Source organism: Panicum virgatum, chromosome 2N (assembly GCF_016808335.1).
Source record: "Panicum virgatum strain AP13 chromosome 2N, P.virgatum_v5, whole genome shotgun sequence".
NCBI lineage: Eukaryota > Viridiplantae > Streptophyta > Magnoliopsida > Poales > Poaceae > Panicum > Panicum virgatum.
This window is the reverse complement of record NC_053146.1, coordinates 58142588-58211665: the sequence shown is the minus strand read 5'-3', so window position 1 is coordinate 58211665 and position 69078 is coordinate 58142588. Positions and strand designations below refer to the sequence as shown.

The following is a 69078-nucleotide window of genomic DNA, read 5'->3' as shown; positions in this document are numbered from 1 at the left end:
ATGCAGTGACATCGTTTTTGAAGGAAAAGCCGGTTCTTTCATCTCCTCTGCTAATGGAGAATCTTCATTTGCACAGGTGCTTCCATTAGCATAGGAACCCATGCTGATTTTTCTCTATCAAGCTGCCAAAATAGTTGAAGATCTTGCTCTTGTTCACAGTACGTTAGTCAGAGTGTCCCCTCTACAAATAAGCACCTGTATTCAGTGCCTTCTTGCCATTGCAGCCCATTTTCAATCAAATCAAAGCACCAGACAAATCAGAATATCAGATACATATGCTCCCTGTTTAGAAAAATGCAAAAGTTAAAGGAAACGATGTTCATATACGTACTTCAAGAAGCCCTGAATCTCCAGATGACCACCACCAGGCAAAAGTAAGGCAACAATGTTTATATATAGTCTACATAGACATCGAAAAGTGTTAATGACTTGCAGAGGAATCTGATGCAACAAGCAAGCAACATATAAGTTTGGAAGTCAAGACATGCTTACGCTAGCAATCCTATTAATGAAATGGGTGGTTTCAGGTCAACAACAACCAATGAGATAAAGTCTTACGACGAACAACAGGATCCTCCGTACACACACATCAAGGCAGCAACATATATATGTAGCTCAATTAATCATAGTCAATTAGGATTCAAAGACAGCATGGTCGGCTACACACCAATATTTTGTGGGCATCAATGAAGACTATACTGATCTGCAGTAATATACTGCGTATTATGCAAAAGAAACAAGCAAGATACAAAGATGACTAAAGAGGTTTATACACACCAAGGAAGATCAATGGCAGAATCAATAAGGGAATGGGATTCTGTGACCATTCTTGTCCAAGACAATGCAGTAAGCGCTGACATCTGCTTTAACTTCGGCAATTGGTATGCTCTGATGAAATTCTAATCATACAAGGCATGTTCTCCAATTTTGAGACGATTGTTCTCCAATGCTCTTGTTAAATCATACAAGTTAGGGTATCTTGTTGGTTGTTAGTTTGCTCTGATTGTTTGCAACTCCCTACTGCTTCCTTTTTATAATGGTCAGATCACATCGTCGGGCTGTCTCAAACAGGAAAATGAGGTACATAACTCCAGGCGAAGAAACAAATAAAGATTCTATCTATCTTGGTCTCTCCCCAAAAGAAGTTGGAAGAAAAAGGCACATAAATTCAGGAACGTGGACGTACGTCGACATCGAGTTTATGTCAGGGTTTGAAACTTCAGGTACGTTACACAATCTCAATTGGGAGGTCGTTTTCACTCTTAAAAGGATCCTCTCTATGGAATCCAATAGACTAGTAGTACAACAATGAAGCGCACTTCTGGTTACCAATGAAAGAAGCATTTGATTACATAAGGCAAAACTCAAAGGATTACTAGAAGAGCAATGGGGTGCACTTGCAAGCAACAAAATAAATTGCAGCTTGGTCAAGGCATGATGCAGACATAGCTTGATGAACTACAACATGGCGTGAGGGTGTAACAAAAGACTAACCACCCAGGCTGTGTAGTCGGTATGTACTCGGACTGCTTTCTTTCTATTAATACAATGACGTGCAGCTCTCCTCGTGTTCGACAAAAAATATGGCATGAGGGTATCAAAATAATATGACATTTATCACAACAATTGAAAACTGTATGCACCAAGAAATAGTAGCAAGTCGAAGACTTAATATATTGGCAGGGTAAAAGTCCACCTGATTGAGTCTAAAAGATATATTACCACATACACAGTGGACCGGTTCTACAAGCTCTAGGTTCTCTCTTCTCTGTGATGCCATAAGGTTGAAATTTGACAAGACAATAAAAAAGAAAGAGGCATGGAGTTGTGCTCAATGGCTCCAAGGTAAACAAGAACAGACGTCCACATATCCATGCAATTAAGAAATACTTGGCCTAAAATTCACAATCTCCTGCACATATTAACCGATTCATGCCGACTGATGATACTACACATTTTGTCAATAACTAGAAACCAAATGAGCATGCAACATGTCAATGACTTGATTTGGTACAATAAGGGACCCAATTTTATGCATGTAACCATATACAATCATCTTTTGTAGGTTTAAACCAAATGGAATTGATTAGGGAAAAGAAGAGGGTTTATTTTGCATGCATTGCATCGAATTAGATCCCTCATATGCAAAGATCTAGTTATTATGAATTACATTTTTTGGTAGAGGATTCCCACCTGATTTGGAGAGGTTGTGTCAATCCAGAGATCGAGATCGCGCAAGAGAGAGAGAAAGCTTTGCATATAATGACTAACCAAAAAGGAAAAAGAGGAAGAGGAACATAGAAGGGGTGACTATTTATAGATATAGAGTATATTGAATAACAACAAAATTAAGCGGGATGTTGTGTCCGTTCAACACCTTAGTGCTTTCTAATTAAAATTAAGCTTAGGAGAAATATTATCTGTTTGCAATTGTCAAAGAGAAGATTAAGGTAAATTTTAATGAGATTGTAAATTGTTCATTTTTGTTCCCTCCGGTCAGTATGTGGAGAAGCGTGTGTGAGGAGTCGACAACCTGATAAGCTAAATCATAGGACCCCAACCGTTGTACAAATTATCTTTACCATGCAACTCATCATAACATTCCTTTTCATAAACCCAAAATAAGGGATTACAGTTACTACAGGACAACACATCGTGTCTAGATCGATTACCAACATTCACACTGATGGCAGAACGTGATCAGTCCCTTTTTTTTGGGAAACAGCTTCTTCATTCATTCAGCCCAGTCAGCTTGTGATGGCATCATCATTTTTAGAGGCGAAGCTGCTTCTCTCAGTGCCTCCGACGCACTAATGAAAGATGAACATTAGGATAGAAGCCTATGCTGATGTTTCTCTTTCTTTCAAGCTGTTGAACAGCAGCCGAGCAAGGCCTTACTCTAGTTCGCTAGAGGATAGACCTAGAGCACTCAGCGGTTCCTGCCTGGCTGCCTCTAAAGAGTATTAAGAACAACTACCTTCAGTACGTTCCTGGCATCACAGTCAGAGACAGTCTCCCAGTGAAAACTAAGGCCCCGTTTGGAACCGCGTCTGCACTGCTTATCCACGAAAAACGCGAAAAAGTCCTGCCAAATGCTTCACGTCGGCCGCGAGATTTGAACTGTGCAGCCCAAAATCACAAAAGCGGACCCCGAGCCACATTGCACTTATCCCGCTCGCGCTTATGCTGGTCACGGTCCCAAACACGCCCTAAGTGTCACAGTTACCAGATACTCCATCTGCTCTGATCTGTTCGAAAAGATCTATCCAGGAGGAGAATCTGTGGTAGACAAAGCTCGTTCACTAATCCTGGCAATTTGTGATCCGTTTTGGACCACCATTTTCGTCGCTGTAATTTTGATTTTCGCAAATCTCAGCTCCCCTATCTGCTAGGCACGCAACCCGGACGGAAACCTTTAAGAGAACGAAACCCATCTCTACTAATTGCTGTCTCCCTCCGCATCGCAAAACTACACTACGACGATAATGCTGTCCACTCTGACAAGTCTGATCTGCAGCCACGCTTTCACTTGCTTCACTTATGTGCGAATGGAAAATAGGTTGGCTCTGCACAACACGATTCACTTTTAGGCTCAACCTATGACTATAACCGTCTTGCTTAAACTTGTCTACTGCCCAACTACGCGTTGTAGAATGACCCCACGAACAAAGTAGACGCACCGGTCCCTCTTCTCTTCTGTGTTGTCACTTCTCACACTGGAACACGGGACATCATAGCCAGTTAATGAGTTAATCAATTCTTTTCTAGCAGCCATGCAGGAGTTTCTGCTGGCTCTATAAACCTTTGACCGTACTGGATTCTCGCTTCCAAGCAAACATGACAGGAACTGATAAGTTGCCCAGGAAAAACTCAGTACACAATCAATGAAACATCACATGAATCCAGGTATCTCTGCACATGTGTACTCTCCTAACCATCTGTTCCAAAAAGTCGGAAAATGAAAACCAAAATTAAATCTTGCTCTGGCAAACTCTTCATTCGGGAAATTTGAGTTTCTACTGCACAGATAAGCTTGCGGCTGAAACATATAGATGCCATGGGAGTTTTGGACCAATGTGAACACAGTAAAAATGAAAGCATGAAGCCAAACAGATATTGATGAAAGCACCAAAATCTCTGAATCATCCAGGATGCACATGCGAGATGCGTTTTGTGATTTAAAGCAAGGAGGCTACTGGATATTGACAGATTGCAGAATGTGCACCAATTCTAATCGAATGAGATTCCTTTAGGCCTGCTTTGAGAGTATAAAGACCCGATGGTGCCCAATCCGGGTTTCATGGAAGCGTCCAAGATGGCGAAGGACCTGTAGGACAGTAGCAGATGAATGTAACAGCGCGACTTACATTGCTAGTAAAATGAGCAAGTCAAAACCAGGAAATATGATTGCAACACAGATTAAATATATTTATATCTCTTTAGCTATTTTTGAAATATGTATACACTCACTGTAAGAATAGCTTTCCCTGTGTTGTCAAGTTTTAGACCGGGTCCTTTTATGTCGACTTCCAGGAAGAAAGGCTTCCCCTTTACTGCCTCAGTCTTTGCGATGTCCCTTAGTTCCTGAATACAATGTCCAAATGAATGAATTTTCAAATAAAATAAGGAAATGAATTGGGTTGATGGCATCTAGATTGGGCTTACCAAAGCTTTATCCCACATATCTTCTGACAACTGCAAGAACACTGACAGCATAGTCAACAGCTAGTCATAGAATAAAAACAGATGTCACTGCCAAAAGGTGGAATGGAACGAAACAAACCTTTATCTTAGGGCATGTAACAAGATGAGCATTGGCATCTGCATATGAAGCCACTTCATTAATTGCGATATTAACCTTTTCCAAAGTCAGTCTTCCCCTCATGTACCTGCAATAACAATGGAATACATATTTCATATCCAATCATAATAACAGATGGCTGAATTTGATACCAAAAAGGAAAAGGTAGCAGATTGAGGACTAACGATGACAACGAATCAAGCTCCTCTGCTGAGATGTACCAGCGAGGTGCAGGTGCTCTTCCTTTCTTCTCAGCAATCAAAGAAAGCATAAGTTCAGGCAACAATCAAAACTTTCATGAAGAAGAAAAGCAACTAAATCCCTGAATAGCGCACAAGATTTAAGTAGCTTTACCTTGGGAGCAGCAACTGGCTCCTCCTTAATCTTCAACTCACATTCATTGTATTCAGGAACAGATGAGCTGAAATTGAAGCACTCAGGCAGCATCCTGAAACACAGACAGCATGTTGCTATGGCCAAATGAAGGCAGAAACAGAAGATACAACCTTATTCAGCAGATACCTTGATGAGCTCTGTTCCAGATGAGTAGCGAAGACATCCTTGTGCATCCCAGAAGGTACGTTGGTAAGCATGTGCTGCAGCTTCTCCTGCTGCTTCAAGGATCGCTCTATTAGCTTCTGCATATGGATTCAATGAAGTCAGCACTGAGAAAACAACCATCTATTGCCAACAGATTGAACGAATTTGGTTTTAGGAGGTTAGGAGCAAGCACAAAACAGATAGAAGAGGTAGGGAATATCTCCATTTCCCCAATATAGGCCGATTCCTGCAACATTTCTCCAAGCACAAAAATTGCTACTAATCAAGATCCCGTTTCCCCATTTACAGACACGAACCTGAGTTTTGAACCTATCATCTAACCAGATACAGTACAAGGCTAAGACATCCCCAATCCAAAGTCTAAACTCAGCGCCACCACTTCTACACAATTTGAAAATGGCATATTTATCGCACCCGTTCTGGCTTCTATTAAAGCAACCGACGGATCAGCATGCGGAGGCACATGAAGACTCAAAGAAGCTCCATCCCCGGCATTCCCGCGGTGAATCGAGCGAAGAAGCCGTACCTTGGCCTTAGGGATGGCGTCAAGCTCCTCCTGGAGGCAGCGGCGGATGTCCTGCACCCGTGACTCCATCGCAGTCACCGATGCGTCCACGGAGGCGAGATCCGGCAGCGCCGTCGCCGGGAACACTGCACACGGGGGTGGGGTCAGTACTCCGTACCCACCTAGGGTTTAGGGAGCGGGGATTCGGGGAGGAGTAGCGTACTGCTGCGGGCGAGGACGAGATCCTGAAGCTCCACGACCCGGGACTCGAAGGCGGCCGCCAGTGTGTCCAGTGGCGAGGCGGCGGGGCTCCCATCGCCGGCGTCCATGGGAGAGATGGGTGGCGGCGAGGGCGGCGCCGTCGACGGTGGGGAGGAGCGGTTTCGGGGGATTTTGGCGGGAAATGAAGTTCAGGTCCGATGCTGCTGGACTACGGCAGGGAAGGCGAACCCCTTTTTACGGTGAGTCAACGAGCTCCAACGCAGCAGTGTTGTACTCCCTGTTCCAAATTATAAATCATTCTAAAAATTTTGAAGAGTGAAATTATCTTAAAGTTTGATCAAAATTATAGAGAGAAGCACAAAAATTTATGACATCAAATATGAATAATATAAAAATATAGCTAACAAAGAATCTAATGATACTTAATTGGTATCATAAATATTATTATCTTGTTATATAAATTTAGTCAAACTTGAAAAACTTCGACTCTCCAAGATTCTTGAAATGACTTATAATTTGGAACGGATGGAGTAGATAGGAATAGGACGTTCGACTAAACTTTAGTTCCCGTAATATAATTTTTTTACCTTTTAGAAGTATTAAAAAAAACTTTTACAAAACATTTTGCACAAGTAAATACTAATTTGTGAGATGAATCTAATAAATCTAATTAATTCATAATTGGATACAATAATTCTACAATAACTATCGCTAATCATAAATTAATATATATTAGATTTGTCTTGCAATTTAGTCTAAAAATTCTACAATGAGTTTTATAATAATATTTTATTTAATACTTCTAAATAACAAGACACTTTTTTTTAATATGATTAAAGCTTTAGTCCTTTTGCTCCAAATACTCCACCACCCATCGTATGAGCAGTAGAGTAAGCCTCTAAAATGTGGAGGTCTCCAAATTCCCTTCACCCAACTCTGGGAGGTCTCTAGAAGCCAGTCTATCCGTGGACCGCACCAGCTGCCTCTTCTTTCTTCCACGCGCCCGAGCTGCAGTGCCCGAACGGCCATCCTTTTTGCAGGCTGGTGCGCCAGGCCCAAGTGTCGGTGCCGCATGGGCCGAGCTCCGACAGCCCAGCAAAACTCTCTTGTATTCTATGTAACTTCATCATTCGATTTTCTTGCTATGTCAGTAAAATTGATGCTATTTAATACCATAAAATCTTTCATAAAACCTCCATTAAAACTAACCTAAGAGCTAGATTTACATATCCTTAAGGAAAGCACCTGCTTTTAACAAATAGAGAGTCTAGCTAGATTTAGAGATCCTTGATGAGAGCACCTACTTTCTTGGCGGTGGATCCAGCATGGGGTCAGGGGTTATCTGCAAGGTGCAACATAGGTGAATAGATCGGCTTTGTTCTCCGAGATGAAGAGCTGAACGGATTGTCACCTAGAAAATTATTTCTATTTCCGTGTTATCTCCATCAAAAGGGGTTGTATATGATCTCGCGGTGGTAGTCGGATATTTGCTGATTTGCGATGTTGCTTTCACTCGTATTCTTAATTGCGGGTTTGCCTTTTATTTTTCAACCTTTATAATTTATTGGCTTATTGCATCTGCTTTTGGCCAAGTCAACACACCGTTTCTCTCTTCTTAAGCATCCGGCAACAATTTACTAACTTGTTTTAAAGCAGAATAACGATGCAACGTTGAGGCAAGAAGTGCAAAATTAAAGTCACAATTATCTTCTATTTTTAATGGAGTTCTCTTTTTTGTTGCATTACGCATTGGTTATTGGTAGGCACTACTCCATTCGTTCCAAATTGTAAATTGTTTTAGCAAATTTAGATACATAGATTTTGTTATGCACCTAGATAAACTCTATGTCTAGATATGTAACAATAAGAGGAAAGCTATACCTCACTCGAGTGATTTTGATTTTTTTTTGCTCCAAATCCTCCCTTTCTTCTCCAACTCTGATTTTTCTATATATGCGCCGCCCGCGTCCATATGTCTTCTTCTTGTCAAAAAGTCAATTTTAGTTAGTACACTACCCTAGCATATCATTGACATACATACAATATATAACTGTCTGGAGTTCTAAATAAAGCACGAAGTACAAGCATGATGTCAAAGTCTCAAAGAGCGATGGGAGTTTGTTCGTGACTCGTGAGATCTCGCATACGAAATGTTCCTTTCAGCAGCAGTCGGTTCATGCCTTGATTCAGGCGTAGCTCTTGATTTGTGCTTTATTTAAACCTGCTGACTATGATTGTACTGGATTAGGGGAGTTAATCTAGCCGTGCACCCACGGCAAGCACGATGTCAAAGTGTGTCAGGGCAGGTACATGCACATCAAATGTTCCTTTTGGCGACCATCTCTTCTCAAATCAAACATGCACAAGCTTTATCCATTTCATACTATTTTTCATGGCTCTAGCCGTGAAATGAAGCTGAATTTGTAAAATAGATCAAAATATTTATATTTATTTTTAAATCTAAAATAAAAGACTCAACAAAAGATTACTTATTTATTTACAACTCTAACTCCAAAAATTTCTGAAGCTGGATATAAATAGCTCCAAGAATTACACTAATTTTCTAATCTCTGGAGCCATACCAAACGCTCGATAGAAAAAGCTTTACCCAACAAACGAGGGACCGGAACGGAACAAAAACTGTCCCACCCCCCACACTGTGTCGGCGGCTCGGCGCGCGGCCGGACCGGGTCACGGCTCGCCGCCGAACCCACCGCGCCACGGCCCCGGCCCCTGCCTTGCCTCACGCCCACGGGGCACGGGCTCACCTACCCAACCCGCCTTTCCGGAACCCGCTGACGCGCGGGGCCCGCCCGACGAGACCCGCTACCGCGCGCGCCGTACCGGTGACGCCTTCCAGAAGCAGCGGATTTACGGAAACCACCTTTGGCTGCGCAGGTTTCGCGCCGTACGCCCATACCTGCTTCGCGGAAAGGCCGCGCGAAAGCGCGAACGCAATTACGCATATCTGGAAGGATCGTTTCGCGAAATTTGCCGGACTCAAACCCCGTCAAAAAAATACTGCTAACCCTGGATTAATCTATTCTAGTCTCTACGTACTCATCTCAATCCGCTAATTAATCTGATCCGGAGAAAAAAAACCTATAATAAAATAAAAATATCCACTCGCTGCCGCAATAATTTTGTCCCCCCTCCCCGCCTGCCCCCGTCCTGCTCCGCCTCGCGTTCCGTCACCCCCCCCCCCCCCCCCCCCCCCGCGCCCGCCATCTCTCCTCGCGGCATCGCCTCCTCCCCTCGGACCCCTCCCTTCCCCTTTGCCCCCCACGCGAATAAAGCCGCCGGAGGCAACGCGTGCACCAAGCAAAGTCTCCCCCGCGCGCGGGATCGGGAGGGAGGGCCCCGGCGGAGAGGCGGCTGCGCGCTAGGGCAGGTTAGGCTAGGAAGGTCCCGGTCGGTCTCGTTCCCGCGGCGGGCGACCGATGCGCGGCGCATGGCGGCGGTGAACTGCCTTTACGTCGCGGCCGCCTCCACGGCGGCCAGCGCCGCCGCGCTGCAGTGGTGGGCGTCCTCGCTCCTCGACGGCGAGGCCGGGGCGGGCGGGGACGGGGACTGGCTCGGGGCCGTGCTGCGGTCGCGGGTCACCGTCGCGCTCCTCGCGAATCTGGCAGCGCACGTGTTCCTCGTCGCCATCCTCGCGCTCAAGGTGACCACCTTGGCTCCGTTGTTCCTCCTTCGCATTTGGGGTAATTTCGTGGGGGCCGACCTGCGCACGATTGATGCCTTTCCGGGTTCGACGAACGGAGATTGGATTGTTGTGGTGTACGCGACTGATCGAGCTCATTGAGCTCCGTTACATATTCGGGGGCCCTAACTGCGTTAGCTAGCTACGTGCTATTTAATACTGCTGTAGTGGCTCTTATGTTATTGTTTTAACGTGTCAAATTTGATTTGAGAAGCCTCTGTTGGTTGTCTAGTGGTCATCGTACGATTTGTTTGACTTGCCTAATGAGAGAGTTGGGAGTGGCCCACTAAGTGGAGGTGTTTTGAATGAACTTTGTGTTGGTTGAATTGTTGTACTCCTTCCTGTTTCATGGGAATGTATGAACTAGCTAAATGCTTATGCTATTGGGAGTTAAAGTTCAGTAATCTAAAGGGGGAAGTTTCTAGAATGTATTTTTGATGGTATAGTTGAATGACAGATGCTTGTCATTGTCATGTGATGCTTGTCGTCCATTCTCTGGATGGGACTCCCTCTTGCAGTTGGATAACTTCATGTTTTGTTTTTGATTGCTGGGGTGATAGCCATACCATTATGGTAGTTGGGAGGTTGCTGGTTGGTAGTCATGTGGCAATGCTGATTATTAAAGAAATATTAGGGCAATGGACAATGAAGCACTTTAGTATCCAAATTTTGACCATAGTGAGTGCAATGTCAGGAAGGATGGATAACATGACCAAGAACTAAGTTAGATAACATGAACAAGAACTAAGTTAGATATTTGAACTGTGATCCATCAAGATCAATTTGTGCCAGATATTTGAGTTTCATGTAAGAATTTCATGAATTATTCCTGAGCATCATCTTTGATAGATGACTGTTTAGAAGAAGAAACTTTTAGGGCTTATAATTCACGCACTGGAAGCTTTCTTGTAATCTCGATGGCTTGACCCTTTCAAACTCTGTGACTTGAGTACCGGCTGGGTCAATTTTTTTGATTTGCATTGTACAATATGAAGATGTCTCAGAAGGGACCATTTTGAATCCTATTCTAGTTCAATTCAAGCGTTTGCTATGCCCAGAAGCATTTCTGCCATGTAGGTTGCATGGTGTACAACAAAAGTAATTGTCTATTCTCATTTCGCAAAGGAGGTTAAACTGCTGGCTCACCATACTGGAGAACTGAGTTTAGAGTCTTATGCGAAGCGTCAAAGTCAGTTGCTGTTTCACGAAAGTGGTACTCAGTAGGGAGCTAAAAACTAAAACTGGAGTATCAGTTATTGGATGAATCACAACAACCTTTAGGCTTTTCACAATTTAAGTTTATTCATACAAAGTGGATTTCAGCATGAGAGCTGAACATTTGAAATCTTCTTGTTATTTTGCTAGTGCACAAACCCCTATAGAGATTTTCTTTGGATACTGCACTTTAGCTATATGTCAAACATATTTCTGCCTTCTTATTTATGACGCAGCAGCGTTAATGTTGTTTCTTTTTTCCATGCAGACTCTATTTTTTGTTCAGCTAACTTCATTAGAGACAAGAAAAGTATTGGAGCAAATCATTAACTATGTAATTTACAAGGTACTTTCTCTCCTGTATTTTTTGTCTGCCCTTCTTCTGTGCATTGTAAAAGAACTCTTGCACCGGACTAGTTGAATGATTTTTGTTGCTTCCAACAATCAGCCCGCTAGTAAAATTCTTGAGCCTTGTATTCTTTTATTTGTATAGAAGTACAACAAACATTGCTTCATATACTATATGTAGTCACTTTCTTCAACCATGTATGTTTGATAAGATGGCACGTCCAAGAATATTCTAGCGAGTATGAGACTCAAACAGCATGATAGTGCACTACTAATATATGTAACATTACTTTTGTTTATGACTTTCAACCAAAATAAAATGTGGCTGTACAGTTTACGTATCTGTATATATGTAGTATAACCGTAAGTTTTCTAATTTACAGTTTACTGAAATATTATTTGCCTAATCGGTGTGCATATCAATGTAATTATAATTTTGCACGTCTAACGCTGCAAAGGTTATTGTTATAATCATGTCAGCGTACACTGCATTAGTACTGCTGTTCATAGTTCATGTTGTCAGCCAATGAGTTTCAACAAAAGAACAGACAAACGAGTTTCTATGACAATTAAAAGGGTTGCTGATTAACCAAAGGAATTGTTTGTTCGTGACTGCTAAATGCGCTCCTAAGTCTTAACAGTAAATGAGGTCCGTTACCAACCCTAAGTCTTAACAGCTGTTCTTGACATGCTTCACCAAATATTTATACTCTGCAACTCCTAAAATTAAGCTGCAGTGGGTGCTCCTTTGGATATTATTTGTTAGCTTTGCTGTCATCCTCTTTCTTTAATGTGTAAATTATTTATTTATGTTCTTGTCCGTAATTTGACTAAATGTCAAGGATGCCTTCTGTGACACAATTAATTAATGTCCTGTTACAGGGAACTTTTCTCCCACTGGTTGTGCCTCCTAGTTCTCGACAAATTATCCTTTGGTCAACTTGGTTGGTCATTCTTTGTTCACTGAAGGTACAGTTTGCAACTTGTGCTTGCTGATGTTCTACCAATCACATTTAACTGAAATGCATGCCACATCCAGATGTTTCAATCATTGGCCAGAGAACGTCTTGAACAGCTCAATGCGTCTCCCTCAGCGACTCCATCAAAATATTTTCGTGTGTACTCTGCATTGCTTTTGGTTTTATCAGCTGATCTGCTATGGTAATATGCCCTGGTTATTTTGTATTCGTCCATTTATTTGTAATAACCTGCATATAGTACGATAGGTACTTTAAGATATGCACAAGGTAATCCTTGAGTATTGAATTTCATCAAGCATACTAGATCATTCACGATTTAGATTATCATGACATTTTATCTATTTGCACACCCTTTCATATTTCGTAACCAGCAATATCATGTATTAATGGAGAGCTCTAGGGACCTTGTTTTCTAACAAGCTCTTTTTCTTCTTAATGCAATGACACACAGTTCTCCTGCATGTTTGATAAAAAAAAGATGTATTAGTGGAGAGTCCTTTTACTGCCTATGCTTTATTGTTTTATTTCTTGTATAAAGTAGTTATCAACTGGACAATTTACCATGTCAAACTGTCGATGCTGTATCTAGTACATTTAATATTTTGTATTTTTACAAGTTCTAGGCGTGCTTGTTTGAGTAAATTCTTTCTGTTCAGTGGAGTGATCCATTCTTTATTTATATCTTATCCAGGATGAAATTCTGTGTTGGGTTCTGCAGCTCATGTAATTCCAAGTTATTTTGGCTCCTGTTCTTTGAGCCACTTAGTATTGCTTTTGATACACTGCAGGTAATTCAATCAGGGTTGTTGGAAAACTCACTCTTGAATCTCCTTTCCTGTGACCATTTAGCCTTGAAGCTTGATTTTGATTAAACTCATCTGTAACATCTTGTTGGTACGGACCTCAAATAAACAATTATTAGTTTATTACTATCTAAAATATCTCTGCACATTTTTATCATCTGCAATTATTATCATCAGCCCCCATCCTGGACATCGAGACACACACACCACAAATTAACGCATATAGAATCCCTGAAGATGGATCTGGGCAAACCTAACATGACCTACTCAATATTTTGAAGTAGTAAAGATAAAATATGAATTTCAAAATGCATTATGCATACAGTTTAGTTCTTCTGAATCTCCTCATGCCTTATCTCATGCAATTTTTTATGGCAGTCTATCATGGTGCATGGGTTCCAGTTATTTGACATCTGGCAGCGGCATCTAATGGAAAGTGGCACAGACTTTCTTGATTTCCAAAAATCTTATAAGCAAGTAGCAGGTGATAAGCTGCTATATCCTCTTTCATGATCAATTGATGATTAAATTACTACAGTTGATTAACAAATGCGGTGCACATATTATTTGATGTGCAAATCTTGTGGTTGATTGCTTCTTAACTGTAGTAGAGGAATATTGGTACGACCGCTAAATAAAGGTCACACCCTAGAATGCATGCAGGTGTTAAACTTTAACTTGCAATGTCTTTCTGAAGTATAGGTTGGCTTTGAAAATATGGGTGCATTTATCTGAAAGATAATCTCATAACTAAATTGTTTAGCTTGATATTACATATAAATTCAATCCAAATTGTTACTCGAAGTTGCTTTCTGGAGGCTGTTTCTGTTATGACCAGCCAAGTCTACAAGAGAAGGAGAAAGGAGCGTGGCTGAAGGAGGCGAGAACGACTTGGCGCCCAGATGCACGCTCCTCGCCAGTTACCTTTTTAGATCGTGTGTATCAGATAGTTGTTAGGCAAGTCGTATATGTATGCTAAGACATCGTGTAAGACAGTTAAGTTGGAGATCAATAGATCTTCTGGCTTCTCCCCTGCGTACGCTCCTCGCTCTTGCTCTGCTCCTCCGCTCGACGCCGGCCACGACGGCGTCGCAGCCACGCCGCCGCCGGGAGCCCTCGCCTCGGCCTCCTGTCCACCATAGCTACACCTTGAGGAGGTCGGGGTCTAACAATCTGGTATCAGACTCCATCGCCATGTCTGGGACCTCCGCCGTCCCAACCGCCGCCACCGCCGCCGCTTCCGCAAGTGCTGCTCCACCGCTTTCCACCACCGCTCCGCAAACCAATCCGCCCCAAGAATCCGCCCTTAACACTCTCAGCACTGCAATCTACGGATTGCAGCGCCAAATGAGCCAATTTTCCTCACAGCTCGCCGACGTCGAGGTCCGCACCTCCACCGGCGGTCCTCCCCCGTCGCCGTTTCCGCCCCTGGGAGTCGGCGCTGGACCCACGCCGCCGTTTCCCTGGCCGCATGCCGCGGGGCCATCATCCGCCGGGCCTTCCGCGCCACATCCGTCGGTCTTTCCGTACGGCATGCCGGGATTCGGTAATGTGCTTCCCACGCCGCCGACCACCTCTGCGGGCGGAGTTTCCCCTTCGCTATTTCCGCTCCTGGGAAGCGGCCCCGTGCCAACGCCGCCGCTTTCCTGGGCCCATGCTGCGGGACCATCCTCCGCTGGGCCTTCTTCGCCACACCCGTCGGCCTGTCCCTACGGCATGCCGGGATTTGGTACTCTGCCTCCAGCGCCGCCGACTGCCTCTGTGGTTCTCACCACCACCACCTCCACCTCCCCTGCTGTTCCCATCACCCACATCCAATTTCCACACTCGCCATCCCCAATTCCCCCTTTCGACACCCACCAAACCGTTCCACCATATACCAGCGAGGAATCTGATGACCCTATGGGCAATGTTCTTATGGCGTCGCCTAGGCGTCGCCTTAGCCCGCCTAGGCGGCTAGGCGGTGGTGACTCGCCACAACTCGCCTTAACGCCGTAAGAACATTGCCTATGGGCGTTCCTTGCTATTACAAGCTGTCATTTCCGACATTTGACAGCAAGGAAGATCCCTTGGGCTGGCTGAATCGCTGTGACCATTTTTTCCATGCCCAGCACACCCCTGAGCAGCACAAGGTCAGCCTCGCTTCGTTCCACATGACCGGTGTTGCCCAGCACTGGTACTACATGTTGGAGCGTGATCCAAGCTATGCCGGCGGCATTTCATGGCCAACATTCAAGACTTTATGCCAGCAGCGCTTCGGCCCAGCACTGGGGACTAATCACCTCGCGGCACTCGCTCGACTTCCATTCCAAGGCTCGGTGGAACTCTACCAAGAGGCTTTTCAATCGCGCATGGCTCACGCGGGGCAACTCTCCTCGGCACAGCAAGTACAATTGTTCACTGGAGGGCTACCAGACTCATTGCGCATAGATGTGGAGCTCCAGGCCCCAATGGATCTCCAAAAAGCCATGTCCTTGGCCAGAGCATTTGAGCGCCGTGCAACGGCACCCACCGCTCCAACTCCGTCGCGTTTTCAACAAGCTGTTCCACAGCGCCCAGCGCTACCTGCACCGGCCACACCTGCAGTGCCGTCGGCCACAACTCCGGCTGCCTCCCACACTGCAACGGTCCAACCTCCTCCACGACCACTCTGTCGTCTCAGCCCCAATGAGATGGCGGAACGTTGTCGGCAAGGACTATGCTATAACTGTGATGAGCAGTATACAAGAGGACATCAGTGCCCACGTTTGTTTTACCTTGAAGTGTCAGACCCCGATGACGAGCGTGTTCTTGCACAAGAGGATATTCAGCAGGATAGTCAGCAGCTTGTTGAGCAGCCACCATTGATCTCGCTACACGCCATTGCTGGAATTTCAACAAATGAGACAATGAAGGTCTATGTCACCATTGGAGAGTACCAGCTAGTTGCACTGCTCGACTCCGGATCAACAACCAATTTCATCAACATGGCAGCAGCTCAGCAAATAGGACTGCACTTTCATGACAGCCCAGGGGCAAGTGTCATCGTAGCCAACGGGGACAAGGTCGCATGTTGTGGATTGGCACGAGATGTGGCCACACGCATCGGTGACGAGTTCTTTGCCTTACACTGTTATGCTATTCCATTGGATCATTATGATATGGTTCTGGGCATTTCTTTCCTCAAGAGATTGGGACCAGTACTGTGGGACTTTGATGAATTGTGCATGTCCTTCTGCTACCGTGGCCACAAGGTGCTTTGGAGAGGATTGGGGTCTCCAAGGAATGACTTTCCATCTACTAATCGTCTCCACACCATCACAAACCAGGATCAGCCACTAATGGATCCACTCCTGGCATCATTCCAGGATGTGTTTGAACCGCCCACAGGACCGTTTCAAATCATTGAACGGATAGGCGAAGTTGCATACCAGCTCCGCCTGCCTACTGAAGCCCGTATTCATGATGTATTTCATGTCGGGGTTCTCAAACCTTTTCATGAGACGCCACTAACAGCAACTCCAGTTTCACCACCCCTCCAGCACGGGCGCACGCTTCAACAGCAAGACAAGTGTTCAAATCAAAGCTTCGCCGCGTCACTCCAGACTTCCAAGCTACGTACCCAGATTTCCAGCTCGAGGACGAGCTGTTTCCGGAGGACGGGAGAGATGTTATGACCGGCCAAGTCTACAAGAGAAGGAGAAAGGAGCGTGGCTGAAGGAGACGAGAACGACTTGGCGCCCAGACGCACGCTCCTCGCCAGTTACCTTTTTAGATCTTGTGTATCAGGTAGTTGTTAGGCAAGTCGTATATGTATGCTAAGACATCGTGTAAGACAGTTAAGTTGGAGATCAATAGATCTTCTGGCTTCTCCCCTGCGTACGCTCCTCGCTCTTGCTCTGCTCCTCCGCTCGACGCCGGCCACGACGGCGTCGCAGCCGCGCCGCCGCCGGGAGCCCTCGCCTCGGCCTCCTGTCCACCACAGCTACGCCTTGAGGAGGTCGGGGTCTAACAGTTTCAGTAGCCAACATGGCACCTTCATGATTCGGTGAAGTTAGAACAAACAGTTGTTTACTGGTTTGTTGGTTTGATCTATCGGTAAACTGTGCTTCATTATCTTTTGGAAGATGTCAGTTCAAGTTGAGTATGACTACAGTTCATTCGCTGTGCATCCACTTGTTGATTTCTTAGTGCTTCGCCAGAACCTGATCATTCTTCATAGATGCAGGATCTTTTTCTGAATGGAGGGGCAAGCTCACCCGGAATTTTGGTTTTGCAATTGACTTGATAAGTTTGTTGATGTCACTTGGTCATTACTCGATGATCTTTTGGCTACGTGGTATGGCATTTCATCTGGTTGATGTAGTTCTCTTATTGAACTTGCGTGTAAGTGACACTGCACTTGTCAAAAATAGCATAATGTTTGATATGATGTGCTGATATCATTCATTTAAAACTTTCCAGGCTCTTATTGCTTCATTTTTGAAGAGGATTAAGACTTATATCAAGTTACGGAAGGCTCTTAGTTCACTCGATGGAGCACTTCCAGATGCTACATATGATGAAATTTGCGCCTATGATGATGAGTGTGCCATCTGCAGGGTAATTGCCTAGATCTATAGTCACATTGAGCTTCATTGCTTGTGTATCTTAACTTTTCTCTTGTTCCTGCGATAGGGACCAATGGCTCGAGCTAAAAAGTTGTCCTGCAACCATCTGTTTCATCTAGCTTGTTTGCGATCATGGTATGCCCTTATTGACCTTTTCATATAGTGCAATTGCCACTTAATAGTTTACGGTGAAATCATAGGTTGCATTCTTTTAAGGGAAACCTTATGATTCGTTATTCTGCACAGTCATGATGCTCCTGTTTGCATGAGGAGGTGCCACTTACATTATACTGTAACTGGTTAGCTGATGTTATGATTAAAATTGGCTTGCAAGACCGTGCTCCTGATTTTCCTATGAGTTTACATGCTAATGAGATCTGTGAAGAAAGAAAAAACTTCTATGGTATGTTTGGGTTGGGACTTAATATCCAAAATTGGCCATTTCTGGTGTCCATGGGTGTAGCTTAGTTTGCTACCAAAATTTTGGGCCTAATGCTTATCTATGATTTTTTTTTGTTACCCCACTTACAATTCTAGCCTATTTAGTGAGTAAACTAGAGGTGTTCGATTTTATTGTCAAAACATTGGCGGGTCGATCTGACCAACCTTTGACAAGGGTGGTTGAAGCATAATGCATATGAGCCCTTATGTTTCTGAGCAGGGAATACTTCATCGAAGTAAATTTGGACTTTGCATGTATATGAACAAGGGGGAAAATGAATTAGTAGATCCGAGGTTAGAAAGGTGTAGCATTGGAAAATTTTCGCTCTAAGAAAGGGACATTGGCTGAAGAATTCTCTGTCATAGCATCAAATGTATGTAGTATCTATATGTAAAGAATCGTGCTTTTGATTTTTTTTTTCCCTGAGATCACATGTTACGCGTAGGTTGGATCAAGGACTAATGGAAGGTTACTCCTGTCCAACTTGTCGGAGACCCCTCTCTGTGTCTTCTGAAGGGCATACTAGGCCTACAACCGCTGAGGTCACGAATGTTCAGCGAATTGCGGAACAGCTTACAATGGGGTTGAATCAGCATAGAGTTCCTGGTAGTGAACACCCTGTTGAACAGCAGAACCCTTCAGATGCTGTCTGGAGGTAGGTACTAGTACTTGGATTGTTCAGTTGTTTTATGTTATGCGTTCACTCTATTCACCATAATATATTAAATGTGTGAATGGCACTTAGCTACCTTGGCCATTAGCAGCTAGTTCATTAGAGTAACCGGAATATGCAGTTTACTACACTTGAGAAATGTATTAAAAAGATTTGAACATATTGTGTGATGTGATCTTTTTTTCCCCAACCAACATCAGTTCTAGAGAGATTGCCTTGGTAGATACTTAGCTGCATGAGCATTTGGGTCAATGCTAGTTGATGGATTTTGTAATTTCCTACTGTCCTACATCCATTCGGGTCTGATGGCTTAGTGTCTTAATGCTAATTGCTTAGAGAGAATTCCTTGCTTGCCTAATTGGTTATGGTGGCTTGCATGTTATCTTACATTTGATGGCATTAGTGCAGGATGGTAAATAACATGGGCAATGGGATGGAGGACCACATCATTGTACTTAAGGGAGACTCTAATACATCGGAACTTTGTGATAAAAATTATAATGTATCGAAATGAATAGAAGGGAAACATAATGAATGGCAGTGTGCTGGTTCTATGCAGTTACTATGCTACTTAAAATACCCCACCGTAAATGTCTGTTTAGGTACAGGCCATAATAGAGCGGTTGTTGCATGATTAGGTGATGCGACCAAGAAGTATCAGTGTATCACCCTACCTAAAGCCTGCTTTATGTTTCCATTTTCTCACTAACTTTTTCTAACCATTTCCTGCAAGTTGTGAATTTCAAATTTTTTATTAAAAATGTAACTGGATGGCTTATTTCTGATTCTTGGGGAATTCGAACTGGGCTGGTAACAGTCTTTTGGGGCAAAGCGTGTGTACCCTAGCTGAAATAACTTTATTTTCTTTTAGTCAGTGTCAATATAAGATTATGAGGAAATCACATGATTTGATCAACCTGTAGCCGATCTTGATATTTGTCTTTTGCTTGCTTTCACTGCATCTTTGACCAAACAACATGAAGCAAGGATCCAAGGGCCAGCATTAGGCGTATCATGTTATGTTTTTGGATTAGAATGCTGCTGATGTAGTGAATGAACTTAAGCAACATGCCCAAACAACAATTGATCAAATCCCTAGCTAGCATGCTTACTAAAAGATTATGGTTGGTTTGCGTCTGTATTATTAATCTTTGGCTCCTTGTGTGTTCCTTTCTTGGTGATGCAGAGGTGCAGGTCTCGATGCTAGCTGGGTTCCACCATGGTCGAGCCCTGTGATGGACAATCCCAGCTCCTCTAGTGCAGTGAGGTCAGTAGGTCTAACTGGAGTTCAGATGATGATGAGGCAGTTGGCTTCTGTGACCGACAATTATGGTCATGCTGATGGCACCTGGAACCTATGGCCTGAGACAATGGCAGGGCCCTCTCTTGTTCCATCCACTTCCTCGGTTCCTGATAATGCAGCAGCTGCTGGATTGCGGCTCCGAGGCACTGTAGGTACTACTCGCAATGGAAGTCTTTCAGAGGTACTCACCATGGTAGATAGAGTACGGGAAGTTTTACCTCATATCCCTGATGAGTTAATTATAGAGGTACATGTCTTGTCTCCCTCACTTCCAATCGCTGTTATTCTTGTCAATTCGCATGCACTGATACTTCTCACTGTAGGATTTGATGAGGACAAACAACATAAATGCTACTGTGAATAATCTTCTGCTGATGCAATAGTAGAGACGTCGGCAATACTACATATAAGTATGATGTTTACTGGCTATAAAAGCTTACAAGAAAAGTCTGTATAGTTAAAGGCGAGCATGGGTGTAATAACACTCTTTGGTTCTGTAATATAGGCCCTTTTCCCCGTTGTTTTTGTTACCAGTGGTTTGTATAGCAACCATAGTTGTATAATATCATGCTCGATATGCTGTTGGTTAGTGTATGTAGAAAGATGTTACCATCGTAATAAAATTTGTTTTGGGTATACATCATGTGTTCCAAAAGCAGTGGTAAATGGTCACGCTCGGCCTTGCCCTGTTTCTTCCAGCATTTTGTTTGGGCATGCAGAGCTTAACCAGCAGGCTGCAGCTATATGACGAGCCTCTGGCAGAAGGGAAAGTGGGAAACTAATGGATTCGTTAACGCAAAGTTGGCAGTTCTGCTGAGCTGTGCTGCTGGTACTTTAATTGCATATAGGCATTGAGCAAGACTAACATTGCTGTATGAAGATTGAAGAGACAGGGTCGGCGTACTGTCTGTTGCTATTTGGATGCATGTTTATTTCCTGTTGATCATGCATCTCTCAGATTGAAACAGGACATCATATAATTCAGTTCAAACATTTTCCAAGTGTAAGGTGATGTTCATGTTGTCGCAGCATCAAAGATCATCTCCTTTATGCATCTAAACCGCTTACACTAAAATCTGCGGCAGTTTCTTTTTCCAAGTTAGGCGTAGATTTTACTTCCGCTCAGGTTGTGCGCCATATATATTCGTCTCGTAGTCGTAGGTGGTGTTGTGTTCTCTTTCCTTATTGTCACTGTTTATGAGGTGTATGCCCCCCAATTTTGGGATTTGGGTGCTCATATCCTCTTATTACTTGTTAGTACCAAAAAAAATGTAGTAAAGGTTTAAAAGGTAAATTGATATGCGGTACAAAATTGTTCACAAGCAAAGTAGCTCGACAGTAACCATTGCTTTAAAATGCTCTTTTTTCTATATATATATTACAGGAACAGAAATGTATTCTTATGCCCAATGAATGGCATGAGCATATATATGCTCCTTACAAGAAGAACGAATCGAACGATTACAAGAAGTGAACATGGAATAATCAGGATGATGAACAAAATGAAAACGTTTGAAAATGTATGGTACGGGTAGAAAAAAAGGTATATAATCCAGATCAATCCCTCATGGGTCTGAAATAGCGAAATAATAGTGCAAATGTGAAGCATTGTTTGTTGGTCTTGTTGCTTGGTGATGGGCGGCGATCAGTTGGTCCGGCTCCTGACGATGTCGAGGCTCATCTCGCTGGGGTCGGTGGCCTGGATCTCGCACTGGATGCCGTCCAGCTCCCTCCTGAACCTGTCCTTGGAGCTGGCGTACAGCATCTTGCTGCGGGTCCGTGCAGTGTCAGGAGACCTGCATGGAGAATGAAGCAAACATATTGCAGTTGCCATTTTCATCCATGAACAACTTGTGAGTAAAATTAAGGAGCTAGGGCAGCAGCATATATCAATGATTAGTTACCACGAGAAGAAGAAGATCTTGCTCTTCTGGCAGTTCTCGACGGTGGTGAAGTCGAGGTCGTAGATGGCGTAGCGGCACTCGTCGGCGGGGAGGCTGTCGGTGAAGTCGCCGTAGCCCTGGGTGGGGTCGCCGAGGCGCTCCACCTTGATCTCCATGTCCTTGTCGTCGATCTTGAACACGATGAACCGGAAGCTCCGCCGCGCCTTCAGCTCCTGGAACTTCACCTTGCACTCGTCGCTCACCGCCAGCCCGGACGCCGAGTTCGCCTGCACACACGCCCACACCACACATTTGATCGAGAGCCATCGATCGATCACGAATCCACACGATCCACGCCCCCACGAGGGAGGAATGAATAAATAATGGAGGGGGAGATCGAGGGAGGGCATCGCTCGATCACCATGGCTGCTGCGTGCTTGCCTCCGATCGAGCTCTCTTCCTCCCGGCCCTGCGAAAGGAGACACGACGAACAGAGAGAGAGAGAATGATGGCGGAGGAGGGATCGGAGATCGAGAAGAGACCAGGGTGTTTGTTGCGGGGGAGGAGAGGACGGGAGGGAAGCGCGGGAAAGAGAGGGAACGTCGGCAAGAGGAAGCACTTTCTTGGCGCCACGTCTTGCGGGGCCGGCAATCCCTCCTTGTCTGAGCTCATCTATGTTTAGGCTGCAACACGCATGCTTGCTGGCAAACACAGGTCACGCAGCACCATGCATGATTTGCGGCTGTTGAAACCTTGTTTCAAAAATGACAGCAGTGCCCCTTCCTAATTCATGTTACATTCTCGTGTGCTAGAACAGGGGAGAACGGCTATTTTTTGTTTAGTTTCAGAGTCTAAAAGGATTGCTTACTGTTTCTAAAACTGCAAGACTTGTTACATCCAATTCTCCATCTAGTATTCTAAACTCGTAAGATTTTGTAAAATGATATTACTTTTATAACAAAAAAAAACACTTTGTATCCCAACAGAGCCAAGACACAGGCTAGCTAATGTGAGAAGTTGATTAATAAAATTCTTTAATCCAGCTGGGCCGGCTCACCGCTACTTGGTTGGACTGAGAGAGGAGATCGTGAGCTTGGTCGAGATGGGCTAGACCCACTCCATAGATCTTGACCTGTGCAGTACTCTGTTTGTCCGTTGTGTAAGACGTATTTCTTACAAGGAAAAGTCTTGCAAAACAGTTTATAACCATTAATTTCTCTAAAAATGTATTATCATAAGGTTTTACGTTTGCAACTTGTCAGGTTAATACGGACCGACCAAAATGGCGAAGTTAGTCACCGGCACGGCACGCCACACCCAGAGCAGCAAGCAAGCAGCGACTCGGCACGGCACGGCACGCCTAATGGATGATCCGTGCGTACATCTTGTAATGCGTTGTTACAGCATTGGCATTGATCAAGCTCTAAGAGCAACTCCAACCAACCTCCTACTTCTACTTTTGGCCCCCTATTCCACCTAAATGAGAGTCTCTTATCTCATTTCTCTTTTCTATTTCTTCTCTTAATTCCTCAAATGGATACCTGGCATCCTTTTGTCACAGCACACTCAATATTCAGTCACTGTGGTTCTTGAAAACATAGTTAAGATTATCATATATTCTTTCTGCAGACACATTGAACTCACAATTTATCGTAAGCAGGCAAATAGAACAAATTCACTCCAACATCAAGTAATTTTCAGAATGTGAGCATAGTACACTTATAGAACACCGCACTCATTGCACAGTTTTGAGTGATTGCTTTAAAAAATGTTTACATGACAAGAATATAGACGCTACACCACAGTAGATAATCCATCAGCTGGTTCGCAGTCAGCACAAACAGAGCAGTGAAATGGAAATTGTTCAGTTTCATTGTCGCTTCAACACACAGATGTGACTCCCTGCTCATTAGGAGAGCATGCTCCCTGCACCACTCAGCTAAAAAAAAAAGGTTAGTATGCCTACACATGTCAAATTGAATAAAGGACATTAGCAACTGTTGACTTGCTTACAGCAGTGAAGCAGCACTGATTTGTTTAGAACGAAGTAGGATAAACAATGGAAAATTTGACTAAGTCAACTGTGAAGCAGCAATCCAACCAAGGAACAGTCCGCCTAAAAGTTCAGCCCAACGGCAGACCCTGTTCAGGGAGAGCGATGGCTACTCAGTTAGTGTTCCAAGCCAATGAAGGCGCAAGTTATAGCGCGCTTCTGCATAGAGGGCCAATGTTACATATAATCAAAGACGGGTAAATGGAGTATAGCTACTTTGCTGTTTATTCTGTGACTTGCATCCTGCACACCATAAAAAGGTGTATTGGAGGTTAAAAAGCTGTTCAATGGAATAGAGGATGGGAGTATTAGAGAGAATGCTGGAAAAGACCATATTGGTCATGTTCATGTTTGTCCAGCTTTGACGAATCTGCATGGGTTTTGATTTTCTTTTCCACATTTTATACTGTTTATCTAGTACACCGAGAAAAGGTAACAGTGGTAGTTATGAAAAAAAAAAGTAATCCTGCTACTTCCCTGTTTCCACTGAACTCTATTTCCACCATGAAGAACACTCACTATAGGGTGCCCAGTTGCATCATAACTTCATAAGCATGATTCTTTCCGGCCATAGTTTCTAAAAGCAAATGGTTTGGCTACAAATATGTATATGTACTAGTGCATGCAATTATTACTTTACAAGAACTATTCCCTCCGTTCTTGAATATACGACGTTTAGGACAGCCAATTTAGTTGATTTTTGAACTAATTACCATGTCCTAAACATCATATATTTAAGAATGGAGGTAATGCTTGCCATGGAGTAATCATAAGTCAACCACATTTGCTTGCTGATAGCTATGAGACTAATTGAAATGACCTGGCAATTAGTTGTAGAACTGGAAGCATGTTAGTCCAAAAAGAATAGCATACAGCTCTGCAAACATTAGATGGTGCAGTTTGGTACCTGCGATCCCTTCTAAAATCAAGCAGTGCGCCAGTACTAATTACTATTACTACTTAGGTTCAACCATGTAACATGAGATCAGTGCAGTAAAAACAATTAATTGCGGAAAATAACGGCATAGCAAAGAAGGATACGCCAGAAAAAAATATATTATTATTGTTCTAAAGTTAACACTCACAATATTCTGGAAGCTAAAGACTCAACCAGCAGCACCAAACATTTTTCATTCCTCCAGCGTCTGTTCAAACCAAATCTAGTGTACATATGCGTCGCAAAGCTACAATTGACACAAAATTGCTGAGCACACAATGCTAGTCGCCCAATCTGAGTAACTGAGTTGCATCGGTGCATTTTACACTGGCCGCCTCAGCATATATCTGCGACCAAAATGTGAGCATCAATACATGCATGTTCCACTGTAAAGTGATTCTTTTCAATCCTCACTTGGAGTCCAACCAGTTTCCAGATGGCTCACAGTTATCTATCTATTATCTTATTATTTGGCCAACAAACGAAGCTTCTATGTTCGCTCTCAAGAATTAGAAATTCTCACGTTAATCGGAGAAAAAAGAAAAATTAAAATTATCCATCACTGCCATTCCGAAAAAATTAGCCTAAAATACCCATATACATGTTTATAAATTACCCACCAGTGCCATTAAAATATATTTATAAATATAAATATAAATCTATCCATTATTTTGCATATCAAGCTACACATCGTGCATACCTATAGGATACTAGCTACACAAACAATTAACATATTTTACCACACGTATCTTATTATATTACCAAAATCTCAAATGCACCTTCACGATTATATTATTATTAGTCAAAATAAATAAGATAATTCTAGGTTTTGCACTATATTAGACTACCACCCTTCAAAGGTTTGTTGCCGACATTGCGACAATATACTACTGCACCTCACAATTAACACCACAAGCTAAAAAAAATAACACCACAATAAGATCAGGAATCAGGACAATGTCGATCAGGCCATGATTGATATAGTAAGCTCATCAGGCTTGAACATGAACATAGGTTGCTGAAAGTCTAAACGGATTCTTGTGCTCTGCACTACGAGATTTGTTGGCTTCCAAAAAACAAGAAACTTGGGTCGATTACTCCTCAACAAAACTAGGCCATGGAAGCATGACGTCATACAACAGACGACAGAATTAAACATAGTAGTAACAGACGACCAAGAGAATCATAAAGTAGGGAAGCTAGCAAAAGAACAACTAAGTCAGTTGAACTGAGCAGTGGGTACCATTATTGCAAGGGTTGGCAGATAAGAAACATATTACTACTACTACAGGAAATGGTAGTAGCTAAGATCGAGGAGATAGGCAGCGTGACAGGATTAGGGTTGTGCGCTTGCCATGCGGCCACATCACTGGCAAATAAATATATAGGCAAAAGGAGCCACCACTACACTAGCAGCAGAGAAGCACTCTTGATTACTGAAGCAAGTAGCATATGATGGAAAAGATTTAAGTTTATGAATAATAATTAGATAAAAAATTAAAATATATTTAAGATATCAATATTAGCCGCGCAAATGCGTGGGGTCACCTCACAGTTACATTAGTACTTGAGAGTTTTTTCTCCCTGCAACCACGCAACACTGTTAGTTCTTTGGAAATTAGAAGCTGCCGGTAATGTTGTGTTTTAGGCATGGGTTTTACAATCTTACCTCTTTGTTGATGGTTTCCCGCTATGGAAGCATAGAATCGTGTGAATGAAGCATTTCCACTGTTCTTCTACTGCATTTAGTGAAAAGTTTTTCACCAACCTCACTCAGCAAGACCAACAATCTATGCGAAGCAATTGACTACAAAGGAGGAACATGGCAACAACTGGACAATCCTACCTGAAGGAAGCTATCAACTGATGCCTTATCATTTGGTGAAAAGGATACCACCTCTCTTTTCCTTTCAATAAATTCCTTGTTCTCATGTACCTGCAATTTCAGGATTTAAAGCACTGATCAGATTTACATCAGAACCATGGTTTTAAATAGCGGGCTATGATAAATGGCGGCGTATTTTTTTCCGATGCTAAGAGGCTATAGCGGGCTATGACAAATAGCGGTTTACTACTAAATCATAAAAAATACAAGTAATAGATGCACAAAAATATAGTAATTAGCGAATTTCATAAACATAAATATGTTTCTGGAGCTATGGGAACATTACTTAAGTTGATAATGCAATAAAAATCATACAATCAAATATTTATTTATCCAAAAGACCAAACAGTAGCACTAAGCTAAGGATAAAGGCTATAGCGGAGCTAAAGCTATGCTATTTAGCGCAGCTATAGCCCAATTTAGCGTCCATAGCTGCCATAGCGGCACAAATGCAAATAGCGTAGCGGGAACCCTCTAAAAAGGCTATAGCGAGGCTATAGCCCGCTATTTAAAACCATGATCAGAACTCAGAAGAGATAGTAGCAGAAGAATCATGTTGAATTCACTCGATCTACTTTTCTTCAGCCAACAACAACAACAACAACATATCTTTTCAGTCCCAAACAAGTTAGGGTAGGCTAGAGTTGAAACAGCAACAACATAGATCTACTTTTCTTCAGTCAATCAGATAAAAATAGGCAGACAGCAGGCTTATGTCACACATATCACATCTAAGTCTCGATGAAAACTTTGATGGTCCCACGAAATGTGCAGCGGTTATTGCAGAGTAACATCGTGAAGTTCAACAAAACTTTAGAATGTGTGAACTCACCTGGTCTAAAAATCGTATAATAAGATGGTGAATCGATTCAATTGGTGTCTGCTCATGTAGTTTTTTCAAGAGGATAAGAGGAATGGTAGCTACTTCTTGGAAAGATACATGGTAGCTCCATTGAGCAAAATGTGCTGATAGAACCTGAATTGCTGAACACACTCCTCTTGGAAATCTCTAGACTTCAGCAGGCTCTTTGGCACCTAATTGCAAAGAAACAGGTTAATCTAAACCATTCTAAAGATAAACAAACTTCATCATAGTAGCTCATGTGTAAACCATAAGTTGTAACGCATAGAGACTAGATAGCTACTATATGCAGCAGTAATCTTACATTGTAGTTAACAGACACAAAAGAACATAAGAAATTGTAATTGTTAGCATCCAGATTATCTTCAGTAGAAGTGGCATACCTTCAATAGCGATGAGAAATTGACCTTAGTTTTTTGTGTTTGTTCTTTCTGAGAGACCTCCCTAAAATCTAGGCAGTCAAATAGCAACGATGGAATTGGAAAGAACATCTGACTCCAAGTGCAAAGCTCATTCAGCATCTGCACAAGCTTTAGTCTTAACAAGTACCGTGTGCCTGGGAATAAGTGAGCCACTCCTATTACTTGAAGAACTTGAGAAAATAATGGATTGAGGTTGTAATCCTTGTAGTTACAGCACAGGAACCGAACCCATAGGTTCACAGAATTAATATATTGCCAGTTATCAATCTTCCTGAGGTCTTCCTGCAGCCACGAGCAAGGAAACAAATGTTCATCTAAAATACTAAAAAAAACAATATAAAGATAACATTTGAACATCATGACGCTAAACCTCAGTATGCACAACAGCACAAGCAGAAACTTCTTTCTGTTCTGCTCGGCCAGTGCAAAAGGGGCATATATATCAATAAGGATCTTCTTGTACTATCACATGATCTTTGCATAGTCTTAGGAAGAAATTGCTATTAAAATGCTTGACTCTCGAGAGCCAAGAAGTTGTGCCAAGGACATCATGTTGCAGCTTAGGGACTCAACCCATCATTTTGTGCATGTAACAATCGTAAAAATCTTATTTAACCTCTCCAGGCAGGTAAGGATACAAACTAACAGGCAATCTAGCTGGAATTAAACAGTCCAGGTTGGTTTAATACTTTGGAAAACATACTATTATAACTGGCATCCCGATACATTTTTGGGCCCTACTTGGGGTGCATGAGGCCCAGCCCAATCCACAATACTTCAAAAGGACCCAATAATACTCAAGAAGGCACCAAGAATCTGCCTGGAAAGGATATACTATACTTAAGGCCCCAAGATGCCACGTCAACAAAAAATTGCAAATAATAAGCACAGTAAGCAGTAAATTCTCCATGGGCAGACTTGAGACATGATTGTAACACCCCAGGTGTTTAAAATATTAAATATGAGAAATTAAATAGGACATCATGATCAAGAATAATTCAAATAAATCATCCCTTAAATGTAAGTATGTATGTATGCATATGCATGTGTGTATGCGTGCATGTGTATGTGTGCAAAATATGCCTAGAATAGGGTGCTTGTGTACTTTTCCATACTCAACAGGATATGCCAAATAAAATGCACCAACATATCTCTCTTGTAATGCACTACAAACTTGCTAGAAGAATCGGTTTCAAAATTTAAAAATTTCACATTAAATGACAAATAATTCAAATTCTAGTTGTCTTAGATTTAAAATAACTTCCAAACCGATGCTCAGATGAAATTCTGTCTGAAACAAAAGATGAAGGACTTGAAATTATGAACGACTTTCGTATTAAAAAAATTATCGAGTTACCACGCAAAATCTTGAGAAAAATTAAATTCAAGTCAGACTGTTTTCTTTCTTTCTCTCTCTCTTCTCTCTTTTTGCCTCTCTCCCCCTTCACTCCTCTGTTCCCCTGCTGACCAGTCATGGCAGAGCAGGGCCGTGCCACCACCCGACCAGCGGCAACCGCGCCAGCACTCAAAAAAAAAAAAAAAAGCTGCAACCGCGCCGCCTGGCCATGCCTGCGCCACCGCCTGGCCATGCCTGCGCCACCGCCTGCCGCGCCCCCGACCACCTCGCTGCGGCCGCCGCCCGCGCCCCTGCCCGGCCTTGCCCGAGCAGCCGGCCTGCCGCCGCCCGCCCGTGCCGCCTTGGTCGCGCCCCTGCCGGCCTTCAATGTCGTGCCCCCTGGCCGACCTCCCTCCCCTCTCCCTGCTCGCTATAAAAGGGCAGACGGACCCCTGCTCGCGCACGCACAGACCGCCCCGCCATGGCCACCGCCGAGCTCGGCATCATGGCGTTCCCCCTCCTCCGCCCTTCCTCGGCTCGAGCCAAGCCCCCAGTTAGCTCCTCCACGCCTCCCTGGTCCTCGTCGACCTGAATCCCGGCGCCCAGGACCACCAGAAGGCCGCCGCCGCTGCCAGACCACCGCCGTCACCCCAACTCGCCGTCGACCTCGCACCTCCGGCCATCTCCCGCCCAAGCCGAGCCTCTGAACGGGTTACCCCTGACCCTCTGAATCTTCCCAGCCCGACCCTCGTCGCCCTCCATCGCCGGAGCTCGCCGAGCAGCGCCGCTATAGCCGGCAAACTGATGCTCCCGCGGCCAGCCCTCCACCGACCGTCCTAGCCCCAACCAAGCACGCCAACAGGTAACCCTAGCTTCCCTCATGCTTTTCCCCCACTCCCCGGCCGCCGGCATGGCTTCCCCTCACCGGAATCGAGCTCCCCAGCGCCTCCTCTGCTCCCAATTTGCGTTAGGGAACTCGGGCAACAATTGGAACAAATCACCGCACAACCCTAGACTCATGTGAATTGAATAGTGCTACGAAGGGTTTTTTTAATAAATCGGCTGATTCTTTGAAAATTCATAGTAAATTGTAGAAAAATCATAAAATAGCAAATGAGGACTTTTTGGAACCCTTGTGAATAGATCTATGCAGTGAAGTCATAATATGATGTGTGTTAGTAGAAAGTTTTTGCGGTAGAAATTGATTTGTGCTTAATAGTGTTTTAAAGCTAGTTGTACTTGTCTTTTTCATAACTGATGATTGGGGCCATGAAATGATATGAAATTTTTATGGTAGTATATACATGTGATTCTAGTGTTTGTGTAAAAATTTCAAGACTATTAATATCCCCTGGAAATAGTTCTTGATAAATCTTGTTTTGGTCAATAGATTGGTAGATGCACTTATTCATGATGTTGTAGTGTAGATATGCATGTGAAATTTTTAATGTAGGTTCTAATTGTTGCAAGAAAGCTATGGTAAAAGTTTGAGCACCAGTACTTGTATGTTTTGCTCTGTACAAATTAATCCAGGTTCTAGTAGTGTGATTTTGCATTAATTTCTGTAATTAACATGCTACATAAAAATAGCTGAAAATTCTACAGTAAGTTTGTTTCTAAGAAATGTACTCTGCACAAAAATCTCGCTTCCAGAAACTATCTATATTAGTTATTATGAATATCACATGCTTGCTTTTAAAAATAACAATTTCCAAAAAGAGAAAAACCCCACTTACTTATTGAAGTTAGTTAATATAAATTATACTCAGTAAACAACTGCCCAAGGCAATGTAAATAAAATGTTTTACAACTTAATTTGAGTTTTGTTAGATTACAACTGTATGGTGAGATGTTTGAATTAAATTATCCATCAATATAATTTATGCATGTGCATTTCATATAGATTCGCCTACTCTCGCCGACGGAACGTACGAATTGGTGCTGGAGTCCGAGAGTGAGCAGCGTGAAGCTCAAGCTAATCTAACTGAAGCTGTTGAAGCCCCAGACCAAAATTCAAAAGAGCCCGAGGCTAGCTTTGCTCAGGAAGGCAAGGCAAGTCCCGGAGTATAAACCCTATGTTTCACTATAAATGCAATGTTATTACTTTATGTACTTGTGCATTATATTTATAGGAGTTGTTTGAAACCCTAGTTGCATGATCTTAGGTACCTATGAGATGAACACTAGTATATGTAGACCGTTAGCTTACCATGCTAATATGACCGGTAAAAGTCGAGTGATTGCCTGTCACTCGTGAGAAATAGGAGTTGATTGTTTACTTTATGTTGGAATCATAAGGTCGCTAGGCGGGGCTTGGTGCGATATTTATGTTGATGGTTGATGCCCCGTAAGTGTAGAGAAAATGACTAAGATCGCAGTGTGTGGTAGTGGTGGTTAAGCGTTTGAACGTACTAACCACATGCCGAGAATATGGTAATCGGTAAGCTTAAGTACCTAATGGAACCGGCTGTGGAACATACCTCCCCACTGTCTGGTCTTTTGTTCACGCACGGGTGCAGGACACCCTAGGGCGGTGGGCCTGTTCCATGCCCGGGGAAAAAGCGGAAGGGTTGCACGTGTGACTCTTGGAGTAACCACGTGACGTGTATTTAGGCTTGCCTTGCAAGGTTAAAAAATTCGATTCGAATCATCCGTTTCTCACGGCCATTGAGACTGCTTAACCCTTTTACCACATAAAGTAAGAAGAGAGATATTGTTGATGAGGATTAATCTTATTGGATGATTAAATTAATTTAGTTCCCACCATATATGATTTGGATATTTGCTTATCTAGAATGGTTAATCAATTAGAACTTGATGCTAAAACTTGAAAGCAGGGACTTATTTAGATGCTTTTCGGCAAAACAAACCCCTCAAACCAAAAGCCTTGCATGTCTAGAAGTCAGCTAAGTATATACCACTAGTCGGGTAAGTCTTGCTGAGTATTAGTATAATCAGTCTTGCTTGTGGCTTTGTTTTCAGGTGAAAGTATCGAGGACATAATTGCTAGCTTAACTTGGTCATGTACTTTGCCTCCTGGTTGGTCCATGGAATGGGATGCGTCCCCGGCCAACGATGACAATGCCAAGTGAGGTCATGTACGGGCTTCATCGGGACCTCCTGTATCGTCGAGTAGAACTATCGTTTTATTTCCGCTGCATGTGAACTCTGAAGAACTTATTTACTTTCGAACTCTGAAGTATCTTAGTTAAGTTATCGAACTCGGTTTGTAATAATAATTAGGTATCAGACTTTGTGATGTAAAATTTGTGGAATATTGTAATCTCTGAGCTCGCCTTCGTGCGGGTTTCATGTATGTTTTGTTTCGATCGAAACTCTAGTGGTGTTATCGGGATTTTACCCGACAGACTGTCTGGTTACTCCATTTTAAGTGCGTGTTAGCTGGATTGCCTTTAAGGTGATGGTTAGCGCACTTAAACCGAATTAATTTGTGCGGTTCTGCCACACTTATCCTGCTCTAACTGTTAGTAGATGCATTGTTATATCATTTAAGAAGGAAGCATAGAAATTTGACAATGTCGCAGTCACAGAAGAAACAGAAATACTCAAACTCAAACAAAAGACGCTTTAGAAACTTATAAACAGTCTTTGGAACTCCACAGGATTCTTTTTCAAGGCCACCTCCTCCAAATTAGCCCAAAAAGCTGCCTGCCGTTTAAGCTCCTGCAGTCCTGTCTTCTAAAACACGTTGATTCCTCTAGCTATGTACATCACAAGATTGCTGCAACAGAAGAATGCCGCTTCAGAGACAGTGGAGCTAAGAGTTTATGCCACCATTGCTCTACACTTTCATCTATGTCAGCGTAAACTGAGAAGGAGCTGCTGTTTGTCCATGCACTGCCCTTAGTCCAGACCTCTCTAGCAAAGGGGCGGAGCAAGCATAGGTGTGAAGCGTTTTCACTGGCCTGGTTACAATAATGAACATACATCATTACAAGGTTAATTCCTCAACATTAATTTTTCAGCGGTAAGATTCTTGTTCTGAACAATCACGCAGGTGTAGAACTTTAGTTTCCGCTCTTCACACGCTTTCCAAATTCGATAGACCATCAAATGTGCTATGAGTACCTTGGAGTTGGATGCTGTGAGCAGATTTAGTTGGATAAGTACCATTTCCCGTTTACCTCCAAATTATTTCGTGAGGTTGAATACTGAAATGGACTTGATGGGCTGCATCCTGGAGACAGCCGTATCATCTGCATAAAGACTCACTCTTAGTTTCGCTGCTATATTCTGAACTGGTTGCAGTATCCATTCTTGCTCAGCAACTCCCAGAAGTTGCTGCAGAGGTTTCAGTGCTGAGAAGAAGAGAAGTGGGGATTGAGGATCCCCTTCGCAAAGCTCAGTTTGATGCTTGAAACCACGCCCTTGTACTCCATTCAGAAAAACTATTGAGCTTGCCATATAAAGTAAAGTGTTCATCCAACTTCTCCATTTGGGTCCAAAATCCATTGCCTCCCAAACCTCCATCAGATGTGACCATTTGACTTAATCGAAATTCCTTTGCAAACATCCAATTTCAAAAGAAGCATATGCTGCTTTGTGCAATGCAACTCACAAATTAGGTTTTGGCTTTTGGGTGTAGAAAAAAATGCCATTGATGCTCCTTTTTCGATGAAGGCACTGTACTTGGTTGACAAAAGTTCATTCAGATGTCCTGGAAGCTGAAAGCCTATTTGCCATCAACATGGTGATAATCTTGGACAGGTATGGGAGGCTACTAGGCCGAAAAACATTTTTGAGCTTCTGGAGTCTTTGGCAGCGGCGCAATGTGTGCAGATTTTAATAGATTGAAATGTTGCATATGCTGATCAAAGAAACCTTGAAGAATCTTCGTATGAATCCATCCTGGCTTTGGGCCTTTTCCAACTGCATCCCCATCATGATATCCTTGACGTCTTCTGAAATTCCTCTTCTAAAGTGTAGATATTTAGCCTCGGAATGTTGATTCTCTAATTCAGAGTCAATTCACATGGCACTGAAGTGCACAGTAAGTCACCAAAGTGATCAAGCAGAACCTTCTCCTTGTCCTCATGCAGACGGACCATGCCTGCAACCAAATCTAAACTCTGAATAGTGTTTTTCCCCCTAAGCTCTGAATAGTATTTTTTCCCCTTCTACTAACAGCTAGGAAGAAGAGCTTGGAATGAACATCCCCGGCCTTAAGTAAGGTAACTCTAGACTGTAGAGTGTTATCTTGCTCTCAGCTTTACAATTGCTGTTATTGTCAGGTACATATTTCCAAGGGAAATCTCCCCTTAGGACAACACCTAGAATCCATATGATTGGCTTTGCAACGATAAGCAGCAACTTGTTATGGCTAATCTTTGTTTTGGCTCAACTCCGGAGCCCTTTTCCAACTCCCTGAAACTTGGTATGTAGCCACAGGAACAGATTATGTAGTATCAAATGTTTGTACCAAGCCTCTGCAACCGTAGAACCCAGGTAGTTTATGCCAAAATGGCTCAAACCTGAATCCTATGCAATTTCTGGATGCCGTACCTCCTACCAAAACGCAGAGGTGAATGATCAGACACTAGTGGAAATGGCTTGGAACAGGCAAATTTTCTGCCTCTCAACAGAAAACTCAGCCATCTATTGCATTTCTGAGCACCCCTCATCAGTTGCAGGTTCAAACTTGTGTTACTTTTAACTTGCGCCTAAAATCCCCACTGACGCATGCCATTTTTTTCAGAAGCTATCATACAGATCTGCTTAATCTCATCTAAGAAAGCAAGCTTTTTAGCTCCTTCTTGTGACACATACACTACAGTGACCCACCAGTCTGAAAGTGTGATTGCTGCTGCAATCCTTGCACTGATACTGACAGGTTGGTTCTGAACTAGATAATCAGCAGAAATTTTCATGAACAGCAGTAAAGCTCCCTCCTTGAGTACCCTGTGCTGGCAAGAGAGCAAAATTCCTCACAAAATCTGACCCCAGGGTTTCTTCCACTACCTCCAAATCCAATTTTGTTTCTCGCAGAGAAACTAGAGTGCATCCAGTATCCCTGACCAAATCTAGTATCCCTGAATCTGCAAATCATGGGGCAGTAAAGTAAATAAAACCTGGTGGGCTTGGGAGTAAACACTAAACACCCGCAGAACACAGGTTCAGATCGACCGCCTGCTGCAAACTAAAGCAGCAACGAGGGAAAAATAAACATGAGCCAATCCATCAGAAATCCACAGATCCCTAACGCACTGCAACGGGAGCCCGCCCTAAAAAACCAAACAAATTCAGATTAAAAGCGCACACCTCGGCGTCGGAGGTCTCCTGACCTCACCGGCGGATGCCACCGCCTTGTGCGGCACCGGGTCTTCCCCTCTCCCTTCCTCCGGCTACTGCTGTTCTGGCTCGAACAATGCGCTGCGACGCAGCACCGCACCATCGTGCGCACCTCGGCGTCGGAGTAGAGAAGCTGCGTCTCCGCTCCTCGCCGGAAGATGCTGGCACCGTATCTCCCCCTCCCCGTCCCCTCCAGCCACTGCTGTTCCGCAACATTGACCCCGGTCCCCCCTCACCGCTGCCCTCCCCCCTCCCTCCGCAAGGCCCGGTCAGCATACTCAAAGGAAGAGGCAAAAAGGAAAAACAATAAGACTGACTGTTCCCCCGAACCCCGACAAATTGGTCGAGCAGTTTTCCACGACCACAATCCACAAAGCCAAGGGCACAATCACACCAACAAAATTAGTCAAAATTTCTGAACCAAACTACCAAATTGGTTCATTCACATTGCCCGATTCAGCACCTGTCTGTCAGTATCATCATTCACATTGTCCGATTCAGCACCTGTCTGTCAGTATCATCATTCACATTGCCCGATTCAGCAGCTGTCAGTATCAGTACTTCTCTACGAACACTGAATCTATGCTAGCCCATACAAGATGCCACAGTATTGCTTGCTTCTCTCGGCGAAATCCTTGTCAGCCAGCTTCATCCTCTCGAAGCATCGGAGGGCTGCCAGGGCGTCAGACCCAGCCTGATGGGTCTTCCCGACTCGCTCCACTTGCAGCGCCCCACACACGGCCGACAGCGCCCCACATTTGCACGAGATCTCCCCCGTTGACTTTCTTGCAGAGCTCTGCATAGTGGTATTCCTCTGTTGGCGGCTCCCTCCCCGAAAGCACCACGCCATTGGGAATGGCGAACTCTGAATCAAACCCGACCTTATACTCGAATTACCTCCCCGGCGCCTCTACGCAGGAGGGCGTTGATCTCTTCAAATGATGTTTCTGCTGTCTCTGCCCATACATCGTGGACAAGCATACTGCTGCCGGACGAGCTGGCCGTCGGCATCCCTGAAACCGAAACAATGGTGTCAGAGTTCAGAATACAATGCAGCACAGCAAACACAATACTAGCATTAGGGTGTGTTCAGTTCCACCCCGTAAACGCAAAAAAACCGTAAACGCATTAAAGTAAAAAGGAATCTTGCTAATTTGAAGTACTAAATGAAGTCTATTTATAAAAATTTTTGCATGGATGGGCTGTAAATCGCGAGACGAATCTAATGAGCCTACTTAATCCATGATTTGCAACAGTGATGCTACAGTAACCATCCGCTAATTATTGATTAATCATGGATTAATTAGCATCATTAGATTCGTCTCGCGATTTACAACCCATCTGTGCAAAACGTTTTGTAAATAGACTTCATTTAGTACTTCAAATTGGGAAGATTCGAAACCCAAATTTTTTTTGCGTTTACACCCTACCAAACTAAACACGGCCTTAGACTGATACATGCCGCAATATACCCATACTAGCACGAGATAACACAAGTACAGCAGGACTATGAAGCCGCACACAAAACAAGCAAGCACCCTGAAACGAAGCGACGACGAACCTTGTCAAGGCGCCGGCAGAAAGGTGATCGGAAAAATTCTATCACTAGCACTGATACATGCATATAAATTGGTCGTGCAGTTCAGTTAACGTTTGCAATTGCGAAACATACCAGTATAGGATAAAACAACCAAATCCACGAGGAATTGCAGCTACAGATAAATAAACAAGCAAGCACGGTAGAATTCGCTACGTACATTGTGGAGCCGTTTGTGGTTGCTGCCGAGGGGTTGACTGGACTTGTTGAAATGTTGTGGACCCTCTGATCAGTCCGACTATATGGGGGAAAAATGAAAGTTTCCAAAGAATTAGCACAGTCAACTTAAAACTACTGCATAACTGAAGAACTGAGAGCGGTGTTGACAACCAAAATTGGCACTGGTCGAACAGACCGGTCTGACCAGCGCTTGAGAGCGGTGTGACCGGTCTGGACCATGTAGCCGGTCTGGCAACACCGACCGGTGGGTCAGACCGGTCTACCTGGAATCCGAGTACAACTAGAACTCTTTGTAGATTTAGATCTGTAATAGAATTTCTTGCGGGATAAGTCCACCCCACCCTATAAATATAAAGGGTCACAGCCGATTAGGGCATCCAATCGATCAAATCAATACAACTTTTATCTTTTTACTTTTCTCTTGCCCTAGCTTTTCCAATCTACTATTTGCTGTTCCTCCGTCGTCTCTACGTCGATTGAGGGCGTTCTAGGTGGCCTGCCGACCCTAGAACAACCCTACGTGCGCCTGCCCCGACGGGTCTTCCCGGGCTAACGTTCGTAGGCTTCGTCACCGATCTGCCGGCGGCGACCGGTCTGACCGCTCTAAGGGACCGGTCTGACCGGTCTACGCAGGAGGTGCTGCAGCAAGCTGCCTCTTCGCACTGCACGTTCGAGTGCGTTCGTGTGTCGATCCTGAAAGGCGTCAACATACTTTTTGGCGACTCCGCTGGGGAAAGAATCAATCGGCTGTCATGGCCGGTAAAATTCCTAAACCTAGCGATGTTGATGCCGCCAACATCCAAAGGCCGACTGTTCAGCAACTTTCGGCCGAACAACAGAAGGCTCTTGATGACATCCAGAAGAAGATCAGAGAGGAGAAGGAGAAGGAGATCCAGAAGCTGGAGGAAGAAGCCATGAAGCAGTACATCTCGCACTTCTCCATCGACCGACAAGGGAAGGTCACAATGGATGCCGGCTTCGATGCTTCACAGTTTGAGGTAAAATTCGATGAGAGCGAACAACCCGTTCTTAATTCTGAAATAGCTAATGCTATAGATGATGTTGTTTCTTCTCATGTGAATAATAAGTTGGAATTTATTGGTCAAAATATGTATGATATGTTTGATGACCGTTTTAGCCGAATTAAAATACATCATAGTATGAAGTCTGTCGGTAATAATGCATCTACATCTAATACCGATAAGATAATTCGTGGTTCGGCAATTCCAACTAATAATACTATTGTGACTAATTCGGCTAATCAGCAAAGCCGAATTAATTATAATGCATCACCTCATGCCAATGTGCCATATGGGGTAGCAAGTTCGTTGCGACATTCCACACCGCCAAACTTTGCTCAACCTAGTAGTACACCGATCACAAATCGGCTTAACGCCGATGATGTTAGATCAGGTAGTATCAAAGAGGAGGTGATTAAGATATTTCGGCAAACTTTTGGTATAGAGCCTAAAGCCAAATGCCGATCTTATCAAAGGCCATACCCTGAGAATTACGATTATGTTGCATATCCTCAAGGGTTTAAAATTTCTGAATTTGTTAAATTCACTGGTGATGATAGTAGAACTACATTGGAGCATATAGGTCAATTTATTATACAATGTGGTGAAGCTAGCACTAATGATATTTACAAATTGAGGTTATTTCCTTTGTCTCTATCAGGTGCTGCATTTACATAGTTTATTTCATTGCCACCCAATTCAGTTTTCACTTTTGCTGATTTAGAGCAAAAATTTCATGATTATTTCTTTAGTGGTGAAACTGAATTGAAATTGTCACATCTCACATCGGTTAAGCAAAAGATACATGAAGGTGTTTCTGAGTATATTAGAAGATTTAGAGATACTAGAAATCGATGTTATAGTTTGACAATTTCTGATAGAGATTTAGCTGATCTAGCTTTTGCTGGTTTACTTGATTTTCATAAAGCAAAGCTAGAGGGACAAGAATTTCTAGATGTTAGTCAAGTCTTACAAAAGGCTCTGTCCAATGAAAGCCGAGCTAAAAAAACTAGAGATTCTCAAAAGTCCAATGAAAAACCTAATCATCCTGTTTATGTGCTCGGGTGTGATTCCAATTATTCGGACGATGAAGGTAAAGATGTTTATACCGTTGAATTTGTTTGGTCCTCTAATGGTAAACCTTGCGTTTGCGGTTCTCTTAAGCCGATTCATAAGGATCGGAAAGAAAGATTTACTTTTGATGTATCCAAATGTGAGAGGATATTTGATGAATTATATAAGAATGGGTACATCAAAATGTCGCATGTCATACCGCCGCTTGAAGAATTAAAGCGGCGAACTTATTGCAAATTTCATAATACTTTCTCTCATGCGACTAATGATTGCAATGTGCTTCGAAGGCAAATTCAATCGGCTGTTAATGAAGGCCGAATAATTGTTCCACAAATGCAAGTGGATCAGAATTCTTTCCCTGCACATACACATGTGCTTGAATTGAGTAATCATAAAGTGTTAATCGGCCAAATCAAGCCGAATCAACAAAAGGAAAAAATATATAATTATTGGCGAAGAAAGGTCTGAGCTTTCGAAATCTCGTCAGGAAGCTCCAGCAAAGAAGGTCTCTGAAGATTCATCGAAGAATTCAGCGCTCGGGGGGCAAGAGCAGAAGAAGGACGCAAGATCTACTCAGACCGGTCTGACCGGTCTGGAGACCGGTCCATCTGGGATTTCTAAAAAAATTCCAGAAACAACAAAAAGGAGAGGCTGAGTTTCAAGCAACTCTTGGCCAAGTATGAGGAGAAAGGAGCTACTCAGAAACAGAGCAAGCGACCAGATCAAGCTAAAGATACAAATCCATCATCGGAGCATCGTGAGCAATCGGCTTCTCATGTTCAACAAGGTAATAATGCTTTTGTGCCATATTCATTTGGTGGGCCGATTGCTCCATGGTTCTGGTCGTATCCTTACACACCTATGGATTATAGTAGAATGTAAATGCATCCATATTTTATTCAATATTCTTCTATATATCTAAGTTATGGTGCCTCTCAAAGACCGATTGTTGCTAGCAATAATCTGGTCAAAAGCAAATCTGATTGCAGCAAGGAGGGTGAGAAAGTGTTATCGCCATAAATTAACAGGATTAATTTATGGGCCGAAAGCAAGATGGGCTTAAAGCAGAAGACTAAGAAGACTTGTAAATCGGCTCCTGCGTGAGCATCTGGGCCACATGGGCCATGTATCCTTAGATTTAGTTTAAGATTAGAGATAGAGTCCGATCGGGACAAGATTAGTTTAGATTGTTTCCCAAGTCTCCGGACTATAAATATGTATCCTGTGTTATTCGTAAAGGGAGAGCGTCATCACGTCTCGCAAACAACAACTCTCGGCGCATCGCCACCCCTAATCTTAGGGTTTCATCCAAGTAAGTGCCATGCTGCCCTGATCGCTTCTTGCGATCAGGGCAGTATTGTTCTTGCTTTTACCTTGATATTACTCGTACTGAAGCATTTTTTATGGCGAATAGTACTAGTTATCCTGATGTTCGTAGCATGGCTTTTATTAGATCTGTTGTGCTTCGTTGCTTATCATCTACGAATATCATGTTGTCTCTGTGCAGTCACGTTTCAATCTCATGCTAGTTCTTGTCGCATAGAATTAGTTGCACAGAGGCAACACCCTGCTTCTTTTATGTCTAGTAGATCTGATCTGTTATGATTTGCTCTTATCTTAAGAGTTGGCGTAATATCTGCTAGGTTAGGCCTTGCAAACGGATTGGATGATCCGGTGGTGTAATAGACGCTTTATCTTAGCCTTGATAGGGATTGTTCCGGGAATCGGCTCTTGCAAGTTCTTAGGCCTCTGTTTTAGGTTGTGGTTTAGTTGTCTGTTATGTTCATTAGGCCTAGTCACGTGTAGGATGTTCCGATCTAGCAGTGAAGCTGTCATCATCATGGATTAGATTAATTAGATTTAATTGAAGCAGTTTTTATAGTTATTTTCTTTATTCATCAATATCCGGATAGACACAGATCCAATCTGACACCGGGACTCGATCGGCTCTTTAAAGCCGATGCAAGAGTCGTCCCGGGGAGCCGACCACGGCTCGGACTTACATTTACACGTGTCTTTGTATGCAGGAAACTGTTTGGAGCACGTTCGCACCCTCCTGATCGGGTATAGGTCAGGTGGCACGCCCGGCTTTCCATACATTCTCCGGGCGCGTGACGGAATTGCGGGCCGTCGACGAGGGAGCAGTGCCTGCCAGCGTCCCGGTGACCTCCCAGCTCTTCGTGTTGCCTGTCGCTGCTCGCCGGTGGGTTTCGACCGACAACACATTCTGGCACGCCCAGTGGGACACTTCTCGGCAACAACGTCCACTGCAACGATGACTGGAGCTCAAGATCAAGAACCCGCTCCCAAGCCCGTCACGTATGAAGAGGTTCCTCCTGAACACAAGAAGAAGTATGATGAGATCAAAGCTCTGCTGGAAGCCGATCTCATCGGCTCTTTTGAGAAGACCTGCAACCATGGCATCAGGTGGAAGGGGTTCTCACCAGAAGACGCTCTTGACAATGTAGATCTGTCTGTACCCTCTGAAGAGCGCACCAGGGCCCTGCGTCAGGAGATGAACTACATGGTGGCCCATGCGCTTCATCGGCATTCTTAGAGCCTGATGAACGAACTCGAGCGCATGGCGCATCGCGTCATCCAGGAGATAATCAAGAACCAGTACTCTCCATCGGGGCCAACCCTGGGGAGTCACACAGAGGAAGCTGCATTGCATTCTAGACCGGTATTGCCGTTCTCATTTGCGGCTCCAAGACCACAAAATTCGCCGATCTACATCGTCCACAAGATCGGCGGCGATCCTGGAGAAGGCCAGTTCCTCACCGAGCCACCCAAGGAGATTCCGCACGGCTACATGTGCGCTTACATCCCTGACATCGTCAATCCAACACGCGCAATGTAGATGGTAAACCCAGGAGCTTCTAGAGCAGACGCAGAAAAACAAGCATGGCTGGCAAAGTACGCTACTGGGCCGAGTGCTGAGCCATCGGCCCCAGGAGTTCTTAGTGTGGAGCAGGTCAGTGCAATACTGAGAGACCAGTTCGGCATCCTTCCCAAGAGGAAAGTGATCGGCTATTCCAAGCCGTATCCAAGTGACTATGACTTGATCCCACTACCACCCAAGTATCGGCTTCCTGAGTTCACCAAGTTCAACGGGTCAGAAGGAGCTAGCTCCATCGAGCACGTGAGCCGATACTTGACGCAGCTTAGGATGATCTCAGTGTCGGATCCGTTGAGGGTCTGGTTCTTCGGCCAATCTCTTACAGGCCCGGCTTTTGGATGGTATGCATCGCTGGCTCCGGATTCAATTCGAACTTGGAGGCAGCTTGAAGATCAATTTCATACCCAGTACCACTCGGAGGCTGCTGAAGCTGGAATTGCCGACCTCGCCCAAGTCAGGCAGAAGCGAGGAGAGACTGTGTCGGAATACATACAGCACTTCAGGGAAGTCAAGAACCGATGCTACTCGTCGCGCATCACAGAAAAGGAGGCAGTCGATCTAGCTGTCCTGGAACTCGCTAAGCCGATCAAGGATGCGGCTTTTCAGTTGGAGTTCACATCTTTGGCGCACCTGGTGCAAAAGCTTACAGCATACGAACATTACCATCCTGAGCTGCACCAGGACAAGTTCAAGCGCCATATAAACATGGCACAGGCGGAAGAATCTGATGACTCTGGCGAGGAGCAAGAAGTAGCCGTGGCAGAATGGACCCGGGGGGCAAACCCTGTCTCGTGCAAGTGGGTCAAACAGCAGGGACTTGTGAAGGGCTTCGACTTCGACGTGACCAAGGCAGAGCAGATATTTGATCTACTCCTCAAAGAAAAACAGCTGAAGCTCCCAGAGAATCACAAGTTACCAACGGCACAAGAGCTGCAGGGAAGACTGTACTGCAAATGGCACCACTCGTTCACTCATTCCACGGGTGAATGCAAGGAGCTACGTCGCCAGATACAATCGGCTATCGAGAAAGGCCGATTAATCCTGGCTCAACACACGATGAAGGTTGACACAAAGCCTTTCCCGCAAGCTAACGTGGTGGAGCTGTCAGATTTCGGATTCAAGGGCCAGGATTTGGCATTCCAGATCAACATGGTGGGGCCCGTGCGCCGCCATGACAAGCAGAGGAAAGAGGCCGCTTCTGGCAAACGGCCCCAGGATGAAGACAAGCCAGGGTAGCAACATGTCACTGAAGAACAAGTGCGTCACATCCGTAATCAGCTTCCAGCTTCTAATCGGCTTCTGGAAAAGTACCAGTACCAGTACAAGTTGCGGCGCCGATATGAATCGGAAGAATACGAGTATGAGCACCGCTCAGGAAGGACATTGGGGAGACGCCAGGCTATACGCGACCACTGGCATTGCCCGTTCTTCAGGTACTGTTGGAATTCCGACATGAGCCGATTGCCTACTATAGATGATTGCTTGGAGTGCAGGCCTCGAGGACACCAGCAGGACAAGACATCAGTGTTCCGACGCTTAGGGCCCGGAACATGTCATGATGACCGTATGAAGAGGCCAACCAGGGGCGATTCCGAGCAAGAAGAAGAAGAAGACAGGTACCATCACCCACGGTGGTGTCCTGACGGGCTTAATCGGTCGCAGAAGCGCAGAGTGCAGCGCTTGCGTAATCTGGAAGATGCAGAAGCAAAGTACCTCGACATGCTAAGGAAGGCACGTCCGGATCTTGCGGAGCAAGTTAGGCGACCGCGAAGAGAGGAAAGGCGCCCTCCCAGAAAAGAGTGGTGCCCCAAGCAGACAAAAGCCGATGAGAAGCCATCGGCTGATGTGAACATGGTGTTCGTGCTCCCGTCGGAGTTTCGGGCACCCCAACCGGAAGAATCGGCCATCGCACAGCTGGATCTGGGCCCACGGCCGATCATATTCGAGAAGCCCAAGGAGAAGAACTACAAGCACCTAAAGGGATTGTATCTCAAGGGCTTCATCAATGGCAAGCCTGTGAACAGGATGTTGGTCGATACTGGTGCCACAGTCAACCTGATGTCATACTCTGTGCTGCGCCGATTGGGTCGTTCTTCTGCCGATCTGATCAAGACCAATGTGATGCTTAATGACTTCAATGGACAGCCATCAGAGGCGATGGGGGTCCTAAACGTGGAGCTGAAAGTGGGTCGCAAGACTGTGCCAACATCGTTCTTCATCGTCAACAGCAAGAGTACATACACAGTACTGCTTGGGAGGGATTGGATTCATGCCAACTGCTGTATCCCTTCCATAATGCATCAGTATCTGGTCCAATGGGATGGCGATGAAGTAGAAGTGGTCCATGCAGACGATTCCAGCGAAGTCTCACTTGCAGATATGAATGCCTGGGACGTAGATGGACAAGAGCCGATCTTAGGGATCGCCTTGGAAGACTGTGATCGGATCGAGGCGACAAAAAACGGACTGAGGCTGGTCTTATCCACTGGCCTCACAGAATAGACGCGTCCTGGCATGCTACGGGATGTAATAGAAATAGAGAGGCCGGTCCTAGCGATCGGCCCCAAAAAATAGAAAAATCCTGTGTGGGTTCGGAATTGTTACATCATGTACACACGATGGCCTGCTCTGGCAGTTGGCCACTCATGGACTATTTGGTTTCGAATGATGATGGAATTATAGAGGCGGCCAGCCCGTGCGGTTGGCCAAATAATTTTTCTTGTCATCTCCCTGTGTTTGCCGCTGATCTTGTGGATAACAAGGACTCGCTTGCGTTCGCAGCTGGTTTCTCAGATGACGGCAAACTCGGATACGGGTTCACGTCGGCTGATGATTTGGAAGAGGTTGACATTGGTCCTGGGGATAAGCCACGGCCGACATTTATCAGCAAGTAGTTGGATCCGGCCTTGCGAGAGGAGATGATTGCACTGCTGAAAGAATACCGGGACTGTTTTGCATGGGATTACACCGAGATGCCCGGTCTGGATAGAAGCATCGTCGAGCATCGGCTCCCACTCAAGAAAGGGTTTCGGCCGTTTCAGCAACGAGCACGTCAGATGAAGGCCGAAGTCCTAGAAGAAGTCAAGAAAGAGGTGGAGAAGATGCTGGACGCTAGGTTCATCAGGCCATGCCGGTATGCAGAATGGATCTCAAGTGTGGTACCGCTGCAAAAGAAGGATGGCCGATGGCGTGTATGCGTTGATTTTATAGATCTCAACAGAGCGACGCCAAAAGACGAATACCCGATGTCTGTTGCTGAAATATTGATCAACACAGCTGCCGGCCACAAAATGATGAGTTTTACAGACGGCAATGCCGGTTACAACCAGATCTTCATGGCCCCAGAAGACGTGAACAAGACCGCGTTCAGAGTACCTGGCGCGGTCGGCTTGTTCGAATATTTGGTGATGACCTTTGGACTGAGAAATGCCGGTGCAACGTACCAACGTGCCATGAATTATATTTTTCATAATCTCATCGGCAAATTGGTAGAGATTTATATTGACGATGTTGTGGTAAAGTCCAAGTCAGCTGGGGTGCATCTAGAAGATCTGCGCCAAGTTTTGGAACGGACTTGAAGGTTTGGGCTCAAAATGAACCCAAAGAAATGTGCCTTTGGAGTATCGGCCGGCCAATTTTTGGGATTCTTGGTGCATGAACGGGGAATCGAGATCGGCCTGAAATGTCAGGAAGCTGTGAAGACGATGAAGCCACCGATTAAGAAGAAAGAGTTGCAGAAGCTCATCGGTAAAATTAACTTTGTCAGGCGATTTATTTCTAATCTGTCTGGACGCATTGAGCCGTTCATGGGTTTAGTGAAGATCAAATCCGATGATGAGTTTCGCTGGGGGGCAGAGCAGCAGCAAGCTTTCGATGAAATCAAGGAATATTTGTCAAAGCCTCCAGTGTTGGTTCCTCCTCAGCAAGATAGGCCGTTCTACGTGTACCTATCCGTGGGTGACACTTCCATTGCTTCGGTGTTAGTCCAGAAGCACGACGGCCAGGAGAGGGTGGTTTTCTACCTTAGCAGGCGCATGTTAGACGCCGAGACCAGGTATCCTGAAATCGAGAAGCTTTGTCTTTGCTTATACTTTATATGTACAAAGCTTCGCCATATTTTGCTCTCGGCAGAAACAATTGTCATATGCAAATCGGATGTCATAAAGCATATGCTGTCGGCTCCTGTCCTAAAAGGCCGGCTGGGGAAATGGATGTTTGCATTGTCAGAGTTCGATATTCGGTATCAGCCTGCGAAAGCGGTCAAAGGACAAGCACTGGCTGATCTTGTTGCAGACAGGATCAGCACTGATATTGCTGCATTGTTTATTCGTGCTTGGGCTATGTTTTTTGACGGATCGGCTTGTGATGATGGGTGCGGTGTGGGAATTCTGTTGGTGTCGCCTCGAGGTGCGACTTACTCCTTTTTCAGGATGACTGCCCCATGCACTAATAATTTGGTGGAATATGAAGCCGTTCGCAAAGGGATGGAACTGCTCCTTGAAGCTGGTGCAGAAGCGGTGGAAATTTTTGGAGATTCAAAGCTGGTGATCTCTCAGCTCACGGAAGAATATAGATGCGAGAGCGAGGCTCTTTTCCCAATATGGATGCAGTGCCGTGAGTTGATGTCGCAATTCAGGTACATCAATTTCCACTGGATACGCAGAACTCTGAACAATGAAGCCAATGATTTGGCACAGATGGCTTCCGGGTACAGGGAAGCAGCCGATGGAGTTGACGTGGAGGTTCAGTTTCTAGAACCTGGAGACTGGAGAGCCGATATCTTCAATTACTTGAAGGATTCGGCTCGGGGGGCACCCAGAAGGATAAGACTCAAGGCCATGAAGTATGTTCTGATAGGGGATGACATGTTCTACAGGACCTTGGAAGGACTACTACTTAAATGTCTGGGACCTTCAGAGTCAAATCGGCTCTTGCATGAGGTTCATGAAGGAGCTTGCGGTACTCACCAATCGGCTCATAAGATGAAGTGGTTGATTAGGCGATCGAGATATTATTGGCCTACCATGCTTGAAGATTGCTTCAAGTATTACAAAGGATGTCAGGCATGTCAGAGGTTTAGCAAAATTCAGATAGTGACAGCATCAGTAATGAATCCTATCATCAAGCCGTGGCCATTCAGAGGTTGGGCCATGGACATGATTGGTCAGATCAACCCATCGTCTAGCAAGGGTCACCAATGGGTCTTAGCTGCCACAGATTATTTCACAAAGTGGGTGGAGGCAGTACCCATGAGGTCAGTAGCGTCAAGAGATGTGATCAGCTTTGTCAAAGAGTACATCATCCATAGATTTGGAATTCCTCAAACTATTACGACCGATGGAGGATCGGTCTTCATATCGGAGAAGTTCAGAAAGTTTGCCGATGACATGGGAATTAAGCTGATCAGATCATCTCCATATTATGCCCAAGCTAATGGACAGGCTGAAGCATCCAACCAGAGCCTCATCAAGCTCATAAAGAGAAAGATCGATGAATATACTAGGCGCTGGCATGAGGTGTTATCAGAAGCTTTGTGGGCATATCGTATTTCATGTCATGGATCCACCAAGACGTCGCCGTACCATCTAGTCTACGGCCAAGACGCTGTGTTACTATGGGAGATCACGGCCAGATCAAGGCGTGTCGAGTTCCAGAATGATCTATCCGTTGAACAGTATGCAGCCTTGATGAACGATAATGTGGAGGACCTGACAGAGCTAAGGCTTTGGTCGCTGGAGAAGATCAAAGAAAATAAGGCTAAAGTTGCTCATGCGTACAACAAGAAGGTCAGGCCTAAGGATTTTCAGGTTGGAGACTTGGTTTGGGAGGCAGTATTGCCATTGGGGACTAAAGATAAAAAGTTTGGTAAATGGTCTCCAACTTGGCATGAGCCGTACAAGGTTGATCAGGTCTTGTCTGGGAATGCATACATGCTCAAGGAATTGGACGGCGTCAAGTTTCCTGTTGCTGTCAATGGCCAACATCTCAAGAAGTATTTCCCGAGAATGTGGGAAGGCGAGTAACGAAAAGCCGATGAGATCCATCTGGCTGCAGTGTAATAGGCCAACACGTTGAGTTGGCTGCAAAAAAAAGGGAAAAGAGATAGGCCAACACGTTGAGTTGGCCAGTAAAAAAAATCATGATAGGCCAACACGTTGAGTTGGCCAGTTAAAAAAATGAATGAAATGATGACAGGCCAACACGTTGAGTTGGCCAGTAAAAAAAAGAGAAAGTAACAGCCGGTGTTTAACCATCGACTTAAGATGTTTTTAAAACAGTTATAAGTTTCAGATTAACAGGCAGTACTAATTGTATCTTGAGCCTATCTACTGGTTCAGGAATTCTTCTATGACATGGATGGCTTCTATACGGACGGCGTCTGCTCGTGCTATGATTGCTTCATCATCCTTGTCATCGCCTGTTACTATCTGCCGACTCAAGGTGCTTATCTCTGCAAACTCTGCTTGTATCTGCTCGGTTATTTCCTGGGTCTCTTGTTCGGAGTTTGCAATGGAAGTTTCTTCGACCTGGATGAGCTTCTTGGTGGTACGAACCTTTTCTTCGAGTTCTGCCTGTTCTTTCTTCAGGAGGGTGCCCATCTACATACATATATATATATTATTATTAGGAGATCCGAAAGCTGCACGAGGGCGTGCATCGACGCGGCAGTTAGTTCCTTGCGGTCAGGGCGGCGGCGGCGGCAGAGCAGAAAGAGGAGGAGGAGGTCAATGGAGACATCAATCAAGCCAACCTTAGCATTTCAAGAGGGCGCGACCTTCGTATTCGGCTCCTGGGTGTGCATCGCTGACGGCGCTGGAGGCTTCCGTCGCCACCTCACGCCTGCCCCGGAGAAAAAGGCACCTCGACCAACTTCTTCTACTCAAACTCAGAAGGAGTCAGATTCGAATCCATCGGCGTCGGGCGGAGGCATCCACGCCCTGTGCGACGACGCGCTCGTGGACATCTTTGCCCGCCTCCCGTCGGAGTCGGTGCTCCGGTGCCGCGTCGTGTGCAAGAGCTGGCGCCGCGTCACCACGGACGGTTCCTTCCTCGCCGCCCACGCCGCCCGCCGCCCGCGCGAGATGATCGTCTTCACCCCATCCTTGACGGTGAGCGCCGTCCCTCTCACTACCCTCGATCCGGCGCGGCGCCGCTTCCTGTGCGACCCGACCGAGCGGAACCAGAACGGAACCGCGACCTGGTCCACAACCAGACTGCTCTTCTCCCTCCATGGCCTGCTCGTCTTCGAACAGCGCCCGGACCTCTACGTCGTCTGCAACCCAGTCACCAGGCAGTGGACCAACCTGCCGGTGCTGGCTCCCGACCCGTGCTTCACCACGTTCCCGTGCGGCTTCTACTTCCACGGCTTGTCCGGCGAGTACCGCCTCCTGTGCCACGGCTTCTACTTCCACGGCTTGTCCGAGTCGGAGTGGAAGGACTACTATTACGTCCTCGCCGCCGGCGCCACCCGGCCTCGGCGGCTGTCGCGCGCTCCGGCAGACCGCCCTGTGGGGTACCAGCAGCCCGTGGCCCATGGCGAGATCCTCTACTGGTCCTACACGCACCCTCAAGCCGGCCGCACCGGCAAGATGCTCGCGTTCGACACGGCTTCCGAGACGTTCCGGCTCATGTCCGGGCCGCCCGGTGCCCCGATGGCGGCGCTGCTGGAGCTGGACGGTTCGCTCTGCGCCCAGAACCTGCTGCCGTGCCCGACGCGGCTCGACATATGGGTGTTGCAAGACCACGAGGCGGAGCGCTGGACGCTGCGACTTCGGATGGAGGTGCCACCGCTGAGGAGCCCGTGTGGGGTGAGCACGGCGATCTCTGCTGGGGGGGACGGCAGCATCCTTCTCATAGGGTACCCCCTCTCTCCTGTGCTCCTGCTTTTCGACATCAAACGGAAGAAGCTGGTCAAGGAAATGCATTCTAGATCGGCACCTTTGTTCATGGTATTCAGTGAGAGCTTGGTGTCACATGCTTTCTTTCAGTTGCCTCGGTGCCCTGATCTGAAGCCGCTCAAGTTTCCCGACTGAGTGAGTGGTCAGGAGGAAGAAGTCTGTTTTAGGATGTTGAAACACGACACGAGGAGCTGTTCGATTTCCAATGGCCGCTAGCTAGCTAAAGAAGCATACTAGTGATTACATGAGGGAAAGCACGTCTACTACAGTAGTTACAGGAATGGAAGTGCTAACACTCTGTTCTGCTGGTCTACAGCCAGCTTCTTTCGAATTTTTTTCCCTCTCACACAGAATACTATTGAACCAGCCGTCTTCTAAACCAGCCGAACAGAGAAATCAGTGCATCGCCATTTGTGCTGTACCATGTAAAATGAATTTATGTACTATGTAATCGGTTATCATGTAATCAGATCACCAGATCAGTTATTCAAATGATTAATAAATATATTAAGATCCTGCCAAGGACATTCATATTGTGCCCATATTGGATCATCCGTGCGTACATCTGGTAATGCTTGTCGGCTCGCTCGATCAGGGGGTCCCGTTTCGGTTGCCATCCATGAATTGATGCAGCACCAATCATACTACTACTCGAAGCGACTGATTTCTTAATGATACCGACGGGAAATACTCGACTGGTTTCATGTTTTATCTTCTCGCTCGTGATCTATTCTTTTTTTTAAAAAAAATTGAGAAGCTCCCGTGATCCGTGCAGCCTGGCTATTCTTTTTTTTTTAAGAAAAATGAGAGGCTGAGATCATAGGTACCAAGAAAATAAAGTGCATATATGCACAATCCATTGCTATCAGGTAGTAACACAAATGCTGGAGATACTCGCGGATTGTGAGCCTCGACAGAAGGATGCTGATTCTTTCTCATTTGTCTTTATAACTAGTAAAGTGGCCCGTGCGTGCTTTTGATAACAATTAAAATTCTAATATAATGAGGCATGGTGAATCAGACCAAAATATTTTTCATAACCTAATGTAAACTTAACGATTATTTCAAGATTCTCAAGACAAAATCTGAATAGTTTCTACTTTGATGGTTTCAACTTTGAAGAAAAATAGGGCTAATTACTGTCTTACATATAATATGCTGCTACCAGTCTCACTCTCTATTTCACACTTGTCTTCTCCCTCTCGCGTAGAAGAATACTACTTTGTCATCACTCGGCTCTCTCTTGCACTTACACACGGAACCAGATTATCTGCAATTCTTCTCTTCTATGTAAGAGAGATATCGGAGCTGTAGCACCCATCATCATGTATCCGACGACGAGTCCGGTGAGACGCGCCTTTGTTTGATAGATCCAAAGAAACATATGCACTAAACTGGCAAAGAGCACCCTCTGAATAACATGATCAAGACATATAATTCCATAGAAACAGCCAGAGGTAAGTATTATAAACAAATAAAGGGATGTACACTTGGAGCACGTTTTGGCCTTGGCATATATATCTGAGAGGAAAATAGTGCACTAAACTGAAGTTGAGACGCATGAAAGGAGAGCGCCTTACACAATCCAGGCTCAAATGCATTGCACAATGAAACCAGTCTTTGATGAATAGCAAACCAATCAAAATAATTATGTGAGTTCTTTCAGGAAATGCTGGCTTCAATATTCAGGCTAGCAAGCCCTCCGATAGGCTACAGAGAGGTTATAGTGACCTCATCCGGCTATTGCGCCTCCAGCTGGCCGGCTTAGTCCGCTGCCTTACTACCAGATGCCGACGTCGGCCTCCTGCCGGTTATCGTCGTCTGCTTTTTGTGCCCACCGCCAGGACTCCTCGACCTTATTCTGCGTGTTCAAATATGGTCTTGCGGCTCTCGAGCACCTTCTTTCATTCCGCGAGGGCCTCCTATGTTCTACTATTATTCTAAACATCCTGCATAAGTGATGAGCATAGTAGATAAGGTCCTCGAAGACAATATTTTAATACCGTGCCACCACTATAGATGACATTTTTTTTGTCAAATGTCATGTTTCCCACCATGGCATTGCATCAGAAAACCTAATGAAAATGCAATCATTAATCTTACAGTTTTTCCAGTCGCATACTCACATCATCTGACTCATCGTCTGAACTGCCCTCATCTCTGCTTCTTGCTTGTCTTCCTTCAAACCATTTTTGGCAACAGCACCCAAGGTTTGGCAACATCCTTCTTTGCAGGTTCCTAAATCAAAAGAATATGAGTTGGTAGCTCAACGTCTGAAAAGTATTCAAATAATCAATTTATTTGCTGGCAATTTATCATAGATTAATGTCTGTGCTGCCATGGTGGTAAAATGAAATCAACTCACATCATTGTCGTCGTCCGGCTCATCTTCAGAACTGCCCTCATGGCTGCTGCTCTCTTGCTTGCCTGTCCGGCGGGAGGAGCTGCACGGAGGTACCCACGTCTTCGGTCAATTAGATTCGAATCGTGTTTGAACTCCTCTCCTCACTGTTGGAGTATATTGAGCCCATGTGTATAGAGGCCCATCTAGAGGCCCATGTATAGGTTCTATATATATACCCACTCATCTAGGGTTGGAGGAATATAGCAATTATTCCCGTCATTATGGTATCATTAGCTTAGGGTTAGGGTTTTCTCTCCTTCCTCTCTCCCTCCCACCAGCCCGCAGCCCCCGCCGCAACCGGCCATGGCCGGCCGGCCGCCGGCCCCCTCCCTTCCCCTCTCCTCCTTCCCTCCCCCCCCTCTGCTCCGGGCGCGGGGAGCGCTGCGCCGGGCGCACAGGGCGCCGCCGCCACCGCCTGACCCCTCCCCTCCTCTGCTTCAGCTGCGATGCGTGCCCAGGGAGGCCTGCGGCCGCCCTACGCCGCGGTTGCGATGGCCGCAGCCGCCGGCGCAGGCCCCCCAGGCGCGGGCGGCCCGCCTCCTCCTCCAGGCCCGGATCCCGCCCTGCAGTCCCCTGCTGCCGCCGCTGCCTCTGCGGGTGCGGGCGCAGGGGGCGCGGACGCCGCCGCAGCTGCACCACGCGCCCTTGCTGCCGCCGCCTCTGCGGGCGCGGGCGCAGGGGCGGCGGGGGTCCTCCCGGCCCCCTGCAGCACCTGCTGTAGCCGCTGGGCGGGGATGCGGCCGCCGCTGCTGCTGTGGCCCACCGCGCCGCGATCGCTGCAGGCAAGCAGGCTGCCACCGCCGATGCCGCCGCGCTCGATCCCGCGTGGTTGGGCCTTGGGATGGCCCCCGCGGATGCGTCGCTCTCCGCCGCCGCCCTCCGAGGGCAGCAGGCCAATGCCGCTCTCGCCGCGGCCCTCCTCGCCGCCAAGTCGGAGGCTTCGGCGGCCCAGGAGCGGGTCCGCATGGCAGCCCTCACCTGGGAGCGCGAGCGCGCCACGGCCGACGCCCTCACTCTCCGGGTCGCCGAGGCGGAGCGCTACCTCCGCGTCTCCTCCAGCCTGCCCGTCGACCCCTAGCACGGCGCCTCTTCCTCCCACCAGGCCCCGCCTGCTGGTTCTGGACCCCGGTACGACCCGACCGACCCCATGGTCGCCCAGCTCCACCTCCAGGCCGCCGGTGTCCAGAACATCGGGGCCCTAGTCTCCGTCCTCCTCGACCCCGCGTCTTCCTCCTACGGCCGCTGGCGGGACCAGGTCCCCCTCACACTCCGCCGCTACGCCCTCGACGACCACGTCCTCGTCGACTCGCCAATCGAGGCGCGTGACGTGACGTGGCTGCGCCTCGACAGTGTCGCCCTGTCCTGGATCTTCGGGACCATCTCCCTGAATCTTCAGGACCTCGTCAGGACTCACGGCGGCACCGCGCGGCAGGCCTGGGTGGCGCTCGAGGGGCAGTTCCTCGGCTACCGCGCCCTCCAGCTCAACGCCACTTTCCGCACCTTCGTGCAGGGGGACCTCTCCGTCGGTGAGTACTGCCGGTGGATGAAGAGCATGGCCGATGCTCTTCACGACCTCCGGGATCCGGTGTCCGATCGGGTCTTGGTGCTCAATGTCCTACGGGGACTGAGCAGCACCTACGACCACCTGAAGGGTTGGATCGCCCGCCAGAGGCCTTTCCCCACCTTCCTGCAGGTCCGGGACGACCTCGCCCTCGAGGAGATCACCAGGGGTCTCGCGCCCGGATCGTCCTCGCCCAACCCCGCCGCGCTCGTTGCTACTCCACCGGCCTCCTCCGCTGCTCATGCCACCTCCCTCCTTGGGGCTGCTCCCGCCGGGCAGACCGGAGGAGGGGGGGGCGTGGACGTTGCCGGCGACGGGGTGGTGGTGGTGGCACTGGTGGCCCTGATTCTGGTAGCACCGATGCGGGTGGGGGCCGTCGGGGCGCGCCGACACCGGCTCCCGCTCCTGCCCCTGCCGCTGGGGGTACGCACTAGCCATCCTTCAGCAACCCATGGTCAGGGCGCATCTCGATGTGGCCGTTCCAGGGTGCGGGAGGGGGGCCTCGTCCTCAGCTCCAGCCGGCGGCCATGTTCACTGGCGCTGCTCCACTCTTCGCGCCGTCCTGGACCCCGCCCGCTCAGCCCAGCCAGCAGCCGACCTGGCCTGGGGGGTGGGACCAGGCTGCTCTAGCGCAGTCTTTCAGCACCATGGGACTGACGCCGCCGACCAGCACCGAGTGGATCGCCGACTCGGGCGCCTCGTTCCACACCACTCCCGATGCTGGTATCCTCTCTTCTGTCCGACCCCCACACCCCTCTTGCCCTTCTTCTATCATGGTTGGTGATGGGTCTTGCCTTCCTGTCACCGCCGTGGATTCTGCTCCTCGTCTTCCTAATGTTCTTGTTGCTCCTCAAATGGTTCACAACCTTCTTTCTATTCGCCAGTTTACTGCTGACAACTCCTGTTCTATCGAATTTGACTCCTCTGGTCTTACTGTGAAGAATTCGGCTTCCCGGCATCCGCTCCTCCGATGTGACAGCCCGGGGCCCCTTTACACTCTTCGGCTTCCTGCTTCCGCTGCCTCGCCTTCGGCTTCTTCGTCTTCTGCTTTTGTCGTGACGCCTTCTTCCACCACTTGGCACCGCCGGCTTGGTCACCCCGGCCGCGACGTTTTGGCTCAGCTCCGCCGTAGTACCGATGTTCCATGTACTAGGGCTCCTGCTGAGCACCTCTGTCATGCGTGCCAGTTAGGTCGTCATGTTAGACTTCCGTTTTCTTTTTCTTCTTCGCATGCTGCGCATGCTTTTGATCTCATTCACTGTGACCTGTGGACTTCTCCTGTACTCAGCATGTCTGGCTATAGATATTATCTGGTCATTATTGATGATTTTTCTCATTACTCTTGGACTTTCCCTTTGCGCGCCAAGTCTGAGACCTTTCCCACCCTCCTCCACTTCTTTGCCTGGGTGTCCACTCAGTTCGGCCTCACCGTTAAGGCCGTCCAGTGTGACAACGGGCGGGAGTTCGATAACTCCACCTCCCGGTTTTTCTTCCTGTCTCGGGGTGTTCAGCTGTGTATGTCTTGTCCGTATACCTCTCCTCAGAACGGCAAGGCTGAACGGATTATTCGCACGACAAACGACGTCGTGCGCACCCTTCTGATCCAGGCTTCTCTCCCCCGCGCTTCTGGGCTGAGAGCCTCCACACCGCCACCTACCTGCTCAACCGCCTTCCGTCCACTGCTTCTCCTGCTCCCACTCCACACCACGCTCTTTTCGGTACCCCTCCTCGCTACGACCACCTTCGGGTCTTCGGGTGTGCGTGTTACCCTAACACCTCCGCCACCGCTTCTCACAAGCTGGCGCCCCGCTCGACTCGTTGTGTGTTCCTCGGGTACTCCCCTGACCACAAGGGGTACCGATGCTTTGACCTCACCTCTCGCCACGTTCTGATCTCCCGACACGTCGTCTTCGACGAGTCGGATTTTCCCTACTCCTCCTCCACACCTTCTTCTGATCCCGAGCTGGCGTCTCTGTTTCCGACTGACCCAGTGGTTCAACCACCGTTACCTGTCTGTCCCTTTCCTGCAGGTTTTCCCGGCGCACCGGCACCGCTTCCGGTGATCCCTGCTGCGCCGAGCGCGGCCCCGGTGCCCGCGGTCGCGCCACGCGCGGCCCCCGGACCTCCGGTCGTGTCGCGCACCGACCCGGTGCCTTCCCCTGCACCTGAGCGGTACGCTCAGCCGGTGCAGCTGTACCGGCGTCGCTCGGCGCCGAACCCGGCGCCGCAGCGGTACGGTGAGCCGGTGTAGGTGTACCGACGTCGTTCGGCGTCGACACCGGCACCGCCTCCTGCTCCGGAGGCTCCTGCAACGCCGACACCGGAGCCGTCGCAGCCGCCGCCTCCTCCGGCTCCCTCTCGAGCCGAGCCGGAGGTGTACCCCCGCCGGTCATCCATCGGGATCCTCGGCATATTCATCCCATGGTGACTCGGCGAATGGCGTCCCAGGCCGCGACTCTGTCCACGACGCCTTGGCGGATCCTCACTGGCGTCGCGCGATGGAAGAGGAGTACGCGGCTCTTCTTGCCAACCAGACATGGGACCTCGTGCCGCGTCCGTCTGGTTGCAATGTGGTGACTGGCAAGTAGATCTGGACGTATAAGCGTCGGGCTGACGGCACACTGGAGCGCTGCAAGGCTCGCTGGGTTCTCCGAGGGTTCACTCAGCGGCCTGGTGTGGACTATGATGAGACCTTCAACCCGGTCGTGAAGCCCGCTACGGTGCGCACGGTCCTCTCGCTTGCGCTCTCGCGCACTTGGCCAGTGCACCAGCTGGACGTGAAGAATGTGTTTCTTCACGGCACCTTGTCAGAGACTGTTTACTGCTCTCAGCCTGCGGGATTTGTGGACTCGAGTCGTCCGGATATGGTCTGCCGGCTCAACAAGTCTCTCTATGGACTGAAGCAGGCTCCACGGGCTTGGTACTCTCAGTTCGCCACGTTCTTGCTGACACTGGGGTTCACCGAGGCCAAGTCTGACACGTCTCTCTTCATCTACCGCCGTGGGGATGAGACTGCATATCTGCTGCTATATGTTGATGACATTGTGCTCACAGCTTCCAGTCAGCAGTTGATTCAGAGTGTCATCTCCTCTCTGCAGCAGGAGTTCGCTATGAAGGATCTCGGTCAGCTCCACCACTTCTTGGGCGTCACTGTTGAGCCTTGCCCGTCTGGTCTTCTCCTTCACCAGCGGCAGTACGCCCTCGATATTTTGGAGCGGGCTGGGATGACTGATTGCAAGCCCTGCTCTACTCCTGTCGACACTCAGGCGAAGCTGTCTGCTGATCTAGGTGATCCGGTGGCTGATCCTACTGCCTACCGGAGTCTGGCCGGCGCTTTGCAGTAACTCACCTTCACCAGGCCGGACCTCACCTACGCTGTTCAGCAGGTCTGTCTCCATATGCATGATCCCCGGGCGTCACACCTTGCTGCGCTGAAGCGTCTCCTCCGGTACGTCCGTGGCACTGTGGATCTCGGCCTGGTGCTTCACCGCTCGTCCTCTGCTGAGCTGGTGGTCTACACCGACGCTGACTGGGCTGGCTACCCGGACACTCGTCGCTCCACCTCCGGCTACGCCGTCTTCCTGGGCGGCAACCTGGTCGTCCAAGCGGCAGCCAGTTGTCTCCCGCTCCAATGCCGAGGCGGAGTACCGGGCTGTCGCTAACGGCGTGGCGGAGGCGTCCTGGCTACGACAGCTCTTGGCGGAGCTCCACAGCCCGCTCGCCAAGAGTACGCTCGTCTACTGCGACAACGTCAGCGCCGTGTATCTCTCCACCAACCCCGTCCAGCATCAGCGGACGAAGCACGTGGAGATCGACCTACACTTCGTGCGCGACAGAGTCGCCATCGGCGATGTTCGGGTACTCCATGTCCCGACTACCTCCCAGTTTGCTGACATCTTCACCAAGGGCCTGCCCTCCTCGACCTTCTCGGAGTTTCGATCTAGTCTCAACGTAGCCGGTGGCTAGTTGTGGCTACGGGGGTATTTGTCATTTGTACTATCATCTTGTCCAGTCTTGAATACCGCTGCGTCGGTTGTTCAGACTGCTGGGGGGTGTTGGAGTATATTGAGCTCATGTGTATAGAGGCCCATCTAGAGGCCCATGTATAGATTCTATATATACCCACCCATCTAGGGTTGGAGGAATATAGCAATTATTCCCGTCATTACTCACAACCAATCTTGGATCACCATCATTACATCTGTATGTCAGAATAATGAATGCAAATGAGAAGTGGCTATTGTCTTTGTTTCGTTTACAAAGCTACTAATCTCCTAAATCAAGTAATTCAACCTAATTAAATTAGTCAAATTAATTGGATGAAATCCTAGCAGGATAGGGGACACAGGCGAGCCTTTGACCTGCAGCTCAAGGTCGATAGACCTGGATCGGCAGGCGGAAAGAAGTTGCCTGACATCCTCCCGCACGCTCCTCAAATTAATTAGAAGAATCTCCGAAACCCTAACCCTAAGATTGAAGAGATCCTTACCTGTTGCTCCATGGAAGAGCTGCAAACTTTGTTGCAATGGCCACTTCAACTTGTTCCTTTCGTTGCCTTTCCTTAATGAATCTGATGGAAAGAGATGATTTCAGAACAGATATAGTTTAAAGTTTAAATTTAGGGTATGTGCTGGTTGGGAAACAGCACCATAGGACATACCTTCCGAGTAAACTTTCTGAATTTATGGCTCCTGATATCTAAATATCACATATTCAAAATTAATGTCAAATAAATGTTGCTTAAAATGTGCTAGGGAATGGATGACAAAACATGAACCATTTTGGTTCTTACCCCAGCTCCGTATACTTCAGCAGTAACAAAGAAAGTTATTCCACAATCGATGCTCGCATCAAATGCTTCTTTTGCTGCCTTCAGTTTCCTATCTGCCATTTTTCAAAGACTTTGACATCATGTTGAAGTTTGTCGTTAAAAAAAAAGTCCAAGGAAAGCAATTCCCATGTTTTACAATGGGAGGTGTCCAACAGTCTATTGAATTGGAAAAAAAAATCAGAATTTAAGATTTGCTGACAGTTGAAGGTTAGTCAATTTTATTAACCATTTCAGACTCAGTCTGATATTTTATAAAGGTTGGTTACAGTTGGAGGCAAAATATATAGAGAGTTAGTTACAGAGAGCAAATGCATATATGATGGTGGAGATAAGTCTCCCAGAGCCTATACTGGATAGGACTCCTTGCAGAGCTAAAATCCGACAAACGCCTATACAGTTTCCAATGGTCAAAGTAACAGGCACCTCATGTTCTAATTATTATATCTTTACTGTTCAGTTCCAGCTTGTTTACAGGGAAAGAATATTCACTGCACAATTTGAAAATGCACCTATAACCGCATTGAGTGAAGTGTAAAGGAGAAAAAAAATGCAGGAATTAGCAGTGATGAAGTCAAAAAAGATATTTGGAAATAGAACCAAATGAATGAAATTAGCAACTACTATAAATACAATGTGTTGTGTTTTTGATACAGAATTAAAACAAATGATTGATTAGGGCATAATATCAAAATATCTGCTCTAGGATTGCTTTTTTTTGTTCCTGAATAATCTTATGTAACTGAACATGTTCATGCCCAGATTTCATAATATATTGAAAGGGTTTTCCGTTGACCATTAAAATGTGCAGTTATAATTAGAGTATAGAAGTGTAATTAAACATATAGACAATCAAAAGCTTTAGGCAAAGAATTCAGAATAGTCAATTGTACCTTATGATTTGCTATGACCCGTAACTAAATGACATTGACAGTGTGCGGTCATTCACGAGCATCAAATTTTATCAATTGTCAATGAGCATAATTACACCTGACATTAATCTAAAATGCGGCTTGTGTTACATCCTCATTTAATCAATCACCTTAGGGGCATCAGAGCAAACGGAAAAGGTCACGGTACCTTGGCAGTTTGCTTGTTCCATCAAAAACTTTTGGAGCTTGCTTGTCTTGTTACTTCGTTCATAAGAAGGCAACTGCTTATATAGTTTTCCTTGCATCTCCATTTTACGAAAGCAAGCATACCGCCCATAGATCGCGAGCAATGACAACAGTGGATGAAGCGAGCCCGATGCTTGACCATTGGGCGGTGATGGTTGCCTGGTAGCCCTGCCAGTTCCAGAGAACCACCGCCTTCCTGTTGTTGCTGAGCAGTAAAATCTATAGATAGCAGATTAGCAATGAATTGAAGGTCAGGCAATCAAATCAAGCAACACTTTGCAGCTTTGTAAGCAAATCATCTAAACAAAATGAGTTATGCCACATAACTTTGTGTGTTAAATAACCATAGAACAATTTGAAACAACCTTGACCAGGCTAAAATTATCACTATCCATTGAGAAACAAAGATAAAAGGTGCAGAAGTGTAGCTGCAGGCAATGGTGGGAGGGAAATGAACATATGCATTTTTTTATCCCTTTGCAAATGAAAAAAATATGATCATGGATTTCATGTGTATTTAAAAAATGGATATACAACTTCACTTCTAGTAAGGGGCATTTGAACTTGAACAGACACCACAGTCTGCTCCTGATTGTATAGAAATTATATCCAACTATTTTTTATTTTCCTTTTATTAACATTGGAGAATAGAAGCTAAGTAGTAACAGTAGAAAAAGGCAAGTCATTCGAATTAACAATGTGGGACTAAGAAACAAGCAACGAAGGCATTTGTCACATCGCACTACACGATCTCACTGAAATTCTATTAGAGAATCCAAAATAATGTCCTGGCAGTAGCTCCAGACCTTTGCAAGGCATCCAGCGTCAAACGCATATAACGTTGGAGACAACTTAAAGTATTTGATTTTTGTTTAAGCAAAGAACCCATAACTGCTCTTCATATGCAATGCAGAAATAACTCTAGATGGCAAACTAACAAATCACCATTTTAGCGTTTGAATTGATAACATTATTGCATATCTGCATGAAAGTTCCTTTTCTTAACAATCAATGGGGGGAGTATGTCCTTACCATTGTAAACTGAACATCACATACCCAAATCAGTAAAACTTATTGCTTTCAAATATAAAGTCCATGTTTTAGGCATTCAGCTAGCAATTAGCATGATTACATTGCCAAGCGAAGTAGCTCAATTTCGATACTTCATCTCTTTTGCTTTTGTACCAAATCTTAACATGTGAATGGAAATGGGGCCATAGTTACAGTAAAATCAAAGCAATGTGTAAATACAGCTATAACAAAGATTTACCAAAACTAGAGAAGTAGCTGGGCATTCAACTTGATTAATCCATGGCCCAGCCAATGAGTCACATGACATAGCTGCAACGAACCAGCAATGGTGCTGGACAGGTAGATTGTCATGTGGCACCTAAACTAAACCCAATCATATTCCTACCAAGACATCAGCAAGAGTACGCATTGAAGAAATGATATTTTAGCTTCAAGGTACTACGGGGCTCACGCAAAACTGCAAAAGGCACAGGCACAGGCACCCACGCCCTACGCATACCCAATCTCTGTGTGGTTAGGCTGGCACAGGGCAGGATTTAACCCTAATCCCCCACCGATCCGCGGTGGGAATCCGCAGCCAGACATCGAAACAGCAAGGATTCAGATGGAGGCAGAGAGGGGAGGGAGTTCGCGAGTACTCACGGCGATGATGTCGCGGTCGCACCAGGGGATGTTGTCGCCGCCGGTGAAGAAGTTGCCCACGGACTCGAAGAAGCGCCCATCTTCACCGCCAGGAGCAGCAGCAGCGGAAGCAATGTGGGCGCCTCCATCCCCGACTTCCTCTTGAGCAGCGAAGGTGGAGAGGAAGACAAAGCAATGTGGGCGCCTCCATCCGAGCATCAGATTTTACAGAAGTAACGCAAAGAGAAGCAAACTGCCAGACCTCACCGAGGATGGAGAGGACGATGAGGTTCTGGACACCGCGTCGGGAGAAGAGCGCCCGGTGGCGCATGCGGGTGAGCACGGCGGCCTCCTCCTTGGACAGGTTCTGCAGCCGCTTCTCATAGTGGTCTGGTAATTCACTCTCATGCCGCTGCCTCCAATCCCCTGCAGCCATTTAAATATTAGACCTTATCCTTCAACTCAGCAACTGAATAACATTGAAGTGGTAATAATTTAAATTCTGGTATACTCCATCGTTACTCCTAATAGTATATACACACGTGCAACCATTAGAAAACAGTCATGAAAATTAAACAATCAGCAAAGTTGCTCACAAATCAAGAAAGTTGGCTTCTTACCTAAGTAGGCGAAAGAAAATGTTGTAGATCATGTCCCCTAAAAATGCAAAGCAACTCAATAGAAGAATGTTCTAATAGGATGAAAGTTCAAATACCAGGCCAATTGCCAGCTAGTAACTTGTGATGGACTATGGATAAAAGCCCCCACCCCTCCCACTATAACACCTGGGTTTTATGGTCGGGTTGGCTAGGTGGGGAGCGCTAACATGGTACCAGAGCCGAGGTCCCGGGTTCGAACCCACCCGGCCACGCATTTCCGCTGCGCAATTTCCCCTGCGCCTCTCGTGTGCTGAGACCTGCTGCGGGCTACGCCGGGCTCGCACGCCGTAGGGGGAATGATGGACTATGGATAAAAGCCCCCACCCCTCCCACTATAACACCTGGGTTTTATGGTCGGGTTGGCTAGGTGGGGAGCGCTAACAACTTGATATATGGAGCCACCTGATCTAAACTGTTTGCCAAAACGTGCCAATAACCAATGGTCTAGCTAAAAATGTTAAGAGCCCTGGTATATGCATTATCTTATATGTAACATGAATAGTAACACTCCGGATCAAAAGTATTGCATTATCCTAAAGAAATAGAGGCTGCACCTATTGGTGCACGGTAATAGCATAATCTTATATGTAACATGAATAGTAATCTTTTTAATTCAATAAAATATAATGTATAAAAAAACTCGAATTTTGGAACATAACTCTTAGGGCCAAATGTGAATGTTATGGCACTACTGCTGAATGCTCAACAAACAACTCTGAAGTTCATAAAACAGTGCAGCCAAGTAAAGAGATTGTGATACACTTGGAATTATTGATATAATTATTGATATTTGTACTCCTTGAGCTTCACAACACAAACCATGCAATTTATCAATACAAATAGCTCACTTGAGCTTCACAACAAAAAGCAACTGAATATTGGAATAAACATTCAACCATCTAATAAAAATAGCCACAGTGATTTAGCTTTTTTAATCAATGCTAATTTAAACTGAACAATATGCCCATAAAGTTGTCAAAACAAAGGATAAGTAGTTCTGTGAACTTGTTAAGATTAGCAAATGTTATCGATGGGCCTCCGCATGAAATTACTGTATAGAAAGTTACAAAGTAATCACATGAATTGTGTAAGAATATAATTTTATAGGAATCGATCCTACTTTGATAAATACCACCTTAATCAACTGATTGTTGTTCTGATTAGCTAGGTCCGTTTGATAAATACTGCTAAAAATTACCTGTGACACTTGCCAAGTACCAAGGATATTTTTCTCAAATACATTGTCATGATCTTAAAACACTGTAGTAATCTGTTGGATATAAAAGAGAAACATTCTTATCATGAGTCTAAATAAAGGTACGCTGCCCTCCAGCATGTTCTCGAAAAGAAAGAGACAGAATTCTCTATCTTTTTACTCACTGGTGATCTATCAGTTAAACATGAGAGCAACAGATCATGGCAGTGCGTTAACAAACTATGTGTGGGCAGCTCAATTCTCCCGGTTACAGCTAAAAGCACTCACCAGTCACCATGAGGGCTGTTGGTGTGATGACACCATGTTTTATGAAGCCTAATTTCATCCCGACTTCCCGAGTAGTATTAGTATCAACTATCAAAGCTATAATTTTCCTGAAACGGGTCCCAAAGCTATATAAAAAAATACATTCCTCAGAATTACCGGACTCGACCAACTTGAAATCCAATGTAGCATTTGATCATATCACAGGTTATTAGACCTATCCTGCACCAGGAAACAAAAGAGAATATACATGCAGAAAGCCAACCCACATGCATTGTATTGCTTGATTCACAACCTCTCTCTTCTTATGCGACAAGTAGAACTACTGCCATAGAACAACAACAACAACATAGCCTTTTTTTCCCAAGCAAGTTGGGGTAGGCTAGAGATGAAACCCGAAAGAAATAAGTTCAAGGTTCAGGCACATTGATAGCTAGTCTCCAAGCGCTCCTATCCAAAGCTATCTCTTTAGAGATATTCCAATCCTTAAGGTCTCTCTTAACCGACTCATCCCACGTCATAGAAATCATTTGGTTGCATCATCATCTCTATATCTGATCAACTATCTGAGGGAAATGAAGAAACTTGTGGTACTCTGAGTTTGATTGAGTAACATATCTGCACTCTACTGCAACACAAGCTCGATTTGTGATGGAACACTTGATGCGCTGACAAACTCAACCAAAGCACATGGACAATTAATATCTGCTACACATCTACGCCCTGGCAATACCACTACTCAAGAAGGTATAGCTATATAGAACAAGAGACAGAAGAAACACACCTATACTGGAAGATCTACATGTCACACTGCTGAATTTGTATGTGTTATCCTTACTCATGAATTTTTTTTAGTCGTTGCTGCAGGTTTGTCTCAGATAAGAAACTAACTGGACCATGTAATTATTTTTTTTCTTTTCCATCCTAAGTGACAACCATACCTTACTGTTTTCTACTTTTCCATGTTTTTTTTTGTAAAGTTATTTTCTTAAGAGATTCCTACAACCACAAACGGGCCTGCACGCTTGTTACAAGCAGTGAGCGTCACAAGATTAAAAAAAAAGTAAAGAAACAAATGAACAGGCTTGATCGAAAAGAATAGCAAGTAGGAAACAAACCGAGAATTTGTTGTTTATCTGCTTCATTATCGATTATATCTGAGACGACTGAGGAGGGATTCAATTTCCCTTGCCATCCCATCTGCATTGCATTGATTCAGTCGAGGCACCAAGTGTTGGGCACGCAGCAGGCATGCCACCACAGAGCACCGCACGGCCGCAAGTATCAGGTCTAGCACCACCGTTGCTCCTCCATGCGCGGGGACGGGCGGGAGGACGCACGCAGGGGAAGCTGCCGTGCAGGGAGCCGATGCCAGGAAGGCTGGACTGGGGAAGCCGGCCGCACGCGCCTGAGACCGGCCGGCTCGAGATCCGGCGGCGGATGGGGCGGGCCGGCGGTGAGCGCAGCGAGATCCGGCGGCGGCGCCTGAGACCAGCCGGCCCGAGATCCAGCGGCGGCTCACTGCCCCCAGGACGGCCGCCCAGATCCGCCGGCGGACCACACGTGCAGTGCCCGGCGGCCTCCTTCTCCCTGTGGCCGCGTGGGCTGCGCGTGGCAGCGGGGACCGGCGGCTGGAGCGCCGGCGTGGCGTCGTGGCGCGGCGGTGTGGCGTGGCATCGTGGCGGCGTGGCGCGGCGGCGGGGGACGTGGCTTCGGGGCGCGGCGGCATGGCGCGGCACCCCCGATAGCAGCACGGAAGGAAAGCCGCGGGAAACCTTTTTAACCAAAACATAAGTATTCTTTAAATTAGTTAATTGTAATTGTGTTACTTCCAAATATGACATCCAGTACTAGTTGTCAATACATATTTTTTTAGTGATCATGCATACCGACACAAGTTTCTGATAATACCTTTTAAATTTTGTGATAGCATTACCACCCATTATTATCTTCAATCAGGGTACTTATCTTTGTCCTCACACATGTATAATTAACATTTTCATGGTGCACTAGTTTTTGTGATCACCCATGACACTAAAAACACAAGATTAAAAAGAGATTTATACAATTACAGGTATCATTATTTGTGGCATGAAAAATAAAAGCTAGATTCCATCGATTTCAAGTTTTGTGCTGATATATTTATGATCTACTTTAGCTTTTGTGCTCACACCTTATATTATTTGTGATCAAACTACTTTAACTTTTGGGTCGACACATGGTAATTATTCTTGATTGGGTATCATGACTGTTATACATAAGATTTTAGTTTTTGGATTATCTACCTGCGTCTCAGTGCAGTGCATGCAGTGTGCTTTGGGTCATGGTCCAGCTCGATGACCAAGGGCCCAAGGTCATGCTGAGTATCCAGGTTATCTAATCATGTGCTCCTTTTTTTTCGCGACCGTGCTTGGACACATATTTCATTAAGAAGAGAAGAAAGTGAGTTACAAGACAAAGGTTGGTTTCAGAGACGTGAAACCAACCCACACAAGGCAAAAGACTACACGACGCCTAAAGCGCGACCGGACGACCGGCCTAGAGCAACCACAAGCGGTTCAAGGCGCCGGAAACCTGCCTGAAACCAAAGTACAGTTTCCTCAAGACCCAATCTAACATCTGATGTATTGTTCTCACACGACGATCAAAAGTCCTGTTGTTTCTTTCTTTCCAAAGCATCCAGCAGGTTAAAATCACCATCGTATCAAAGCACTGGCGCTGGTCTTTGTGAACGTTCTTCCTTGCCGAACCCCACCAATCAACAAGATTGTGATGCTGGACGTTTGGTGCCAAAATACCCCAACCGAACTTGCAGAAGAATCTGAACCAAACTTCTCTGGAAAAGGGGCAACCAACAAGGAGGTGATCAATCTCCTCTGGCGACTGGGAGCATAAAGTGCAAGAATCATCATCTTGCAGGCCATATCGCTTCCGACGATGAGCTGTCCAACATCTGTCATGTAGAACAAGCCATATAAAAAATTTGCACTTGCCCGGGGCACACACCTTGTGAAGCAGCTTGGCGCCCTTGGTCGGGTGCTGACCGACGAAGAAGGACAAGTATGCGGAGGATGTTGAGAACAGCTTGTCGGAGGTCCAAATCCAGCATACTTTATCTGCACGTTGGGGCGCTAGCTGAATTCCTCTTGTCAAGTCCCACACATGGAAGTAGTCCAAGATGACTTGCACAGTAAGTGCCCCAGAAATGTCTCTTATCCATTGATCTTCATATAGGGCTTGAGCGACTGTTCTGTGCTTCTTTACTTTGGTGCCAATAGTTGCCCAGAGGCACGGAGCTAAGTCCGCGATAGATCTTCCTTGCAACCAACGGTCAGTCCAAAATAGGGCTGAGAGACCATCTCCCAATTCAATATAAATTGAAGCTTGAAACATAGCCTGAACTACACTCTCCTTTTCATCAGGCAGCTGATGCCAAGACCTGGCTTCGCTCATGCGCTTCAACCAAAGCCAGCGCATACGCAGCGCATACCCGAAACGCTAAAGATCAAGAATATCCTGACCTCCAAGTTCTGGCGGCCTGCACACTCTAGGCCAAGCGAGAAGGCAATGGCCGCCTTTTGCACTTTGAGCTCCTTGCCACAAGAACCCCCGCCTAAGACTGTCAATGCTCTTGATGACCCATGGGGACAAGTTGACAGCCAAAGCCGTGTGGGTTGGAATAGCCGATAAGGTGCTCTTGATTAGGACCACACGGCCAGCACGATTTAATAGAGCGGCCTTCCAAGTTGGTAACCGCTCCGCGACTTTATCGACCAAAGGTTGTAAAGCAGACTTGCCTATCTTCCCCACATCAAGTGGAATGCCCAGGTATCGAATAGGAAAAGGGTCAATTCTCCCAGGGAAATGAGTGAGTAAAGACACAGTGTCATGGAGGTTGCATTGAATTGGTGAGATCCGGGATTTTTCCATGTTGGTCTTTAAGCCAGATGCCCCCGCGAAAATCTCCAGAATGGCCTTAGTGAGCACCAAGTCTTGCTGCGCCGGGGACACGAAAATGACCACGTCATCCGCATACATGAAGGTCCTCTCGCTAATTTTTGGGTGTAGAAATTGCAGCAGACCCTGGCTATGTGCTAGCTTGAGAAGGGCATTTAGCCCCTCCATGACGATGACAAATAATAGAGGGGAAAGGGGGTCACCTTGCCGGAGACCCCTAGCATGGCAAATCCTCCTCCCCGGCAACCCATTCAGAATAACTTTTGTACTGGATGTAGATAAGATGATAGAAATCCAATCCAACCAACGCCGGGAGAATCCAAGGTGTTGAAGCATGGTCAGCAAGAAACGCCAATTCACAGTGTCAAAGGCCTTCGCTATGTCCACCTTTAGGAGAGCGCCCGGTATTTTGTTTCGGTGTAGGAACTTGGCTGTGAGTTGGACAGCTTTGTAATTCTCGTGGATGAGGCGAGCTTGGATGAAGGCACTCTGATTTGGGCTGACGAGGTCCTTCATGTACGGTGCTAGGCGACGCGCAAGAACCTTGGTTAGCAACTTGGCGAAACTATGGATTAAGCTGATCGGTCTGTAGTCGCCAATGGTGGAGGCATCCGGCTTCTTGCGAAGGAGGACCATGTAGGCTTGATTGACTAGGTAGAAGCTTCGTCCATCCAGCGACCAGATAGCATGGAAGGCAATTCCCCTGTTCTCAGTTGGAGCACAGCCAATCATCACCGGAGGTAATCCTGGTGCAGTCTTTCGAGCCTTCAAATCTTCTCGCAATGGGCTTGTGCTTGTGGTGCCGTTCCTCAATGTGCAGCCCTGCTCGTGTGTGCAGATGTGTATGCAAGCCCCTATTGTATTTGCTTGTTCCGATATATAATGTGTTTCAGTGTCCTGTCTGTTTGTTATTTTGCTT

The 69078-nt window shown here is 46.1% G+C and overlaps 6 protein-coding genes and 2 long non-coding RNA genes across 21 annotated transcripts in view; 2 read left to right on the top strand and 6 right to left on the bottom strand.

The window, feature by feature from the left end:
* The window catches only part of LOC120658388 (probable trehalose-phosphate phosphatase 10), a 2202-nt gene extending 2055 nt beyond the window's left edge, over window positions 1-147 (bottom strand). Inside the window, exon 1 of the mRNA XM_039936662.1 lies at window positions 1-147. This exon is cut by the window's left edge and continues 102 nt beyond it. Coding sequence (XP_039792596.1) covers window positions 1-102 — 102 coding nt within the window. The 5' untranslated portion in view covers window positions 103-147.
* Window positions 148-3959: 3812 nt separating this feature from the next.
* On the bottom strand, window positions 3960-6287 carry LOC120658394 (spindle and kinetochore-associated protein 1 homolog). The gene is made up of 9 exons (XM_039936667.1): window positions 6091-6287; window positions 5889-6013; window positions 5324-5439; window positions 5156-5249; window positions 4987-5048; window positions 4784-4889; window positions 4666-4695; window positions 4471-4584; window positions 3960-4327 (listed from the first exon to the last, which is right to left on the bottom strand). The coding sequence occupies exons 1-9, from the start codon at window positions 6194-6196 to the stop codon at window positions 4250-4252; spliced, it is 831 nt and encodes a 276-aa protein (XP_039792601.1). The 5' UTR covers window positions 6197-6287; the 3' UTR covers window positions 3960-4249.
* A 3018-nt stretch (window positions 6288-9305) lies between these two features.
* On the top strand, window positions 9306-20783 carry LOC120658318 (E3 ubiquitin protein ligase RIN2-like). Of its 2 annotated transcripts, none has more exons than XM_039936571.1 (12): window positions 9306-9753; window positions 11276-11353; window positions 12238-12324; window positions 12395-12516; window positions 13027-13123; window positions 13517-13622; window positions 17340-17503; window positions 17582-17719; window positions 17795-17862; window positions 18615-18824; window positions 20029-20392; window positions 20469-20783. In XM_039936571.1, the coding sequence occupies exons 1-12, from the start codon at window positions 9541-9543 to the stop codon at window positions 20526-20528; spliced, it is 1707 nt and encodes a 568-aa protein (XP_039792505.1). In that variant the 5' UTR covers window positions 9306-9540; the 3' UTR covers window positions 20529-20783. The 2 variants fall into 2 exon arrangements, with proteins under 2 accessions (XP_039792505.1, XP_039792506.1); XM_039936572.1 differs by having other exon boundaries at window positions 9319-9753; window positions 17346-17503; window positions 20469-20743.
* Window positions 20784-21493: 710 nt separating this feature from the next.
* On the bottom strand, window positions 21494-22625 carry LOC120658450 (actin-depolymerizing factor 2). The gene is made up of 3 exons (XM_039936732.1): window positions 22450-22625; window positions 22050-22315; window positions 21494-21941 (listed from the first exon to the last, which is right to left on the bottom strand). Exons 1-3 carry the CDS (start codon window positions 22450-22452, stop codon window positions 21791-21793), a joined length of 420 nt encoding a protein of 139 aa, XP_039792666.1. The 5' UTR covers window positions 22453-22625; the 3' UTR covers window positions 21494-21790.
* Window positions 22626-23674: 1049 nt separating this feature from the next.
* Window positions 23675-29719, bottom strand: LOC120658469. 7 transcript variants are annotated; one of them, XR_005668674.1, is made up of 6 exons: window positions 28149-29719; window positions 27736-27938; window positions 26865-26954; window positions 25167-26757; window positions 24042-24170; window positions 23675-23967 (listed from the first exon to the last, which is right to left on the bottom strand). It is a non-coding gene; the product is annotated as an uncharacterized LOC120658469 (long non-coding RNA). The 7 variants fall into 7 exon arrangements; XR_005668676.1 differs by having other exon boundaries at window positions 23675-23954; XR_005668678.1 differs by having other exon boundaries at window positions 24042-26602; window positions 26688-26757.
* A 3307-nt stretch (window positions 29720-33026) lies between these two features.
* Window positions 33027-36047, bottom strand: LOC120658478. The gene is made up of 2 exons (XR_005668691.1): window positions 35803-36047; window positions 33027-35579 (listed from the first exon to the last, which is right to left on the bottom strand). It is a non-coding gene; the product is annotated as an uncharacterized LOC120658478 (long non-coding RNA).
* Window positions 36048-49329: 13282 nt separating this feature from the next.
* On the top strand, window positions 49330-50634 carry LOC120662818 (F-box protein At5g49610-like). The gene has a single exon (XM_039941886.1). The coding sequence runs from the start codon at window positions 49330-49332 to the stop codon at window positions 50632-50634; it is 1305 nt and encodes a 434-aa protein (XP_039797820.1).
* Window positions 50635-51936: 1302 nt separating this feature from the next.
* LOC120658377 lies at window positions 51937-65897 on the bottom strand. 7 transcript variants are annotated; one of them, XR_005668614.1, is made up of 11 exons: window positions 65321-65893; window positions 62326-62489; window positions 62085-62224; window positions 60373-60629; window positions 59257-59348; window positions 59125-59162; window positions 58954-59034; window positions 58638-58665; window positions 52865-53008; window positions 52626-52737; window positions 51937-52448 (listed from the first exon to the last, which is right to left on the bottom strand). XR_005668614.1 is itself a non-coding variant. In XM_039936651.1 (9 exons), exons 1-9 carry the CDS (start codon window positions 65406-65408, stop codon window positions 52681-52683), a joined length of 996 nt encoding a protein of 331 aa, XP_039792585.1. In that variant the 5' UTR covers window positions 65409-65897; the 3' UTR covers window positions 51937-52680. The 7 variants fall into 7 exon arrangements, 3 of the variants coding, with proteins under 3 accessions (XP_039792585.1, XP_039792586.1, XP_039792587.1); XR_005668612.1 differs by lacking the exon at window positions 58638-58665 and having other exon boundaries at window positions 52603-52737; window positions 52865-52943; window positions 65321-65897; XR_005668611.1 differs by lacking the exon at window positions 58638-58665 and having other exon boundaries at window positions 52865-52943; window positions 65321-65897.
* Window positions 65898-69078: the final 3181 nt, after the last annotated feature.

Bases quoted from the DNA above. Each gene is read 5' to 3' on its own strand.
- LOC120658394 (XM_039936667.1), bottom strand. From the start codon at position 6,196: ATGGACGCCGGCGATGGGAGCCCCGCCGCCTCGCCACTGGACACACTG. The intron at 5,440-5,888 runs GTACGGCTTCTT...ATCCATATGCAG, and splicing joins ACGCCATCCCTAAGGCCAAG to AAGCTAATAGAGCGATCCTT. The intron at 5,250-5,323 runs GTATCTGCTGAA...TCTGTGTTTCAG, and splicing joins CTGGAACAGAGCTCATCAAG to GATGCTGCCTGAGTGCTTCA.
- LOC120658318 (XM_039936571.1), top strand. From the start codon at position 9,541: ATGGCGGCGGTGAACTGCCTTTACGTCGCGGCCGCCTCCACGGCGGCC. The intron at 12,325-12,394 runs GTACAGTTTGCA...TGCCACATCCAG, and splicing joins TCATTCTTTGTTCACTGAAG to ATGTTTCAATCATTGGCCAG. The intron at 13,124-13,516 runs GTAATTCAATCA...TTTTTATGGCAG, and splicing joins TTGCTTTTGATACACTGCAG to TCTATCATGGTGCATGGGTT.
- LOC120658450 (XM_039936732.1), bottom strand. The intron at 21,942-22,049 runs GTAACTAATCAT...TTCTCCATGCAG, and splicing joins AAGATCTTCTTCTTCTCGTG to GTCTCCTGACACTGCACGGA.
- LOC120662818 (XM_039941886.1), top strand. From the start codon at position 49,330: ATGGAGACATCAATCAAGCCAACCTTAGCATTTCAAGAGGGCGCGACC.
- LOC120658377 (XM_039936651.1), bottom strand. From the start codon at position 65,408: ATGCAGATGGGATGGCAAGGGAAATTGAATCCCTCCTCAGTCGTCTCA. The intron at 59,035-59,124 runs GTATGTCCTATG...TCTTTCCATCAG, and splicing joins TCAGAAAGTTTACTCGGAAG to ATTCATTAAGGAAAGGCAAC. The intron at 52,944-58,953 runs GTAAGGATCTCT...ACCTCCGTGCAG, and splicing joins GCTCTTCCATGGAGCAACAG to CTCCTCCCGCCGGACAGGCA.